The following is a 72,089-nucleotide window of genomic DNA, read 5'->3' on the forward strand; positions in this document are numbered from 1 at the left end:
CCCGAATCTGGGTAAACGATCCGTGTGCTCCCTGTCAGACCCGCTCTTTGCACAACTCCGCGCCCGCCAACCGTAGAAGGGATTCCAGTGATCCCACAGGTGTCGATTTCCCCCGACAGACTGCCCGGAGATTGTGAATCTCTGGAACACTCGCCACAACTCTCGTTCGGTTGTGGCCCCTTTACTTGTAGAGATTGGAGAGCATGCTTTGTCTTTTGATTTCTTTGTTATTCAACATGTATACAGGTCAGCTAATATCCCGGCCCACCTTTATGCTTAGCGTGCCAGCTCATTGATGATGACCGGGAGTTGGCTCGACTTTGAACCCTCGTTTCTGATCAGTAGCCTGATGGCTGATGATCCCAGGAGCTCTTTTGTTTGAATAAAGCTCCCATGATTTTCCAAAAAAAAATCACGCCGAAACGGGCGCAACCCAAACTCCCCGCCTTTGCGACCCGCCGCCCCCGAAACGACCGGCCCGCTCCTCCCTCCTCTCCGGCGCGTCCAACCTAGTGGTCCGGCTAGCTTTCCGGCGGCGGCGCGATGGGTGAGCGGAAGGTGCTGAACAAGTACTACCCGCCGGACTTCGACCCGGCGAAGATCCCGCGGCGGAAGCAGCCTAAGAACCAGCAGATCAAGGTGCGCATGATGCTTCCCATGAGCATCCGGTGTGGCACCTGCGGCACCTACATCTACAAGGGCACCAAATTCAACTCGCGCAAGGAGGACTGCATCGGCGAGGTACGCACGCGCCGCCGCGCCCCCACCCGTCCGTTTGTCGTGATACCTAGGCTTAATTATTTTACCCTAGCGTCGTGGTGGGCTCGAATTGCACAAATTGAGTCGATTGACGCTCCAATTTGTGAACGGTACTATCAATTTTAACGTACTGTTTGCCCGTTGATGCTTGTTCCAGTCTGCGCAGAACCAAACAGCTATAATTCAGTGATCCGAGTTGTATAGAGCTGTTGCTAGTGAAACAAACTACTCAAATCAAATTGTCTGCTTTCATTTTTAATACTCCCTCCATTCCCTTATACAAGGCCACTATGAAAAATACATTTTGCATCTATACAAGGCCAGTAACAGTAATCCAGGCAAAAATTAATGATGTTTTCTCGTACTACCAACTTGTTTAATACTTGCATGCATTTAGTCATAATGGCACTGTACTACTTCCTTCTCATTCCTTTCTTGCATGCATGCGGGCGTATTAATAATCCCAGTTAATTAGAAGAAAAGTAGGCTTGCAAAGCAGTCATTAAATTTTACCTTGGTACCTGTTATTTGAGTTTGTGGCCTTGTATAAGGGAATGGAGGGAGTACTGTAATCTTCATCGGCATGCAGCACAAAGTTCATGGGCGCATACAAAGTTAATAACTTACATTTCATCTTGAAGTGCCCTGCACTATATTATTGCTATAATGCAGTTTAACTGTTATTCCGAGAGTGTCGAATCGAATTTACAACCATTACTGGAATCCGGGGTTCATCACTATACGGGGAAGCATAATCTTCTATCATGTTATCCAAGGCATGGAATTATTGAATTGTATCTCCATATCGGCGATGCTTATTTTCTTTATTGATATTGATACAATTGAAATCCATGCTAATGTGATTATTTTTCTCTATGTGCAGACTTACTTGGGCATACAAATATTTAGATTTTACTTCAAGTGTACTAGGTGCTCAGCTGAGATTACCTTCAAAACAGACCCTCAGAATTCAGACTACACGGTAGAATCTGGGGCTAGTCGTAATTTTGAACCTTGGCGTGAAGAGGATGAGGTGAGTGATATAGGGCAAATTCTGAGCGCAGCTTTTATCTTTTGACCAGCTTGAGCTTCCATTTAATCATAGTGATTTATTTTCAATTGTTCAGGTTGTGGATAAAGAGAAGAGGAAGCGAGAAGCGGAGGAGATGGGTGATGCAATGAGAGCACTGGAGAACAGAGCAATGGATTCAAAGCAAGACATGGACATACTTGCTGCTTTAGAAGAGATGCGGTCGATGAAGGTATGATCTGGGCATCTTGCCAATCTCTTAAGTTCAGTTAACCTGTACTTGTACATGCACATGAAATTTTGACTTTACTGACTACTGACATCGTTTTATTGTGCTGCTTACAGTCTAGACATGCTGGAGTCTCCGTTGACCAGATGCTTGAAATTTTGAAGCATTCCGCTCATCAAAAGGCAAGATCTCACAAACTTTGTTTTCTGTATAATTGATAAAAGTTTCACGTGTAGCGTTTCACATTTGGGTAATATGTAGGTTATTTTGCTTATGGCATGGTGGTCCTGTGGCATCATTTTCTTAAAATCTTTTCTTTAATATTGGCCATTTTGTGTGTGGTTACAGGAGGGAAAAACAGTAGCAGAATTAGATGAAGAAGACGAAGAACTCATCAAATCAATCACTTTCAGAGTAATCCTCTATGTCAACTTTCATATGTACCTGCATGTGCAAACTTGTATTTGAATTTTTTTCTTACCCTGTCATACTGTTGGTTATTGCAGAACTCGAAAGATTATGTTAAACGGATCGAAGACGATGATGACGACGATGATGACAATTTTGGTATACCAGGACAGTCAAGTGTCACGTCAAAGGTACTTGTCTCACTTTTTTTTTTCTTCCTTTTCTTTTCTGTTTCTATTTCATATTGTATGTTCTGTGGCCTTAAGTATCGATTGTTGAAAGATCACTGTAGACCATTAGCTTGAATTTAATTTGTTATTTCGAAACTAGCTGACCTGATAAAGCAGCCATCAGGTACAACATCAAAACATGCCATTTATCATTTGTGCGCACTTATTCTATTTGAAACAGTTTGAGATTCCTCTTCTTGATAAGTAAGCTGTAAATATGCTGCTTTTATATAGATTTGTTCAAAGTGTAAGCTAGCTAATGACTGAATTTGAAATTACCAAAATTATCGTCTTCTGTGAAGTGTTTGTTGTAGTTTCTCTAGGATGCTTTCAGTTTGCATTAGATATAGCAACAGTTGAGATTAACGGAGGAAGACATTTCGAGCTCAAATCCTTTTACAAGAGTAAATGCTGGTCATTGAGCAACGTGTAGTATAGAACTTATATCAAACATTGTCATAAATCTAATGGTGTTATGGTCTTCTGGAGTAGCCCTCATCGAGTCATTGTAGCAATTTCTATGGAAGATATTATGCAGTTTTTCTATGTGGAGGATATTACTTCTCTCCTTGCCATGAGTATGTTCATGTATTTGCAGTTTTCAGTTCGACGTCTCTTGAACTCGTTTGTTTAGTGAGCTGATAGTTCCTACTTTTTATGTAGATTAATGAATCTTCTGAATCAATGACGAACCCAACAGATGTCTTGACCAAAGCTAATGGACCTGAGAGTGCCAACAAAGAAGGTAGACACTCATATGCGTTCACCTTGTTTTTTCACTGTATCACTAATATTGTTAAGGGCACATGCAGAATCCGAGAATTCCATATTTTAGAACTTGCTATTTCAATGCTTATGCGCTGACCTTGATCCTGTTTCACGTATCACGCAGCCTATTTTGGCCATCGCTATATTTTATCATGGATTACCAATGTCAACCTTGTTTTATGTCGCTATTTGCCTCTATTTTTACTTGTGCTATTTTCTTTTTATGTGATCAAACAGTGTTTCATTTTGAAAACAAATGTGTTGCTTACATTTAAACATTGCTCTACAGGAAACAAGAGCTTGGCATCTAAGATGCCCAAATTCATAGTAAAACCAAAGCCCGCTGGTGCAAATCCTCAGAAGAAACAGAAGACGGAAACTGATGCCGTCCAAGATAACGGCAAAGCACCGGCTGCTGAGAACAAAAATGAAGCTTCAGTAGAGAAGACCAATGTTCTTCAGTCCCTCTGCCAGTATGATGATAGCGATGAAAGTGATGACTGAAGACAAGGCAAACCCCTGGAACACGGATGTGTTAGTTTTTTTCGAGAAAACGCAAGAGAGCTTGGGTTTCATTGCTTTGAAGGGGGTGGGTGGGGGGGGGGGGGGGGGGGGGTTATGGTTACAAGCCTCCTAGGAGGCGGTTACAACTCTGAACGCTAGTAATGGACTAACACGGATGTGTTGGTCTAAGTCTGTAAATTGTCTTCTCTCGCAAAATCTCTGCTGCCAACTGTAAGTCCGCCGTGTTGAAACCTATGGCAACTAAAGTAATAGTTTAGACTCCAGATAGAGTTGTGTTTGGGATAAATTTGTAACATTAACAAATTCAGATTTTGTTTCAAAATTGATTTTTTTATTATTTTTTTTGAAATTGAGATTATGGATGCATCACTACCATCTCTATTAATGTCTTCGTCCTATGACCGCGAGTCGATTTTTCTGTGCAATTTTTTTCTTCGACATCAGAGATTGCATCACAGGGGCAGCAGAGAGAGGCAGAGAGCACCAACAGTCACCCCAAACCGACGGAGGAGCAGCAAGGCACGAAGCCAACTGTTCTACTATACATGGCAACGCTGATCCGTCGGCAGCCTCCCACGCCACAACACGCATCCTCGCTACGACACTTGAGGAGAGGGAGGGGGCACGCCCTTTAAAGACGACGGCATTTCGGTGCTTCCATCAATGAGACATCAAAGAGGTGCAGATTGCAAACAGAAGTCTGACCCCACAATCGCGCCGGCAAACGGGCAACCAAATACAAAGTGGTCCACCAGCTTGGGGGTCAAGCCTCGATGATCGTCTTCCATAGCAGGGTTTCTTGTGTGGATGCGGGCGAGCACGAGCGGCCAACCGTAGAATTAGATCCTCGGCAGCGCACCCCGCCGAGCCGCACAAGAGCGTCCATGCTGCTAGTATAGGCTGCTGGTAGAGAGGGCATTGTGAGGAGCCGAGCCGAGCATGAGCCGACGCTCGTCATCGTGACGCACCGCAAACACCGAGCTCATCGGGTGGAGCAGGAAGGCACAATGCTTCGTCCCAGACCCGGTGAGTTGAGGCACCAGCGCCCCATCCAACTCGTGTGTTTGGACATGTCAAACCATAACATTAATCACTCATCCGTGTCCTGCAGTGAAGGGACTCTTCTCAGAGGATGGACGGGGCGCATTGGATGAGCATCTGCTTCGCTGCTTGATCGGAAGGAACATCAACCCTATATTTTTATCTATGACGCACCGATACGGCGACACTGACACATCAATATGAGTACGAGGATACGAGACATGGCAACATGTGCTTGCAACGACGACCAGAGGGCCGTTATGCTGCAACCGGCGTGAGCTGTGACCCTGCCAAACGCAAGCTGCGCGAGGCGATTGCCTCCGCTCGTGCGTGGATGGAGGGTTAGCTGCGCCTGGCAGGGAGGGTGCAAGATGAAGACAACACGAGGGGGCACGAGCATAATTGGTTTGGTGTCAAAAATGGGCATACCAATGTTTAGTATTGTGCCAAATATTGACTACTTATTGGTCGGTTACCAAGTTGTCTTGCCTATCTCACATAAAGTTGCTAATTTTTGGCAAGTCTTGGTATTGTCAATATTAGGCAATGCCAACATTTGGCGTATCAAATATTGGTAGCAAACCAATCATGCTACACGTTTCAACGGTCTTGTGGTTTGATGGTTAGAAGGACAGTGGTAGCCCATCGAGGTTCAAATCCTGGTGCTCGCATTTATCCTGGATTTATTTTAGGATTTTTTGCGATGTGCATTTAGTGGGAGGAGACGTTTCCGTCGACTACGAGGCGCCTACGGTGACTTCTTAAAATCTCAAGATGATATACCGCTTCAGTCTCTTGGAGGTACTCATAGAGATAGGATATGCGTGTGTGCGTTCATATAGGTGAGTGTATGTACGTATGTATATATATGAGCACTTACGTTTGTATTGTGTACTATGTTAAAAAAAGATTACCCTTATCCTAATGTGATGGCATGGAGGCGACCGGCCAGGCGCTCGTCCGGTCGACTCACGGTTGCGCCTAGCAGCAGCCATAGGGTAATCAATTTTTTCTTTGGACAACGCTAACGCCCACACGTGTGGTGGGAGCCAAATCCGCCCACACACTCTATAACACACGGACTACTTCATGTCATCGCATGCATGCATTTGGAAATCTTTTTGGATTTCTGGTTTTAAAATGTTTTAATTCTTAAATGAAAAATCCGACTGAAGATCCGTTTTCACCATTAAATGCCTCGCGACGAGATCTTCGAAACTAGATCTCATATTAATATATTTCGACGATTTTTTTTTGTTAAAAATTGCCGTATCTATTGCACATGAATTGCCATGATGTTTACACTGAAGTCGCCGTGATATGTTTCAGCTATTTTCTTCTACATTTAAAAGTAATTTTGACATATTATAAAATTGGGAATTAAGAAACTAGACTTGCCATGCACCATAAACTAAAATTGCCATGATACATGCACTTAAAATTGCCATGGTTCATATAAAAAAATATTTTCATGGTCAAAGTACTGGAATTGCCATCATCAAAAAACTAAATTTGCCATGATCTACAAACTAAATTTGCCATATGGCAACTTTAGTTTAAGCACTATGGCAACTACAGTGTAAACATCATGGCAATTTTTGGGCAAATTTTTTTCGTCGAAACATATCAACATAGGGTCTAGTTTTGAAGATCTCGTCGAGTCAGATTTAATGGTGAAAATGGATTTTTAATTCGTTTTTTAATTAGGAGATAACATATTTTTAAGCTGAAAACCAAAAAAAATTCTGTTGATGTCACCTGTTCATACGTGGCAAAATAAATGATGATGAAGACGTGTGGACGATGTACAAACGGCCACATGTGTGGGCGTTAGTTTTTCATGTTTTCTTTTGAGGGATATAGGGTAATCAAAAAGTGCTAGCCCGGCCAGGCTCATTGGGCTTTCGAGTGAAACCCGTCGTCGTCCTACCCCCTCTCTGGCCCAACCCACCAGCACTTCAGCTACTCCCTCTGTCTCGCCGTCGAGATGCTTCGGAGCCCAGCCGCCGCTCTGCTCCGCCGCCTGGCCCCTCGCCTCACCGGCTGCAGTGGGGGAGCCGGCTCATCCACGCGTCAGAGCCTCCCTCCTTACATATCCTCCTCCTCCTCCTTCCTCGCGCGCTTCTCGTCCACGCCGACGTCCCCGCCGCCACCGTCCTCCGTCGGTGCCCGCGACGATGAGGCGGAGGATGACAAGCTCCAGGGATCATCAAGCGATTCCGGCGCCAGGCTCAGCATTTCTGTGGACCGCGCCGGTCTATACAGCCCCCCAGGTTGCACCCCTCTTACTTTCATACACATTCACATTTTTTCACATGCTACGCGCATGCACATTGGGGGTTTAGTGTTTCTTATTATGCACATTTGGTCTATGCGGCAGAGCACTCTCACGAGCCGTCGTCGGACTCTGACCTTGTCAAGCACCTTAAGAGCATCATAAAGGTATCGATGGTCCCCCCCTCCATTATTAGTCTTTAATCTCCATTGCTTGCAATGTGGAAATGTGATTCGGTTGTCACTGGAAGGTTAGTTCCGGAGTGGGCCGATCAGCATAGCTGAGTACATGGAGGAGGTGCTTACAAACCCACAGTCTGGGTACTACATGAATCGCGATGTGTTTGGGGAGTCTGGGGATTTCATCACCTCACCAGAGGTCAGCCAGATGTTTGGAGAGGTAAGTGGTGCTCCCTAGCTGTTTGTCTTCCAGCATTCAGGTATTAGAATCTTCTTTTTTTTTGCGAGTACATGTATTAGAATCATGTAATGTGCCACACTTGGAAATTCAGTGATGGCAGAGAGATGGACCATCTGTTTCATGTATAACAATGCAACGATACACCACGTGATATTTATGAATGGTTGTGAGGCATTGTAATTTTTTATGTTTGTGCACTTCCATTGCACATCATTTTTGCTGCACCACTATAGTATTATTGGAAATATGGTATTCAGAATCGTATTAAGTGTTTTATATTCGTATGGTGAATTTAATTTGACCAGTGGTTGATTTACTCGATTGGTTGATGTTATGCTATGGCTTATGAGATAAGAGTAAATAATGTTTTGCTGCTTTGCCTCAGCTGATTGGTGTGTGGGCGATGTGTCTGTGGGAGCAAATGGGGAAACCAGAGAAGGTGAATTTGATTGAGCTTGGCCCAGGACGAGGAACTCTCTTGGCAGATTTACTTCGTGTATGGTTTTCTTGCTTGTGTCTCTCCTTTGTCGAACTTCTACTGTCCTGTTTCTTAATGCATATGTCCATTTCAATAGGGCTCAGCAAAGTTTGTTAATTTCACTAAGGCGCTCAACATTAACTTGGTAGAATGTAGCCCTACATTGCAAAAGGTGCAGTACAATACTCTGAAATGTGAAGATGAATCTGTTGGTGATGAAAAAAGGACAGTTAGCAAGCTTTGTGGAGCCCCTGTTTATTGGCACGCCTCCCTCGTACAGGTTCCTTCAGGATGTAAGGGGCTCTTTCAGCTACAAATTTCATGTTTCTAAGTACTTAACCTCTATGGTATAACTGTGGATATCATCTAGGCACTTGTATGATAAACTCTTATACTGTCATTCATCTTTTAACCATACCATGAGATTTGTGGAATTAGTATGGTCTGATTCATTTGTTGTGGTAAAGAATGTGCTAAAGTACATAATGACATGGACCAAAAATAGACGGATCTATCGTTGATTTCCTTTTGAAAGCGACACAATCGCACAATATATATTATCCTCAACTTGCTAATGATGTTGCCAATTAGTTGGATGATCTTCAAGCACCTATGCTGCCATTGCTTATTTGCTTGCTGGCTTAGATATTTGGTGTATGTCGATGCTTAAACATTTTAGCTTCTGATGCTTGTAATCTCTCTGTTGGACTGCCTTAGTGTTCTTCTGCAAGTTGTATGGTTTATTCTGAAACTGGGTTGCCTTTATGTATCTTCAAGTTTTTGTCTTTCAAACATATTTTTGGGGTTTCTCTTGTTTGCCTTATTTTTAAGTGTCTTATCTGCAGTCCCCACCATAATTGTTGCTCATGAATTCTTTGATGCTTTACCAATCCATCAATTTCAGGTTGGTGAGCAGTCTGTTTCAGATTTTATCACGCTTAAAGATTAATTACTGTGCAATCGTTCTACTGAACAACCATTTTTTCCTGCAGAAAGGGTCACGCGGCTGGTGTGAAAAGATGGTGGATCTCGCAGGAGACTCATCGTAGGTTTTACAAACCTTAGTTAAGTATTATTAACCTTAAGTAAATGTGTAATTCTTACTTCGTAGCAGGTTTCGCTTTGTTCTGTCTCCGCAGCCTACAGCCTCTTTAATTTTCCTCTCCAAACGTTGTCAATGGGCTAGTGCTGAGGAGCTCGAGAAGGTTGAGCAGATTGAAGTCTGCCCGAAAGCAATGGAGATTACCGAACAGATCGCAGACCGAATTAGCTCAGATGGTGGAGGTGCTCTGATCATTGACTATGGCAAAAATGGAATAGTGTCTGATAGTCTTCAGGTTTGCATTTTAAAATTGTTTCGCTACACCTGAGTTGAACTGAAGAACTTGTTGACCGTAGTGTGTACAAAGCTCCAGCTAATCCTGCCCCTGTGTCTCTGTCGACATAAATAAATTGCTAAAAGTAGACTCGCTAGTCTTTGGTGCTCACATGATACCCAAATTCTATTCCTTGTTTTGTACAGTATTTGGTTTTATATATAATGTGCTTGCACAAGGAATTATCTCATGGACTGTCCTTTTACGAACAATTCTGTAAGCAATAAACTAGTCTCTTGAATAAATGACATGTACATTAAGTAAACAACGATATATATGCAGGCAATCCGCAAACACAAATTCGTTCACATATTAGACGACCCTGGGTCTGCTGATCTCAGTGCCTATGTTGATTTTGCTGCAATCAAGCACTCTGCCATGGAAGCTTCAGGTTTGCACTGTATTATGAACTCTTATTGCTTGTTTGTACTTTTCATGGCATGGCAAGCATTTCTTACCAGGCTTGTGTCTGTTGTTATCTTTGCAGATGATATCTCCGTCCATGGGCCAATGACTCAATCCCAGTTGTTGGGTTCTCTTGGTATCAACTTCCGGGTGGAAGCCCTTATGCAAAACTGTGACGAGAAGCAGGCGGAGTCTCTGAGGACAGGCTACTGGCGTCTAGTCGGAGACGGAGAAGCCCCATTCTGGGAAGGGCCTGATGACCAAACGCCCATCGGCATGGGCAGCAGGTACCTGGCCATGGCCATTGTCAACAAGAAGCAAGGCTCGCCTGTTCCATTCTAGTGAAAAGCGGTGATCCCCTTCCTTTGTGTAATCTGTTAACCAGTGATGAAAAATTAATAAAAATAACGAGACTCTCTGCAATTCCTGCCTGTTGTACCTGATGATGTAGACAGTTGAGTTGAGTTCAGACCAGGCTTATTTGGGTGGGCTATTTTCTTGTATGCTACTTGGAGGAACAAGTCCTGAAAACGTGTGCTAGGATGAATACAAATGTTATCGGGTTATTCTCTTAGTCCTAGTAGAAGTATATGTAATTACAGCGTTGTCTTCAGCGGGTCGTCGTATGAATTTTCTCTGTCTCTTGCTGCATTGTTGGTGAAGTTTTGCTGGGTGCCCGGTCCATGTATTACCGCGAAGCTGTCCAGGTATGTGCATCCACTTTCAAAGTCTCTGCATTTTTGGCAGTCAAGTACGTATATGTTCGATAGAAACAAGGAATTCTTGGTGTTTGACATACTGACTAAAGCAGTCGCAGAAGATACAAGGACCTGCCGCCCTGGTTGCATTGTTCCAACTTGCCATCTTGTTAAAAAAAAGCAGTACTAACATACGTAGTCTCAGAGAACACACACTGGTAATCACAGGGAGGGAGTTGATCTGGTCACCAACAAGCGTGGAATCCATCCACGGCAGGTGAAGAAGTGGAAAGTGCGGTACGAAGAGCTGAGATGGAGGAAGGCTAGCTTCATTTACTTGATTTATTAGTTGTTTGAATTTTTGATGATGAGTAGCACAAGTTTTTTTTTTAGAAAAGGAGGATGACCCCCGGCCTCTGCATCTGGAAGATGCATACGGCCACTTTATTAATTATTCTCGAGGACCTTACAAAGTATTACAAACAATATACCTGAAACTACCATCTTGGCAACATATGCCGCTCCTCTTATCCATATGATGTAGGGATGCTAGCTGGGCCACTACCCAAACCACTCACCTAAACCTAACATCAAAAGCCGGAAGCCCCAGCCGAGCCACATACCGGGTCTGGGGCACAATCCGGTCAGACGCACTCGTGTCGTCGCCGCCATCTTCCACAAGTCCGTCTTCAGATTATATTGAATCTTCTACCTTGTGAAGGCCACTACTGCCATCGACGTCACCATGACGCCAGACAACTACCTCCTCCTGCGCGAGTCCATCTCCGCACATCGGACGCCGAGCCTCCACGGCGCCATGCCGCCGATCTCCGCCGCCATCAATGAGTGAGATGAAGTACCGCTCCACCACGGCAAGTACAAGGTGAGAAAGGGCGAGGTCGCCATCGGAGACACGGCCAGACATGGGCCGCCACCAGGAACCAGACAGACTCGCCATGCACACCCAACATCCCCATGCCCAAGTCGGCGCCTTCAAGAAGGTAACGACGCTGTGGCGCCGCCGCCGCTTAGCCACCGGGGCTAGGGTTTTCACCCGGGCGCAGGGGAAGGGGGGAGGTTTAGCCTCGGCGCCGCCACCAAGGAGGGAATGGCGTCCGGGATGCCATCGACGCCGTGACCGCCACCGGCGGCCAAGGGTTTCCCCCGGCCAAGCACCCTGCCGCCACCTCCGAACCAGTCACAACATCAGCAGGCGCGAGCACGCCGGAGATCCAGACCGGCCGGAGGTCATGCATGACGAGCGGACCAGCTCGCCTCCGATCCGACGAGGGGAGACCGGGACCTCCCCGCGCCATGACCAGCGCCCACCGGGACCTCGCTGCCCACGCAGCCGAGGGGATCCGGCCTACCTCACCGACGAGCACTCCCTGCCGCCAGAGGAGCGCCGTCCGTACCAGCGAGGCCGCTGCCTCAGATCCGACACACCGGTCGCCGCACTCCGCCGCCGCGCCCGAGGAAGCCGGACCCCACGGCGCCGTCCACAGTCCTCGCCGCCCGCAGCCCGCGTCACGACACGGCTAGATCTGGCGGAGTTGCGTTGCCGCACCATCCGCCGCCACCGGCCACCCCGCACGCTCCGCCACCACGACGCCCGTCGCGCAGCCAGAGAGGCCGTCGCCGCAGCTCCGGCTCCCCGCCACGCCGCAGCGCCCGCCGCCAGCGCCGCACCCCAGCCCGGCCGCCCCGTCCTGCATCAGGGCCCCGCGCGAGAGGACGAGATCTCCCCGCCGCCGCCGGCGCCAGCCGCGCTTCGCCCGGCTGCATCCCCTGGCGGCGGCGAGGGAGGAAGGAGAGGAGGAGGGAGCGCCCCGGCGGCGGCGGCTAGGGTTCCCTCCTGGCCGCCCGCGGGGTGGGGGGCGCAGGAGGGTCGGTCTACTGAATTTGACGTAGCCTATGTAATGTACCTGAGTAGCACAAGTAGTAATACTTGTTGATGAAGCAACAAGCATCGGAAGGAATCCATGGAGAAAGGGTGGGTGACTGACAGGGTGAGGTCGATCGGTAAAGATGGTGCTGCTTCTTTTTTAGGGGCGTTGGTGTGGTGATTTTTTTCTTTTTTTGAGGTGAAAGTTGGTGTGGTGATGTGTAATGAAAGATGGTAGAAAGCAACATGGGCAATTATTGACAGAAGACAGGCAACGAAGACGGCAAAGCGTGTGCTGAAAATGCCCCTGAAGCGTGGAAACGGAAGAGAAAGAGAGCATCGACGAAACCGCACGAATATGCACGTATCCAGTGGCGATTCCACTAGGGGGCTTCAATAGGCTTAAGCCTACCCTCCAAAATCATATCCTATGCTGAATGAAGAGAACTCCTTGAATAAACTATATCACGTAGTACGTGCGCGCGCGCCTAAACAAGACGTACATGGCCATTCCTTTCACATCCCATGGCCATTCCTGCTGCACTGGCCGCATAGACTAAGGAAGGGCGGCCTGTTGAAGTTGAAAGCTTAGCCAGTCCAGCCAAAGTCAGTCTCCTTTTATGGGCCGCAGCAAGCAGCAGATTCTTCCTGCCTTTGGAGGAGCAAGACAAGAGAAAACGGCGTCTCAACCGAAAGAAAGAAAGAGAAAGAAAGAAAGAAAGAAGGAAGCGCGTGCGGCAGGCAATCCATCCACGGGCGGGAGCCGCATTGTCGCCGCCGCGAGGCCCACCGGTGTCTGCCTGTCCCTTGCCGACACACACACGATCTCGACACGGACCTCTCTCAGTGCCTCTTCTCTGCCTCCGCACGGGCCGGGAGAGACAGGTCCCATCGCCGACGTGCGTGCGGTTCGTGCGCGCGACGGCGACAGCCCCCGCTTTCCAAAAGCGCACGCACGATGTGCCCCTTCCACCAACGACGCGGATCCTCCTCCTTCATCTTCATCTAGTCTAGGACGCACTGTCCTACAAACAGTTCGTTTCTTCCGTTACGACTTGAATCATCATTTGTTTGCACATCGTCCATGGCCCACACGTGCAAGCAAACAGATCCACACAGAGCGAGACCAATTTTCCCATTCTTGATTGATAATTAAGGAACAAACATCTGCTGCTGCTCCTACATAACACATTTGTACATGCAGTCCTTTCCTTCCTTCTACCTAAGCTACGACCAAAAGAACGCCATCATTAACCGCACCACTACTTGCTACTCAATGCTAACACTGTCATGCCACTGGCACTGACAGGCAAAAGCTACGACTGACAAGGACTAGCACACTCCCATCCTTTTTTTTTTGCACGGTCAGATGTTACTTAGTTCAGAAACGCTTCCAGGATGAATCGTATCATGACGACGCAATGCCGGGCTCCAGCTCCGGCGCGAAGCCGTGCGTGATCTGGCCCTGATCCTCCCACACCAGCCCGATCTCATAGTCCGGAACATACTCCTGCAAATTCATGCATACTAGTACATGTCAACACACTGACTGACGGTGGCCACGTAACAGTAACAATATTGATTGGGTCTGTATATAATTACCTCTAGCTTGAGAACTAGTTCCTTGGCGGTTGGAGCTGAGATGACGAGGTGCCTCGCGTCCTCCTGTATGAATCCTTCGGTCACAGCCATGTCGATGAAGGACAGGAAGAAATTGTAGAACCCATCCACGTTCAGCAGCCCGATCTGCCCAGTCAATGTCCACCAAAAGAGATCAGTCGTTAACCCCTACTGGTTACTGCTAATGTGTACTAGTACTACTGTACTGTAATACTGTATTGATTGAGAATAGTAAAAGGGGAATCTAAGCATTAAGATTCAGCATAACAGATTTCTTCCCAAAAAATACTACTAACATGGATCCGTTCCACCTAGATATCATGAATACAACATTTGGTAGGGCCCCTCAAGCACAAATAATAGTGATAGATATGATGAATTGAAGTGGAGGACATTCGTTACTATAGTTAAAGAGATTATTCAAACCGTCCACTCCTCTACAACTTGTGGTTCGTGGATCGGTCGTCTACCTTAGATGCCAACAATACATTCCTTTTTCAACGTAAATCCGACTGGCACAAGATCCTCCAAACATCATTCTAAATTCTAATAATACATATAAACAATGGAGATTGCGGATCGCATGCTCCCCAAACTTATATGTTGGTCTCTGAGATGCTAGGCTGCTTAAACTACTAGTATTGATCAATAATTTGCCATCCTCTAGATGGCGAAAGCTTCCAGCCAATCACATGGGATGGGACTGGGAGCACCACCGAGCCACAATCAAGGCCTAAACGACTTTGGCCTAAACTAATTGCCTGGATAGCCCAGATCAGACAAGCAAGGGATTCGGAAACATGCAGGCAGCACGTATGATGGTTAAACTATCGCGCAATCATGAGCATATAATTAAGCTTTTGAGGCGATCGAATTGTTGATGCTGCTACAAGGAATCAGAATTGGTCGTTACCGGCTTCTTGTGGATCCCAAGTTGGGCCCAGGTGAGGACCTCGAGCAGCTCATCCAGAGTCCCGTAGCCACCTGTGGTGCAAGAGATGCAGATTTTCAGATCTTTCATTGAAGAATCCAGTGATTCAAATCACACTTGACAGGAGATCCATCCATGTTGGGAGCAACTAAGATAAGATTCTCTCATACCGGGTAAGGCAATGAAGGCATCAGCAGAGCGAACCATCTCGGCCTTCCTCTCGTGCATGCCGGAGACGGCTCTTACTTCCCCAACAGGCTCTCCAGTGACCTGAAGATTGAAGCAGTGACAGGAATATTAAGCAGGCAGTACTATCAATGGTTGCGCATTTCAGCTTCGAAATAGATCATCTGTTCAAAACCCTCTACTGAAACTAGCAAATGCAACGAAAGAAAAAGGTCCTGAGAAGAAAGGAAGTTTTTAATTTGCATGCAAAGCACGGAACACACATTTCTGTACGGTACGTACTGCACCTGCATGAGCTCATCATATAGTACTAGTAGTACAGTAATAAATAAACAAGAAAAGGACCAGTTCTACTTCTCCATAGTGAATAGTACTAGTACCTTGGTCAATAACAATAACAAGGACAGTTAGTAAAAGTGCTACTCCTCCTATGTTCAGCTAGGTAGTACTAGTAGTAGTAGTAAAAAACTCAAGTTATTACTATGTTCAGCTAGAGTAGGTTGCATATCCGGTGAAGTCCAAAGGCAAGGCAAGCGGGGCAGTAGCTTTGAATTGATAGTCGTAGTGGTACATTTAAAAGGGAGCACGCATTGGCGTTGGACCGGCGCACCATATTCATGTGAGCAACGTAAATGCAGAGAGAATTGAAGTGGATATGGCACGCGCGCACGCACGCCTAGCAAAACGGAGTAAAAGTAGAAACATGAAGCAAATGGGGGAGTAGAGTAGAGGAGATGGATCGCTCACCTCTCTGGGCATCAAGGACTTGGGGATGACCCTGCCAGACAAAAGAGAAGAGCAAACAGATAGACACGTCAGTTTTTAGCATAAAACAGTCAAACACAGTAAGGCCACAGCTTTTTTGCCATGGCAAGAAACTGGCAAAACCAATGCCCACTACTCCTCCTAGTGTAGGCACAGCACATCTAATCTAGCTGCACCGTGCTGTGCATGTATAGGGAAGAGAGAGAGATGGAGCACTGGTGGTACTGGAGTAGTAGGCAATAATTAGAGGGAGGACGAGAGATGGGGCACTCCAAGAGGAGGAGGAGTCCATTTGGAGCATGCAGGCTAGGAGCCTTTCGGAAGCGAGTCCAAAAGGTGGTTCCACTCCTGTGAATGGAACCCAGACGCATTCAAAATGCCTCCCACTGCTGCCCCCTCTGGCCCTGGGCCCTGGCCCAAGATCAAAGCAAACCAAAGCAAAGGCTGCCTGCCATCTTGATACGTACAAAGAAGGAGCAGGAAGCATGCACGCACAGGAACACCACTCATCAAACAAGATAGATAGATAGATAGAGCACCTGCATGCTGTTCAAACAAGCACGAGAGAGAGAGAGAGAGAGAGAGAGAGAGAGAGAGAGAGAGAAACTTACCCAATCACATGGCGTCCTCCATCATGGACTGCGTGGGAGACGAGGCCCATGAGCCCAATGGAGCCTCCTCCGTAGACCAGGTCGATGCCCCTCTCCACCTGCAACGCAAACAAGAAATCAAATTAAAGGTGGGATTTATTGTGTTGAAATAAGCAAAACATGAAAGATTGTTCCTTGGGGGAAGCAAGCAAGCCATCATTGTCTTCCATGACCATGACCATGACGGATGCAGCAACTTCTAGTGGTGCCATTTGTGATTTGTCCAGCGCGCGCGGTGCGTGAGGCGTGATGGAGCTACTACTATGTTACCAGCGTGGTGCGTGAGGTATGATCATGCAGGCAGGCGTGATCCATGCAGATGCAGATGCAGTGCGCTGTGCACCCCACGACGTTCTACAGCTCAGCAGCCAGCCAGCAGGCAGAAGCTGGTGACGTGCCATCCCCAAACAAACTCGAACAAGAAGGCCAACATGTGGGGGCGAGGGAAATCGAAGAAGATTTCCGTTGCCGCAAAATTTATAAACCCAAAAGAAAAGATTGTATTTCTATGGAGCCAAGCCTTACGCGCGTGAGCGTGAGCGTAAGCGTGACAGGGGGAGGGGGAGAAGAAAGACCAAGTACCAGCTCCTTGCCGAGCTCGACGGCGGCGTCCTGGTAGCTGGCCTTTCGGCCTTTGGCGCTGCCGCAGTAGACGCAGATCCGCCTGAAGCGGGAGCGCCTGTCCCCGCTCTCCGGGGCTACTCCGCCAGCCGCGCCGGCGCCGGCGCCGGTGTTCTTCTCTGCCATGGCCTCCACTGCCATCGCCTGATCCGTCGGTGTTGGGGTCGGGAAGGCTGGTGGTTCTCGCCGGCCAGGTGGTGGAGGGGCGGAAGGTGCTTCTTGGCTTCGGGTAGGTGCTGATGGTAGGGGAGGCTGGGTTGTGACTTGGAGACCTGAGTTGAGCCGGATGTTGTGGGGGGAGGCGTCAATTTATAGAGGAATGGATGGATGGGTGTTGGTTGGTGGGTCCAACATTGTTGGGGCCTGCCCTGTCTTCCCCACAACTGCTGAGAGTACTGTTTACTTTTCTCTCTCTTTCTCTGGTTTCTTCTTCTTTTATTTTATGATATGAAAAAGGGTTTCCTACCTTTTTTTTTGCAGGGGAAAAGAGTTTCGTGGATTTGTGTCTCATTTGTTTGGGATCTTTCCAACCCTTTGGTATTTAGCGGCTTTGCTGAGTTTCCACATTTAGTGCTAATTTTTGTTCAGTTAGAGTAAGGGGGTGTTTGGTTCAGGGACTTTTTAGTCCTAGATGTTAGAGTAGTCATTATGGTATACGACTTCTAGTCTAAGTCAGTTTTGTACCCTACCCCAAGTCGATTTGTATCCTCTTATATACTCTTGTATGCCGCACCAAATCATCAATAAGCAACAGTTTTATTCAGCTTTCATGGTATCAGATACCGGTCCCAGGGTTTAGGGTATGGCTCCGCCAACGCCACCGCCGCCGCCGCCGCCCGGCTACTTCGAGCGCCGGGCCGCACTCATCGCCAAGGCTGCCAACGCCGCGGCCGCTTCTCTCTCGGCCCTCACCATAGCTCCACAAAACTACCCTGCACCCATCCTCGCCGCACCAATATCTCTTGCTGACACAATCTCCGACGTCAGCCCCTACATCCTCATAGTTCTTGATCTCGCCGCCCACAACTACTACCATTGGAGACATCTCTTCGATCTCCACCTCGACCGCTGCAACCTGCGCTCGCATGTCGCCGCCAACTATCTTCCCCGCCCCGACGATCCGCAATGGTTGAAAGACGATCTCGCGATCGTCCAGTGGTTCTACACCCGCATCACCACCGAGATCTTCAACATGCTCGATCACGACGGCGCCACCGCTGCCAACATCTGGCACTCCCCCCGTCAGCTCTTCCAAAGCAACACCGACGCTCGGAAAAAACGCTCTCCACACCGAGCTTCGCAATATGGTGCAAGGAGACGCCCCGGTGAACCTGTTCTGCCAGCGCGTTAAGACCATTGGTGATGAGCTCCGCGAACTCGGCGATACAGTTAGCGATTCACAGCTAATCAATATCGTCGTCGTCGGCCTCAGCGAAGACTTTGACAAGCAAGCCTCGTTCATACCGATGATACGGCCCCCTCCTACCTTCGCTGAAGTTCGTTCCTTGCTACAACTCGCGGCGGAAACACAAGCTCGCAAGGACTCTCGTCCCCAAGGTCTTTCATGCTGCGGCTTGTCCTCCTCTGTCGTCTACACCAGCGCCGCCTTCCATGCCGGCTCCTGCCGCCGGGCCGTCCGCATCGTCATCTGTTCAACCGCCCCCAGGCTGGCGTCCTAGTCCGAACTACCGCGGCAAAAACCCTATCTACAGGCCGCCGTCGACTCGTTTGGTTCCGCCTACGACATCACCAGCACCGAGTCCTGCACCACCCACCAGTGCTCCATCTGCGGTTGCATGGCGGCCTCCTCATGATCCTTGGACGGGGCTTGTTCAAGCATGGCCCATGCCCTGGTCCGCTCCGTCCACCCTCGGTGCTCCGCCGGCATACTCAGGTGCCTGGCAACCCGGCCTTCGGCCGCCTACTGGTGCTCCCGGGGTTCTCAACCCCCGACAGCCGGCCACTGCCTATCACGCCGCCCCGACGTATGCTCCTTATGGTCATTACACCACCGATGGCGGCGCCTACTACACACCTCAGCCGGCCCTGCTCCCGACGCCACCCCCACCACAGCCGGCCAATGCCTACTACACTCCCCAGCCGGCCCTACTGCCTTCACCATCGTATCCGCCGGCACTGCTTCCGACGCCACCCTCACCTGCGACGCCGAGCTGGGATCAAGCTGCCTTTCTCCAGGCCATGAATAACTTTGCTGCACAAGGAAACTCAGGTACGGATTGGATCTTTGATTCAGGGGCCTCTAGTCATATGTCTGCATCTAGTAATTGGTTATCTTCTTGCACTAAATCTCCTTTCCCTTCCATTATCCTTGGAGATGAATCATCTATTCCTATATATTGTGTTGGTCAGGCTCAACTTCCCTCTTCCACCAAACCTCTTTTACTTCGCGATGTTCTAGTTGCACCCGCCCTCATTAAAAATCTTATCTCTGTTCGCCAATTTACTTGCGACAATCTAGTTTCGGCTGAATTTGACCCTTTTGGTTTATCTGTGAAAGATTACCTGACCAAGGCCGAGATCGCTCGCTTCAATAGCTCCGGTGATCTTTATTCTCTTAATGGAGTTCCTGCCGCCACCCCTCCAACATCCATGCTGGCCTCCGTCGATCTCTGGCATCGTCGCCTGGGCCATCCCAACCCCGCCGTCTTAGCTTCTATGCTTAGTGAATTTACCATACCATGTAATAGGGACTCTCATAATTCTGTGTTTTGCGAGTCTTGTCAATTAGGCAAACATGTGCGTCTTCCCTTTAGTTCCTCTAGTTCTTGTAGCACTTATCCCTTTGAATTAATACATTGTGATTTATGGACCTCTCCCATTGCAAGTGTTTCGGGTTTTAAATACTACCTTGTTATCCTAGATGATTTCACCCACTTTGTCTGGACTTTTCCTCTACGCAACAAATCCGAGGTCCATTCTCTTTTCCTTAATTTTCAACGCTATGTGTCTGTTCACTTCTTCCTCCCAATTCGCTTTATCCAATGTGACAATGGTCGCGAGTTTGATAACATTAAAAATCGTACTTTCTTCTTACAACATGGCATCCTGCTTAGGTTCTCATGTCCCTACACCTCCCCTCAAAATGGTAAAGCAGAACGCTCTCTTCGCATCCTCAATGATATAGTTCGCACTCTCCTCATTCAATCATCTATGCCTCCCAAGTTTTGGGCTGAAGCCCTACACATGGCCACCTTCCTTCTAAATATTCGACCTTCTAAAACTAAACCCAACACTACTCCCTATTATTCCCTCTTTCTTTCCCACCCCGACTACTCCGCGGTTCATGTTTTCGGCTGTCTCTGTTTTCCCAATGCCTACGCCACTTCTGCAAATAAATTGTCACCACGCTCTATCCCATGTGCTTTTCTCGGCTTCTCTGACGAGCACAAAGGCTATCGCTGTCTCGACCTTCACACCGGACACGTTCATGTCTCTCGTCATATCACGTTTGCTGAGCACATTTTTCCTTTCTCACAACGCACTACTACACCATCCAACACCCCTAGCTCCGCAAACACCCCCTCTCCCTGTCCTTTCCAACTATATACTCCCCTACCTGCCGAACACCACTTATCACCACCACCATTAACACCCACCATAGCCAATCCCAACCATACACTCACCCCACCCGAGACGTCCCCAACACCCCTGACCCCTGCTCCCTCCCCAACACCCAGCCCTGCTCCCACTCCACCACCCAGCCCTGCTCCCACTCCACCACCCAGCCCTACTCCTTCGTCCGACTCTTCCGCTGCGCCGGACTCACCAGTACCCACCTTACCCCCTCGTGCTATTCCTACAACAGCCCCGATTAATGATCATCGCATGCGTACTAGGGCCAAATCAGGATTTCATCAACCCCAAGACCGCCTAAACCTTCATACCTCCGTATCTCTCACTTCTCTTCCAAAGAATTACAAAACTGCTCTACTTGATCCCAATTGGGCCGCTGCCATGCAAGAAGAATATAATGCTTTACTTCAAAACAACACCTGGCAACTTGTTCCTCGTCCTCCCAATACCAATATTGTTTCTGGCAAATGGATTTTTCGCCAAAAGTTCCACTCCGATGGGAGCCTCTCACGATATAAAGCCAGGTGGGTTTGTCGTGGCTTTTCTCAGCAACAAGGAATTGATTATGAAGAAACCTTCTCTCCTGTTGTTAAACCTAGCACCATTCGCACCGTTCTTAGTGTTGTTGTCTCCTCTTCATGGCCCATTCATCAACTTGATGTTAAAAATGCTTTCCTCCATGGTTCCCTTCAAGAAACTGTCTACTGCCAGCAACCTCTGGGTTTTGAAAATCCATCCTTTCCAACTCATGTATGTCTTCTTCAGAAATCTCTCTACGGTCTTAAACAGGCCCCGCGAGCTTGGTTTCAACGCTTCTCCTCCTTCATTCAAACAGTAGGCTTCACTCCATCTCTCTCCGACACCTCTCTTTTTGTGTATCATCAAACTTCTGACACTGCCTATTTACTTCTCTATGTAGATGATATCATTCTTATCGCCTCCTCTCAAAAGTTCTTAGATCATATTGTCTCTCTTCTTAGATCTGAATTTTCTATGACTGACCTAGGACTCCTTCATCATTTCTTAGGCATTGCTGTTGTTCGAGATTCCACCAGCCTTTTTCTTTCCCAACGCCAGTATATTCTTGATCTTCTTAATCGTGCTGGTATGCTTGACTGTCAATCATCTCGCACTCCTGTCGATACTAGTTTTAAACTTTCGGCTACCGGTGAACCCTTTTCCGATCCTACTCTCTATCGTAGCCTAACAGGTGCTCTCCAATATCTCACCATTACTCGTCCTGAAATCTCTTTTGCTGTTCAACAAGCATGTCTCTATATGCATGATCCCCGGGTTCCTCACTATAATCATGTTAAACGCATTCTTCGGTATTTAAAAGGAACTCTCAATCATGGTCTCCACCTCAATAATTCTTCTCCAAACTCGCTTACCGCATACTCTGATGCAGACTGGGCTGGTTATCCTGACACTCGAAGGTCCACTTCCGGTTTTTGTGTTTTTCTTGGTAACAATTTGATTTCTTGGTCTTCGAAAAGACAGGTTACAGTCTCACGTTCGTCGGCCGAGGCTGAGTATCGCGCTGTGGCACATGCCATTGCAGATACAATCTGGATTCGGCAGTTACTCTCCGAGCTACACAGGCCTATTGAGCAGGCCACTATTGTCTACTGTGACAACATATCAGCAGTCTACATGACCAGCAATCCAGTTCAACACCGACGCACAAAGCATATTGAGATTGATATTCATTTTGTTCGTGAAAAGGTTGCTCTTGGTCAGGTTCGGGTGCTTCATGTTCCCTCTACGGCTCAGTTTGCTGACATTTTCACCAAGGCACTGCCTACTAAGCCGTTTCAAGATATCTGTTTCAGTCTCAACGTCGTCGAGCCTGCCGTTGATACTGCGGGGGATGTTAGAGTAGTCATTATGGTATACGACTTCTAGTCCAAGTCAGTTTTGTACCCCTACCCCAAGTCGGTTTGTACCCTCTTATATACTCTTGTATGCCGCACCAAATCATCAATAAGCAACAGTTTTATTCAGCTTTCACCAGAGACTAGAAAAAGTCCCTAAAAAGTCCCTAGGAACCAAACAGGAGGGACTTTTTCTACATGGACTAGAAAAAGATTCTACTAGAGAGTCTTTTTTGATTAGTCCCTGGGACTAGAAAAAGTCCTAGGAGTTCCGAACCAAACACCCCCTAAATTAGGTGGTTTTGTGTGTACTAAGAGAGACCGAGACAAGAAACGTGGCATTCTCTTCCTCTATCTAGAGGGTAGTAGTAGTAGATGATCCCCAACGAACAACCAACTGCAGTACAACGCGAGTGGTAGTATGAAAATTCACCTCCGAGAAGATCGGACCTGTTGCGCTTCCAAACCAAATCCTCATGATGGTGGTCAAGATCCGAATTTATGGTGTCGTGCGTAACTGTGCTCGGCATCGGAATTTGCCGGTGCGTGGCGAGCTTACGGTTGAGATTTGCACATGTTCCAGATGTGCATTCAGTGCGTTCCTGATGAGTCCTGTCCCAGCTGGACGTACGGTCACATCATCCTACTCCTACTAGTATCCTTTGCTTTTTGTTCTTGTTGTTGAACCAAGTGTGGCATGGCATGGCCAAATCGTATCGCCACGACAAACATTAATCGGTCTCTTTTTTACTTTTTCAATATCGCAAGTACTCCAAGTGTCTGTGTCTCCATGCCATATAGGATTAACTAAAGCTGGCCGGTGCTATACGGGCGACGCCGAGAGCCGTCCCGGTCCAGCCCTGTCCCTGCTGCACTGTTTCCTTGGACGATCACGCACATGCGTCACCATTTTTCTCGACCATTGCCGCCAAACTTCCAGCCTTTATTCCCGCACAACAACGCAATTTCGTGACCCCGTACATTAAAAGACCAAAACAAGATTTTTCACCCCGGGGCGTGAAGCGGTGCTTTCATCACCGTCTTATAAACGGGTCTTATGGTAGTCGCACCCCAAGTGGTGCTAGCAAAAAGGTGAGACATATTTGCTATCTCAAATGATAAATGTCATACGTGTGACACAAAGCACTCCGGCATTTTTACAACTAAAGTTATCATAAAAGAAAACAAGAAATAAACTGAAACTTGTCACCCAAAAAGAAAAATATAGAGTTTGTCTTGTTCAAATTTTCCATGTACTCTTGTCTAGCTACTTATATCCCTTTTGTAAATCTCTTGTAAACAGACACATCGTTGGAGATTGGTTACCATCTTCGTGTACACAATGACATGGCTTCTGCCTACCTCAACATATACCACGTGTAGAATAGAAAAGGACTGCGTTGCCTGGCAGCCGGACAAGCATGGACTGTTCTCTGTCAAATCAGCATATAGCATGGCTCGGGATCATCTCATGACAACGCAGGAGATTGGCGAGTCGAGTGGCCGCCCAGATGGGTCAAGACCAACTTGGAAGTTGTTGTGGAGCCGCGGCGCCCCACCTAAAGTTTGGGTGTTCGCGTGAAAGGCTGTGAGAGGGGTCTTGGCCATCAAGGAAAATAAGTTGTGCCACCACCTTGATCATGATGTGATCTGTACCATCTATGGGCAAGAGACGAAGACGACATTTCATGCACTCGTTCGATGCCCTCATGCACGTAATCTTTGGACTGCGATGAGATCAGTTTGGGACCTTCCTGCTGATGACTCACTCAAAGGTATGGAACCGGAATGGCTCTTTCTTTGCCTCCAGCAACTAGATGAGACCCGGCGTATGCTCCTACTCATACTACTATGGCGTGTATGGCATGTTCGGAACGAACTTAACTATGACAAGCCACTGATCCCTGTCAAGGCGTCGAAGAAATTTCTCTGTAGCTATGTCGATTCCTTGCTACTCATCAAACAGGGGTCAGAGGTGGACGTCCTCAAGGGGAAGCAACCGGCTCTTTTATCCAACAATTGTGCTCAACATAAGCTGGAGTCTAGAGTACAACCCAGTTGGATGCCTCTCCCGTGCGGTGTTGCAAAGCTCAATTTTGACGGTTCATACAGGCAGATGGAACGGCTGGCGCCGATATGATCCTACGTGATCACACAGGTGTGGTTATCTACCTGGCATGCAATGCCCGGACGCACTGGAGGCCGAGCTATCAGCGTGTGAGGAGGGCCTGAAGTTGGCATTGCACCGGACTCCCTTGCCTATCTAGGTGGAGACATACTGTGCAGAAATATTGAAGCTCCTGGAATTAGGTTCAAATGGAATATCAAGGAATATGTTTCAGGTGGCGGCCGTCTCGAAGATGTTGCAAGAAAGATCAATGCAAATCACAAAAATAGGTAGATCCTAGAATAAGAGGCCCTCTTCCAAGAAGGGTGGGAAAACCCAGGCTTTACTTCATTCACGTAGCACTTCACACAGCCCGGCTTCAATGGCACATTGTCCAACAAGAGGCCCTCTTCCAAGAAGGGTGGGCAAACCCAGGCTGTTGCACATTTTAACGTATCTTCATAATGTGTAAGCACGACCCTCAGTATGTCTTTCATTCCAAATAGATTAGATATAGCATCATCATGAGCAGCTGCAGCCGGGCAGCTGATGCACAACTACTCTTGTGCCATGTTGTCGCGTAATAACCAGCATCCTCCATTACCGCCTCCCTCAATTTGCTGGCTATCTATCAGTGTTAGAGTCTTTTGCATCATCATTGACTCCTCAATTTCCTTTCGAACTGTCGGATACATGTCCTTCCTCAACCTTTCATACAATTCATTCTGCTTTATTTCACTCCTCCCTTTTTTCATGCTGAGCATCTCTTCTTTGATGAGTGTGAAAGCCCTCTTGTGCGGGACATTGACACCTATACCCCTTGCACGGCCAGGGGGCTCTCTTATTTCCAGAGCATCGGATAGATTGTCACATGACCTTGAGTTCCTGTAGAACCTTCTTGGGATCTTGGAAGCCTTTAACATCACGCGATACAGTTCTTCATCACGTGAGTTTTCAAAGTAATAAGTTCCTTCATCACGCCTCCTTGCACGTGCCCGCAAGTAGTCTCTAGCACGTTCGCCCCTGATTTCACTAAAGGCCGGTTTCCAACCCGCAACTAATGCTTCTTTGTCCTCCTGGTCCCATATCGGTTTCATGCCGTAGTATCCTGCCACACCCATACGGTGTGTGTGTGTGTGTTCCTCTTCTGAAGTTCCGATTGCTTGGCACTCTTCTCAGTAAACTCTGTAGTTGCCCTGACCCTTTTGAATTCTGCCCAGTCTGCCTTTGTAATTTGGGGGCATGCGGGGATTGGGTCCTTGCCTTCACTCAAGTACTTCTTGTACACCACGTGGTTCCAGTTTCTCCAAGCATCCCTAGCCTTCTTCAGTGCAGCGTGTTCCACCTGCATTCTCCACTGCTTTGGAACATTGAAGTGATCCATGATCTCCTGGACTATCCTTTGCCGTGTTTCTGTGTCAGCCTTCCGAAACCCCGGCAGATTAATGTTGAGCCTTCCCCTGCCAACAAATCCACACATACTCCTGAACCTCGTGCGTGCTTTATCTGGTTTAGTTGGATCCCAAGACTTTAAATCGATGTCGGTTACTTCATATACACCTTTAGGCTGGTGTGTGGGCTTGTTTGGAGCGTTCCTCTGTGTACTGATCGGAAGGGTAATTGCTGCATCTCTATCCCGTTTCAGATTACTTGATCCCTCACCACTTGCTGGACACCTAGGGTTGTCGGACTCTTATGAAGATACATCGTCTGAAGCATGAGTGTTGTCGCTGCTACTCGACATCTACAGAGAACACATGGGAAACTCAGGAAAGGACGATAAGCATAAAGCTATCAACTTGGTATCTGATACGTCTCCAGCGTATCTATAATTTTTGATTGTTCCATGCTATATTATATTCTGTTTTGGACATTAATGGGCTTTATTATACACTTTTATATTATTTTTGGGACTAACCTATTAACCGGAGGCCCAGCCCCGAATTGCTGTTTCTTGCCTATTTCAGAGTTTCGCAGAAAAAGAATATCAAATGGAGTCCAAACGGAATGTAACCTTCGGGAACGTGATTTTCGGAACGAACATGATCCAGAGGACTTGGACCCTACGTCAAGACATCAACCAGGAAGGCACGAGGTAGGGGGGCGCGCCTACCCCCACAGGCACGCCCTCCACCCTCGTGGGCCCCATGTTGCTCCACCGACGTACTTCTTCCTCCTATATATACCTACGTACCCCCAAACTACCAGATACGGAGCCAAAAACCTAATTCCACCGCCGCAACCTTCTGTACCCGTGAGATCCCATCTTGGGGCCTTTTCCGGAGCTCCGCGGAGGGGGCATCGATCACGAAGGGCTTCTACATTAACACCATAGCCTCTCCGATGATGTGTGAGTAGTTTACCTCAGACCTTCGGGTCCATATTTATTAACTAGATGGCTTCTTCTCTCTCTTTGGATCTCAATACAAAGTTCTCCACGATTCTCGTGGAGATCTATTCGATGTAATCTTCTTTTGTGGTGTGTTTGTTGAGACCGATGAATTGTGGGTTTATGATCAAGTTTATCTATGAACAATATTTGAATCTTCTCTGAATTCTTTTATGTATGATTGGTTATCTTTGCAAGTCTCTTCGAATTATCAGTTTGGTTTGGCCTACTAGATTGATCTTTCTTGCAATGGGAGAAGTGCTTAGCTTTGGGTTCAATCTTGCGGTGTCCTTTCCCAGTGATAGTAGGGGCAGCAAGGCACGTATTGTATTGTTGCCATCGAGGATAACAAGATGGGGTTTATATCATATTGCATGAGTTTATCCTTCTACATCATGTCATCTTACTTAAAGCGTTACTCTGTTCTTATGAACTTAATACGCTAGATGCATGCTGGATAGCGGTCGATGTGTGGAGTAATAGTAGTAGATGCAGGCAGGAGTCGGTCTACTTGTCGCGGACGTGATGCCTATATACATGATCATACCTAGATATTCTCATAACTATGCTCAATTCTGTCAATTGCTCAACAGTAATTTGTTCACCCACCGTAATACTTATGCTCTCGCTAGAAGCCACTAGTGAAACCTATGGCCCCCGGGTCTATCTTTCATCATATTAATCTTCCAACACTTAGCTATTTTTATTGCCTTTTATTTTACTTTGCATCTTTATCATAAAAATACCAAAAATATTATCTTATCATATCTATCAGATCTCACTCTCGTAAGTGACTGTGAAGGGATTGACAACCCTTTTATTGCGTTGGTTGCGAGGATTTATTTGTTTGTGTAGGTGCGAGGGATTTGTTTGTGTAGGTGCGAGGACTCGTGCGTGGCCTCCTACTGGATTGATACCTTGGTTCTCAAAAACTGAGGGAAATACTTACGCTGCTTTACTGCATCACCCTTTCCTCTTCAAGGGAAAAACCAAAGCAGTGCTCAAGAGGTAGCAAGAAGGATTTCTGGCGCCGTTGCCGGGGAGTCTACGCAAAAGTCAACATACCAAGTACCCATCACAAACCCTTATCTCCCGCATTACATTATTTGCCATTTGCCTCTCGTTTTCCTCTCCCCCACTTCACCCTTGTCGTTTTATTCGCCCTCTCTTTTTTGTTTGCCTCTTTTTCGCTTGCTTGTCGTTATGGCTAGTCCCCTATCTGCTCTTTTGTCCCCTGAGTTTGAAGTTCTTCACTTTAAACAAAGACAAGGAGAAAATTTAAAAGATGCTTGGTATAGGATGATGTAATCTTATCGTAATTGCACCTTAGAGGTGAGTTTTAGAATTTTGCTTCGCAGTTTTTACATTGGACTAAATATGTCCCATAGACAACTCTTGGATTGTGTTGCCAAAGGAAATTTTATTGAAATTGATCCCAGTGTTGCGCATGAAATCATAGAGGGGGTAGTGGGAACACTACCTCAACAAAAGGGGCCACAACATACCCAGGAAGAGACACAAGTTTTTGAAAAGATTTGCAAAGTAACTAAGATCTTACAAAAGTCTCTTGAACCTCTTAAGTGCGTTAGCGGAAATATTCACCGCATGAATATGTTGATTACCCTTTGCAATAGGCGGTTGGATTCTTTAGATCTAAAAATTTCCGAATATGAAGGGAAACATAAAGAACCTCCCGGTTTCGAGCATGATTCCGCTAAAAAATTGAAAGCCAAAGATGGCAATACCTAGATCTATCCTTGCTTTTATGCCTAGCTAGGGGCGTTAAACGATAGCGCTTGTTGGGAGGCAACCTAATTTTATTTTTATTTTTATTTTTTTGCTTTTTGCTTCTGTTTAGGAATAAATATTTGATCTAGCCTCTGGTTATATGTGTTTTTATGTTTTAATTAGTGTTTGTGCCAAGTTTAACCTATAGGATCTTCTTGGATGATAGTTATTTGATCTTGCTGAAAATTTCAGAAACTTCCTGTTCACGAAAATAATTGTTAAAAATCACCAGAACGTGATAAAATATTGATTCCAATTGCTTCTAATCAATAAACAAATTATCTAGGTCGTCCTAGTTTGGCTGATGTTTTGGAGTTCCAGAAGTTTGCGTTAGTTACAGATTACTACAGACTGTTCTGTTTTTTGACAGATTCTGTTTTGTGTGTGTTGTTTGCTTATTTTGATGAATCTATGGCTAGTAAAATAGTTTATAAACCATAGAGAAGTTGGAATACAGTAGGTTTAACACCAATATAAATAAAGGTCGAGTTCATTACAGTACCTTGAAGTGGTGTTTTGTTTTCTTTCGCTAACGGAGCTCACGAGATTTTCTGCTAAGTTTTGTGTTGTGAAGTTTTCAAGTTTTGGGTAAAAGATTTGATGGATTAAGGAACAAGGAGTGGCAAGAGCCTAAGCTTGGGGATGCCCATGGCACCCCAAGATAATCTAAGGACACCAAAAAGCCAAAGCTTGGGGATGCCCCGGAAGGCATCCCCTCTTTCGTCTACTTCCATCGGTAACTTTACTTGAAGCTATATTTTTATTCACCACATGACATGTGTTTTGCTTGGAGCGTCTTGCATGATTTTAGTATTTGCTTTTTAGTTTACCACAATCATCTTTGCTGTACACACCTTTTGAGAGAGACACACATGATTCGGAATTTATTAGAATACTCTATGCGCTTCACTTATATCTTTTGAGCTATATAGTTTTTGCTCTAGTGCTTCACTTATATCTTTTAGAGCACAGTGGTGGTTTTGTTTTATAGAAACTATTATTCTCTCATGCTTCACTTATATTATTTTGAGAGTCTTAAACAGCATGGTAATTTTCTTAAATTGGGAAATTAATCCTAATATGTTAGGTATTCAAGACTAGTAAAAAACTTTCTTATGAGTGTGCTGAATGCTAAGAGAAGTTTGATGCTTGATGATTGTTTTGAGATATGGAGGTAGTGATATTAAAGTTGTGCTAGTTGAGTAGTTGTGAATTTGAGAAATACTTGTGTTGAAGTTTGCAAGTCCCGTAGCATGCACATATGGTAAACGTTATGTAGCAAATTTGAAACATGAGGTGTTCTTTGATTGTCCTCCTTATGAGTGGCGGTCGGGGACGAGCGATGGTCTTTTCCTACCAATCTATCCCCCTAGGAGCATGCGCGTAGTGCTTGGTTTTTGATGACTTGTAGATTTTTGCAATAAGTATGTGAGTTCTTTATGACTAATGTTGAGTCCATGGATTATACGCACTCTTACCCTTCCATCATTGCTAGCCTCTTCGGTACCGTGCATTGCCCTTTCTCACATTGAGAGTTGGTGCAAACTTCGCCGGTACATCCAAACCCTGTGATATGATACGCTCTTTCACACATAAACCTCCTTATATCCTCCTCAAAACAGCCACCATACCTACCTATTATGGCATTTCCATAGCCATTCGATGCAACTTTCCACCATTCCGTTTATCATGACACGTTCATCATTGTCATATTGCTTTGCATGATCATGTAGTTGACATCGTATTTGTGGCAAAGCCACCGTTCATAATTTTTTCATACATGTCACTCTTGATTCATTACCGCCGAAGGCATTCATATAGAGTCATACTTTGTTCTAGTATCGAGTTGTAATCATTGAGTTGTAAATAAATAGAAGTGTGATGATCATCATTCATAGAGCATTGTCCAAAAAAAAGAGAGAAAGGCCAAATAAAAAAAGGAAGGCCCAATAAAAAAAAGGGGGACAATGCTACTATCCTTTTTCCACACTTGTGCTTCAAAGTAGCACCATGATCTTCATGATAGAGAGTCTCTTGTTTTGTCACTTTCATATACTAGTGGGAATTTTTCATTATAGAACTTGGCTTGTATATTCCAACAATGGGCTTCCTCAAATGCCCTAGGTCTTCGTGAGCAAGCAAGTTGGATGCACACCCGCTTAGTTTCTTTTGTTGAGATTTCATGCATTTATAGCTCTAGTGCATCCGTTGTATGGCAATCCCTACTCCTTGCATTAACATCAATCGATGGGCATCTCCATAGCTCATTGATTAGCTGCGTTGATGTGAGACTTTCTCCTTTTTTGTCTTCTCCACATAACCCCCATCATTATATTCTATTCCATCCATAGTGATATATCCATGGCTCACGCTCATGTATTGCGTGAAGGTTGAAAAAGTTTGAGATTGCGAAAGTATGAAACAATTGCTTGGCTTGTCGTCGGGGTTGTGCATGATGAGAGCATTCTTGTGTGACGAAAATGGAGCATGACTAAACTATATGATTTTGTAGGGATGAACTTTCTTTGGCCATGTTATTTTGAGAGGACATAATTGCTTAGTTAGTATGCTTGAAGTATTATTACTTTTATGTCAATATTAAACCTTTATCTTGAATCTTTCAGATCTGAATATTCATACCACAATTAAGAGAATTACATTGAAATTATGCCAAGTAGCATTCCACATCAAAAATTCTGCTTTTATCATTTACCTACTCGACGACGAGCAGGAATTAAGCTTGGGGATGCTTGATACGTCTCCAACGTATCTATAATTTTTTATTGTTCCATGCTATATTATATTCTGTTTTGGACATTAATGGGCTTTATTATACACTTTTATATTATTTTTGGGACTAACCTATTAACCAGAGGCCCAGCCCAGAATTGTTGTTTTTTTTTCCTATTTCAGAGTTTCGCAGAAAAATAATATCAAACGGAGTCGAAATGGAATGTAACCTTTGGGAACGTGATTTTCGGAATGAACGTGATCCAGAGGACTTGGACCCTATGTCAAGACATCAACCAGAAAGGCGCGAGGTAGGGGGGCGCGCCTACCCCCCAGGCACGCCCTCCACCCTCGTGGGCCCCATGTTGCTCCACCGACGTACTTCTTCCTCCTATATATACCTACGTACCCCCAAACTACCAGATACGGAGCCAAAAACCTAATTCCACCGCCGCAACCTTCTGTACCCGTGAGATCCCATCTTGGGGCCTTTTCCGGAGCTCCGCCGAAGGGGGCATCGATCACGAGGGCTTCTACATCAACACCATAGCCTCTCCGATGATGTGTGAGTAGTTTACCTCAGACCTTCGGGTCCATAGTTATTAACTAGATGGCTTCTTCTCTCTCTTTGGATCTCAATACAAAGTTCTCCACGATTCTCGTGGAGATCTATTCGATGTAATCTTCTTTTGCGGTGTGTTTGCTGAGACCGATGAATTGTGGGTTTATGATCAAGTTTATCTATGAACAATATTTGAATCTTCTCTGAATTCTTTTATGTATGATTGGTTATCTTTGCAAGTCCCTTCGAATTATCAGTTTGGTTTGGCCTACTAGATTGATCTTTCTTGCAATGGGAGAAGTGCTTAGCTTTGGGTTCAATCTTGCGGTGTCCTTTCCCAGTGATAGTAGGGGCAGCAAGGCACGTATTGTATTGTTGCCATCGAGGATAACAAGATGGTGTTTATATCATATTGCATGAGTTTATCCCTCTATGTCATGTCATCTTACTTAAAGCGTTACTCTGTTCTTATGAACTTAATACTCTAGATGCATGGGTTTATATTGCATGAGTTTATATCATATTGCATGGGTTTATATCATATTGCATGGGTTTATCCCTCTATGTGATGGCTATATACATGATCATAGCTAGATATTCTCATAACTATGCTCAATTCTGTCAATTGCTCAACAGTAATTTGTTCACCCACCGTAATACTTATGCTCTCGCTAGAAGCCACTAGTGAAACCTATGGCCCCCGGGTCTATCTTTCATCATATTAATCTTCCAACACTTAGCTATTTTTATTGCCTTTTATTTTACTTTGCATCTTTATCATAAAAATACCAAAAATATTATCTTATCATATCTATCAGATCTCACTCTCGTAAGTGACTGTGAAGGGATTGACAACCCCTTTATTATGTTGGTGCAAGGATTTATTTGTTTGTGTAGGTGCGAGGGACTCGTGCGTGGCCTCCTACTGGATTGATACCTTGGTTCTCAAAAACCAAGGAAAATACTTACGCTGCTTTACTGCATCACCCTTTCCTCTTCAAGGGAAAACCAACGTAGTGCTCAAGAGGTAGCAGTATCAAGCTGTCTAAACATCGCATGCAATAATTTAGAAAATATACGGCTAATTTGTTAAGTTTGTGTGACTCGGGCGCCCACGATCTATAAATCGACAATAACTAATTGGAACAAATACAACTTATATGTACTAGTTAGGAAGGTAGATAATGAACATATATATGCTCTCCGTTATTTTATAACCAATTTGGGAACATACCAAATGAAATAGGAAGAGGGATTAATATGCCTTACCGCGACGGAGAGCACTAACTAACAGGTTTCTTGTGCAAACCCGGCAGGACCACAGGAGAGGCGAGGGTTACAGGATCGATATGCTCGAGGGTGGAAGGCGAGCAAACGAAGACGGCGAGGCATGGGCAGCCGCGTGTTGGGAACGATAGTGGAGGTAGGGTTGACGCCGAAGAGCGGGCACATGGCCGGGTTGAGCACGCCGGCGTCGGAGAGGGTTCTGCTGTGGATCTGGGGGAGGGGGAAGCTGACGATGGAGATTGGGTGGACTATTGAGTGAAACGGGGGCGGGCGGTGGGGGGTGTTGGCGGCCTAGGTGAAAAGGGTGAAAAAAGATCTCCGATCGCCACGCGGAAAGGCCTGTGCAAATGGTTGCCTCTAAGCGCCCGTCTGCACAAACAGCATAATTTCGTTTGAAATGAAGACGTGCTAATTGTGAGTTCATCGTTTCGCCTGGAATTTTTTTCCACAGTAAGACATCACCATTATACCACATGTTTGATTTTCTGGCGCATTTCAGGTCTCGTGTGCTATATTTAAACCATTTTTGGCGTTTACCGTGCATTTTGGCATATAAATCAAATCCTAGCCAGAACTACATGTGCTGATAAAAGGGATGAGGATTGCTATTCGATCTGGGAACATCCAATGGTGCAGAAGTACGATCCGTGGGGTTTGGGTTATGGCCAATCAGAACGCACGACTCACATCGCGCGTAGCGGGCGGGGGGGCATCGGCCACGGTTTGGTAGGAACATGTCTTTCATGGATGAACCGTGTGCTGTTTGAAAACATTTACATCAACTAACAACATATTTTCGTTTGAATGAAAACATGAGTTCATCGTTTCGCCTCGAATTTTTTTCCACGGTAAGCAATCACCATTGTATCGTAAGGTTCGATTTTCTGGTGCATTTGAGATCTCACTCGCTATAGTTGAGCATATATATAGCACCAGACCTGATCTCGCTAACACCCATGTGTAGTTGCCACACAATAAACAATCATTGATATACCCTAGGTTTGATTTTCTGGCCCATTTCAGGTCTCATCTGCTATATTTAAGCCATTTTTTGCATTTACCTTGCATTTAGTGCATATAAAATCAAAGCCCTACTACAACTACATGTGGGTGTTAGTAAAGAAGGTGTACAAATCATTTGTGTGTCGCTTTGCGAGTTTTCATGTCCGAGAAGCGGGGAGAAGTTTCAAACATTTTCGCCTGCGAGGTGCGGCCACTGGCGTAGGCCTAGTTGGTATTTTAATTACAGGAAATTCAGATGGAGTCCAGACATCATGAAAATCGGTGTGCGACCGTGGCGTGCTCTCACAACCCCGTGGAATTTTGTTGGGTAAAGTTTGGCACAACTTTTGATGATCGCTCCTTGGAAACTGGAGCATCTCACAAGAAGGATCATGGTTTCCAAAAAGAGACATGTCAATTCAAACTCCAATGGCCGGTGACTTCATTGTTTGGCCTCATAAAAAATTTCACGGTACGCAATCACCATTATACCACGAGTTTGATTTTCTGGCGCATTTCAAGTATCATTTGCTATATTTAAGACATTGTTTGAATTTAACATGCATTTTGTGCATAAAAATCAAATCCCAACTGCAACTGCATGTGCTGGTGAAAGGGATGAGGGTTGTCGCTCGATCTGGGAGCATCCAACGATACAGACGTATGATCCGTGGGGCTTGGGTTCTGGCCAATCAGAACGCATGACTCACATTGCGCGTGCGGTTTGGTTGGCACACGACTTTCATGAATGAACCATGCACTATTTGCAAACCAGATTGCATATCTTCTGTTCATACATACTGGAGTGAGATCAATTGAGTGTGCTACCTCTAGGGTATAATAATAATAAACAACAGTTCAAATTCATTGCCTGAGCTGATAGCATGTCAAGGTCAACATATTAACGATTCTTACATCAATAGAAGACCGGGCATAACTCACAAATTCAGTACACGCGACAGTTCTAAATTGAATGAATTAAGTAGCAGGTTAGGCATAAAAACTAGTCTTACGGCTTAACAAGAAGAAGAAGGATTAAATTAAGTAGACTGTATATATCTCTGTTTCCGTTTGCTCATATTAATTCGCTATCTCTGTTTCCCCTGTCAATCCCATCGCAGACAGTTAGCAATACATATTTGACGGAGATCTTTTACATTATCACCCACGGGTTGGTTTCTTGAATTATGTGCCCTGTCGAACATACAATTCACAAAAAAAATCATATGCGTTGTCTATAATGATCACACACAATTCTGATTGCCAACCTGTTTGCCGGGTATCACACATATCTTGTTACGTCGAATCGTTTGTGTTCAACTTGGTCATCGCAAATGGATCATCAAAGCGAACTGTATGTCGTATATCGCACACACCTTGATCTGGCTACCCATTTCTATTGTTCTGGATCATCGCAAACAGTCGTATGGATCAACCGTATGCGATGCATCGCACACGCAACTATAATCTAGATCGTGTTTGATGCCTCTGCCATCGCAAACGTTTCATATCATTTTTGACGGTTTTATTACATCACCGTTTACGATTAATGCATCGCACATTGTTTCGTCGAAGGGTCTCTGCTTGTAGTGTTGCGTTAGAAGCATCCTGTAGTAGTGATGAGAAGTTTTATGATGATATATTGCTTCTATGATAATGATCATGATGCTTTCATGTCCGTATTTTGTTTTTATCGACACCTCTCTCTCTCTCTAAACATGTGGTCATGATTATCGATTTTGGCTTTCGCTTGAGGAAAAAAGCAAGGTATAAGCGTGTGTGAGTTGATACGTCCATTTTGCATCATGTTTTCCTACTGTTATTTATTATATTTTGGATTGTTATTACACTTTAGGATGCAATTCTTATGCCTTTTCTCTCTTATTTTATAAGTTTCACATGAAGAGGAAGATTGCCGGCAGCTGGAATTCTGGACCGGAAAAGGCTACAATAGGGATATCTATTTTGCACAACTCCAAATGACCTAAAAATTACGGAGAATTGCTTTGGAATATAAAAATATTGGCGGAAGAAATAACAGGAGGGGCCCACCAAGGAGCGATACCTCACGGGGGCGCCCTACCCCCCTGGGCGCGCCCTGTGAGATCGTGGGCCCCCTGGCAGGCCTCCGGTGCCCATCTTCTGCTATATGAAGCCATTTGACCTAGAAAAAATCAGGAGAATACTTTCGGGATGAAGCGATGCCGTCTCGAGGCAGAACCTGGGCACAAGAACTTTTGCACTCCGGCGGAGCGATTCCGCCGGGGAAACTTCCATCCAGGAGGGGGAAATTGAAGCCATCGACATCACCAACGATCCTCTCATCATGGGAGGACCAATATTCATCAACATCTTCACTAGTACCATCTCATCTCAAACCCTAGTTCATCTCTTGTATTCAATCTTTGTCCAAAAACCTCAGATTGGTACGTGTGGGTTGCTAGTAGTGTTGATTAGATCTTGTAGTTGATGCTAGTTGGTTTATTTGGCGGAAGATTAAATGTTCAGATCCTCAAGCATATTCAATACCCCTCTGATCTGGAACATGAATATGATTTGTGAGTAGTTAATTTTGTTCTTGATGTCATGGGAGAAGTGTTGTTATATGTAATCATGTGATGTGGGTATTCGTTCGATATTTTGATGATATGTATGCTATTGCTTCCTTTAGTGGTGTCATGTGAATGTCGACTACAAGACACTTCACCATACATGGGCCTAAGGGAAGGCATTGTGGAGTAATAAGTAGATGATGGGTTGTTAGAGTGACAGAAGCTTAAACCCTAGTTTATTTGTTATTCCGTAAGGGGATGATTCGGATCCATATGTTTCATAGTTGTGGATGCTTGCGAGAGGGGGTAATCATAAATGGGTTTCTTGGTCAAGTAAGAACAACACCCAAGCACCGGTCCACCAACATATCAAATTATCAAAGTAACAAGCGCGAATCAACTAAACATGATGAAAGTGACTAGATGACAATTCCCACATGTCCTCGAGAACGCTTTGCTTATTATAAGAGAATGTTCTGACTTGTCCTTTGTTATAAAAAGGATTGGGCCACCTGGCTGCCCCTTGTTACCATTGTTACTTGTTACTTTCTACAAATTATCCTACTACAAAACTATCTGATACCGTTACTTTCAGTGCTTGCAGAAAATACCTTGCTGAAAACCGTTGATCATTGCCTTCTGCTCCTCGTTAGGTTCGACACTCTTACTTATCGAAAGGACTATATTCATCCCCTATACTTGTGGGTTATCAATAAGTAATGTCATTACCAACCTTCGCATCATAGCAATATTAATTCAATCAAGTCCACAAGGGGCTACTGTTGAGTGAGCGCTCTTCACAACACCATGAGGAAATTAATGCAATGCAAATAAAGGGATTAATTGTATCGCTTATTAAACCATTAAGTTCTAATCATGCAAAGGTTTATCCAAATCCTCAAGAACAACTACTCAAACATCATAGAGGTGGAGCGCAAGTTACGAGCCGACACAGAGCTGGTGCAGGAGAGGAGCATGGTGGCGATGATGATGGAGGCGGCGCCAGCGGTGGAGACGGTGGCAGCACCGGTGATGGAGATGGCACCGGCCCGGTGCGCATGGTGGTGGTGCCTGCTCTTTCTCCTCTTGTCTTGGCCCTTTTTATCTCTATGGATGTGGTCTTGGAGCAGCAATGGAGATGGGATGGATGTACTAGAGATGACATAGATGGATGTGGTGACCGCTAGGGTTGGAGGTGAATATATAGGAGGCCTCCTCGGGACTCCTTCGTTCATGTGATGCGTCTAAGAACTCAAGATGAGCCTACTCTCCCAAATCCTTACTTATCAGCCAAGGATTGTGTGGGAACAAACAAGGATGAGATCTGTGAAGAATCCCGTCCATAGAGGCAACTTTTGGACCTGTCGGGCGGTATGAGCAGCCACGCTCGTACCACACACCGTCTTCAGCTCTGGACTCTTTCGATAAAATGGGTGCAACTTTCAAATACAAACTTCATTTTTGACGTTCTTGGGCTCATTGGAATTGTGAGAGCCATGTCAGTGCGCCAGTCGTATTAGATGTTGATTTAGTGCACTCCAGGAAAAAAAATATCATATTTTGACCTCCCAAATGTCTAAGTTGGGTGCCGGCAGTCCCCCATATCGAACACATCCTTGGCCTTTTCATCACAATTGGTTCTAGGTTGCTCCAAAACAACTATAGACACACAAAAAACTAATAAAAACACTTACTATATAATGTTCATAGTTAAAAAAGTAAAACCAAAATTCATGCATAATGGACATATATTTGGTTCAATGGTACATGATATATGAAGGGAACATGCAACAACTGAGCTCTAAAATGCTTAAAATAAAGAGCCATCACCCTCCCCATGCTTAAACCTTGCTCTTCCTCGAGTAAGAAGGTTGGCTACCAAAAGCTCATTATTGCCAACTCTAAAGCTTACACTGAAGCAAACCCCAAAAGTGATATCCATGTTCATTGTATGAGAACGCAAAAGTTAACCAACAATGGAGTGATACATATGCTATCCCCTGAGTTTCATTGCCATGGAGGTCGAGAAAGAGGAAATATTTTTGTGGACTTCAGATTCTGATTGCCAAAGGTTTAGAGAGAATGTCAAAATTATGTTAGGAACAAAGCAATGTATGTCATAGAGACAAAGAATATTATGCATTAGCGATCGCTTCAAAATAAAGAACAAACCCGAGGCACACCATCTACAATAGTAAAATCATCTGTCTACGTTAGTTAACCTCTCAACTACCAGTGCAGCACCGAGTGCAAGCCTATGCCTCGCACATAAGGGGAAAATAAAAAATATATTGGGGTTTTAGGAAGTCAAAAATAAAGAAAGTCTTGCATCAACGCAGCTGACATTAGGCAATGAAGAAGACCTTATGATCGAGGTTAACGAAAATAGTAGGGATCACCATGCAACTATGGTGCACAAAGAGCTATGAATGTGTGAAATCTCTCCTATGGACTAAGTGGTGGGGGGGGGGGGCGCATCCAAATTGCTTGCTCATGAATACCTCGAGCATTTGAGGAAGCTCATCATTGGAATACACAAGCTAAGTTCTGTAATGTAGGTTCTCCACAAGTGTACACTAAAAATGATATGGGTGTTTCTCCTTCTCTCATCCTCACCTTTTTATTTTCCTTTCTCCTTTGTTTTATTTTTCTTTTCTTTTCTTTTTTTGTGGCACCTCTATGGTTTGACGGAGAAGACAAAGATAGTCGGATAAGGTATTTTCCAATCCTTGTGGCTTGATGATCTTGCTCCAGTTAATGCCATCTCCATGGTTACCAAGCTTCTGGAGGCCCCTGAGCTCATCATGCAGTGGAAGGAGTCGTCTGGGTGAGTTAGAGCTGGCACGACACTTGATCTCGTCCAGGATCACTTCCCATCCACCAACCGTGTCATGCAAATCAAGAAGGGACCCCCTCTGGGTGAGGGGGTGAAGAAGTTGATGTTGGGGAGTACCTCCCAAAGTTCCAGTTTGCATCCAACAAGGTAGCCACTTCTATAGACCTGGACAACTTCATGGATGATACCCTCATTGATGATGGAGCATAAGAAGAGGAAGATGAGTCAGACTAGCTCTGACTAAAAAACAATGATTACATTTTCCTTAGTATCCCGGGTCAGGTGTAAAACTTTGAGTCTGATTGGCAATGATATTTAAGTTTATTTTGCTAAGTACTTTGCTAAAGTCAACTGAATCTGCTATGATTTTTTTCTGACACGTTCCTCTTTGGTTCTTTTGCAATCATATCATTGGTTGGTCGGTTTTCCTTTGGCCTACTCTTGCCAACCAAGAAGACGATCCGCGGCTAAGTTGGAGAAGAAGAGTGGGCTTCAGGGGCCGAGCCAACTTACATGGACATTTTTTGTTAAGAAAGAAAGAAAAGTGAGTCGGGGACATTGTCGACTGACAATGCACCCACTAGGTGAAACTTAAGAAGAAAAACCACCAACAAAAAATAAATGCAATTATTGCTGAGCTGCAGCTCTCGTAGGTAATGTAGCCCCTAAGTGTGACACAACCCTCGAGTGTGGCACAACCCCCGAGTGTACTGCGGTCCCGAAAGATAAATTAGCCTTTCTCGAGCATGACTTGGAAACTAAAGACACGGTTCAATAAAACCTTAAACAAGGGGACATAGAAAAAAACTAAATCGTATAAAGGGGGAAGGAGATTCATGTTCCATGTTCGCTTCATTTCCTTATTCTTCTTGAAGTTATAAAGTTGGTGCGTGTTGTCACTCAGTACATGAGATACGATATGTGGTCCTTCCAATGGGCAAGTTAACTTGTTTTTGTTTCTAGGTTCTTGGTACAGGCGGACAACAAGATCGCCAATGCTGAAGGAACACTCACACACCCGTCGGCCGTGATAGCGACACATGTTTTCCTGGTTGAAAGCAGAACGAGAAAGGCTGAGCTCTCGACCCTCTTCAAGGAGGTCGAGCTAATCTCGACATCTCTCTTCAGCTTCCGCCTTTGTGTATGCTATCACTCGGTGCGAATTTTAAAGAAAGTCAGACGACATGATCGCCTTTGATCCATACACCATGAAGAACGGTGTGAACTAAGTGGAGCAATTTACAATTATTCGCGGGCTCCATAAGGATGATGGTAGTTCTTCAACCCAGGCTCTAGCTGATCACTCCAGTGGGGGCACCAAGCATGGCTTCAGTCCTTGGACGATTAGGCCATTTACTCATTCAACCTGAACAATTGATTGTGAGTGTTCTATGGAAGCAAAGTGTATCCAAGTGCCCTGAGACCAACATCTTATTTATACCAACTCAGCTGGGGTCGATGCATACATGCATAGTCTTGCTTTTCTTTCAAACGGCGATTGGATTGACGACCCATCTGAGTGGAGATCGCTTTGATGAATCCGGTTGCGAAGAATTACGTGATCTCCTCCCTTATTTCCTCTCGCTAGGGGTTAGAGAAATGATGAATTGTTTGCTTGATGGGGTTCTCTGGCTTGATTGTGTTTAGCTTGTGCTCACCCATGTTCCTTCGAATTGCAGGCATATCAGATGGCTACCTCATGAAGATGTACCGATTCCCACCGAGGAAGTCGAAGAGCATGCTTTCCTATTTTTCATCCGGATTAATATCGATATGGGTCATCTTTGTTGGGTATTCAATGAATCTGGATTGGCTTTGTCATCCGTGCCAACTGAGAAGAGGGCTTGGTCGGATTTGAATTCTAGTTATTGGGTATCTCTGTCGGATCAATCGACAACTTGTACTTCGCAAGTCTCGTCTCACCCAGATTTGCATCGACAATATTCGCATTCTTGTTCACAATGTCCTCAGCATGTTTTCGATCTCCAACCACAATGAGGACACCCTTAGGACCGGAGCATACTATGAACTTGGCATAAGTCGGTCATCCAAAGATGTTGTGATATTCACTCTCGAAGTCGACTATCTCAAAAGAGAGGGTGTTTTGGAAATTGTGATCACCATCAAAGATGACCAGCCCAATGGCTTGTCTTTAATCCATGAACTACACCATGAATGTTCCTCCTAGTGGCGTTGAGCCTCGACTTGGGAATTCCCATTTTATCCAGCGTGCTTGCGTACAAGATGTTGACTCCACTGCCTCCATCCATCAAGACATTTCATAGTCGATATCCATTGACGAGTGGATCAATGACAAGTGCTTGTCTACCTAGAAACAAAAAATGAGTCGGGTGATCGGTACGATCAAAAGTGATTGGGGTCACTGAAGCCATGGCATTGAGCTCCCGACTATGCAGCTTTCACACTCGGTTAGTTTCCGGGGTCGTGAATCAGAACCACGTCCTTCACCCTGGGAATTTATGTTCCTAATCCTCCGCATTATCATCAGCCGAGTGCTTTTATTTCCATGACTAGATTATCTTTAGGACCCTTCATGTCTGCTGGTGTGCTTGGCCAGGTTATTCACTTTGTTGCTATAGACGCAGCAGGGCTTGTCCAAGATGTCACTGCTGGCTTGCTTCTTGTGAGGCACCCAGTCTTGTTCTGCCTGCAAATCTTCTTACCCTCGCTGACTACTGCCACCAAAACAGCGTCGCCGACTCCATCTTCACCATCTGACAAACAACATTTTTTCTTGCCATTTTTGCGGTTTTGATTATTTTGGTTTTTGTGCCCGAATGGCCTGTTTCGTGGCTCGGCCTTCATGATCATGTTCTCCTTTTTCTATTAGCATGCCCATTGGCTATCTCCATAAGTTGGCGCATGAAAGTTACATATGTGCAATTGATCCTAAGGCAAAGGTGCTCCTATCTCCCACGTTGTTGGAAAGTGTGGATTGCTTGATTCTCAATGACATTTTCCACGGAGTTGTGAAGTTGTATTCACCTCTGGATATAAGCCTGAATGGATTCTTTGGGGACTAGACACACATCATCAAATCTTAGTAGCCACATGGTCGTTTGTATGTGCCTTCAAAATTCGTAAAGAACACGTCCTCCATCTCTCTGCAGCTGTAAATATTGGTTTCTTGCAAATTGTTAAGACATGCATGAGCTGACCCCTCCTGGTAGATGATACGTCTCCAACGTATCTATAATTTTTGATTGTTTCATGCTGTTTTATTATCAATCTTGAATGTTTTATAATCATTTCATAGTCATTTTATATCATTTTTTGGTACTAACCTATTGACATAGTGCCAAGTGCCAGTTGCTGTTTTTTCCATGTTTTTTACATCCCAAGAAATCAATATCAAACGAAGTCCAAATGCCACAAAACCCCACGATAATTTTTTATGGGCCAGAAGGAAGGCAATGGGCCCTGGGTGCCCCCCGGACCGCCTCTTTGCTCTATAAATACCCCAAAAATACCAGAACCCTAGAAGCGTCGACGAAATATTCATCCAGCCGCCGCAGAGTCCAGAACCACCAGATCCAATCTAGACACCATCATAGAGGGGTTCACCACTTCCATTGGTGCCTCTCCAGTGATGCTTGAGTAGCTCTTTGTAGACCTTCGGGTCCGTAGTTAGTAGCTAGATGGCTTTCTCTCTCTCGCTGAATTCTCAATACAATGGTCTCTTGGAGATCCATATGATGTAACTCTTTTGCGGTGTGCTTGTTGGGATCTGATGAACTTCGAGTTTATGATCAGTTATATCTTTTTTTATCCATGAAATGTTATTTGAGTTTCTTTGATCTCTTATATGCATGATCTCTTATAGCCTCGTATTTCTTCTCCGATATTTGTGTTTTGTTTGGCCAACTTGATCTACTTATCTTGCAATGGAAGAGGTGCCCGGTAGTGGGTTTGATCTTACGGTGCTTGATCCCAGTGACAGAAAGGGAACCGACACGTATGTATCATTGCTACTAAGGATAAAAAGACAAGATCTATATCTACCGGCATATAGATAAACGGATCTTGTCTACATCATGTCATCGTTCTTGTTGCATTACTTCGTTTTCCATGAACTTAATACACTAGATGCATGCTGGATAGCGGTCGATGTGTGGAGTAATAGTAGTAGATGCATGCAGGAGTCGGTCTACTAATCTTGGACGTGATGCCTATGTAATGATCATTGCCTGGATATCGTCATAATTATTTGAAGTTCTATCAATTGCCCAACAGTAATTCGTTTACCCACCGTTTGCTATTTTTCTCGAGAGAAGGCACTAGTGAAACCTGCGGCCCTGGGTCTTCTTTCTCATATATTTGCCTTGTGATCTACTTTTCCTTTGTGTTTTTATTCATATCTATTAAACCAAAAAAATACAAAAATACCTTGCTGCGTTTTATCTTTATTTATTTTATTTGGCGTTCAATCTATCAATCTACTACAATTTACCTCACGCCCGTTTGCCTATCTTGAGGCGTCGTACCCCGGAAGGGATTGACAACCCCTTTAACATGTCGGGTTGTGAGGTGTTGTTGTTTGTGTGCAGGTGCTGCTTATGTTGTGTTGCTTGGTTCTCCTACTGGTTCGATACCTTGGTTTCATAACTGAGGGAAATACCTACCGTCGCTGTGCTACATCATCCCTCCCTCTCCAGGGAAATACCGACGTAGTTCCAGCTACCATCAAGGAGAATTTCTGGCGCCGTTGCCGGGGAGGATCTTCAACATAACCAGGTTCCTAATCACAAATCTCATCTCCTTGGAATTTACATTATTCTCCATTTGCCTCTCGTTTTCCTCTCCCCCACTTCACAAAAAATTTCTGTTTTATTCGCCTCTCTTTTTCCGTTCGCCGTTTTCTTGCCGGATCTGTTTTTGAGTGCAATCTTGTTGTGTGGTCATCATGACTCAAGATAACACCAAATTATGTGATTTCTCAAATACCAACAACAATGATTTTATTGGCACTCCGCTTGCTCCTCCCGCCACGAGTGCAGAGACTTGTGATATTAATACTGCTTTGCTGAATCTTGTTATGAAGACCAATTTTCTGGTACTCCTAATGAGGATGCCACTTTCCATCTTAATACCTTCGTGGAATTATGCGATATGCAAAATAAAAAAAAATATGTGGACAATGATGTGGTCAAGATGAAATTATTTCCGTTCTCTTTGTGTGATTCTGCAAAAATTTGGTTCTCTTCTTTGCCTCGCAATAGTATCGATTCTTGGAATAAGTGCAAAGATGCTTTTATCACTAAGTATTTTCCACCCGCAAAAATTATTTCCCTTAAAACCCAAATCATGAATTTCAAGCAACTTGAACATGAGCATGTTGCACAATCTTGGGAAAGGATGAAAATGATGCTAAGGAATTGCCCAGCTCATGGGTAAAATCTTTGGATGATCATACAAAATTTTTATGCAGGGTTGAACTTTGTTTCTTGTAATCTTTTAGATTCCGCCGTGGGTGGAACTTTTATGGAAATTATTTTGGGTGAAACCACCAAATTGCTTGATAATATCATGGCAAATTATTCAAAATGGCATACCGAAAGGGCTCCTACTAGGTAAAAAGTTAATTCAGTTGAATAAATTTCTTCTTTGAGTGACAAAGTTGATGCTCTTATGAAATTGGTTGCTAGTAAAAGTGCTCCTATTGATTTCAATGATATGCCTTTGTCTACTTTGATTGAGCAAAATAGTGATGCCATTGATGTGAATTTTATCTCTAGAAATAATTTCAACAACAATGCTTATAGAGGAAATTTTAATCCTAGGCCTTTTCCTAGTAATTCCTCTAATAATTATGGTAATTCCTATGGAAATCAATCTTATAATAATAATAGGAATACCTCTGATTTTGAGAATAATATTAAAGAATTTATCAACACACAAAAAGTTTTCAACACTTCCATAGAAGAGAAGTTGAATAAGATTGATGATTTGTCTAGAAGTGTTGATAGAATTGCTCATGATGTGGAAAATCTCAAGATGAAATTTTTTGTGCCTAAAGTAGATGAATCAATTAAAGCTCTTTATGTTTCTATGGATTAAAGTAAGAAAAGAACTGCTATGCTTAGAGCTAAAAGAGAATTTTTAGAGAAAGCTTTTTCTAGTGATTATTCTTGCAAAAATGATGAAGATCTTAAAATGATTGGTGTATCTTCTATTGATTCCTTGTTTAGTAAAGTTAAGAATGATGAAAAAGGGACTGGAGAAGAGTCAACTTTAGGTAGAAGGCATCCCAATATTTCGGAGGGTGAAAATCTTATTGAGAAAATTGATAAAAGGGGGTTTGGAGAGGTCAAAACTTTAGCTAGTGATGCACCCACTATTTTGGATTACAAAGACTTTAATTATGATAGTTGCTCTTTGATTGATTGTATTTCTTTGTTGCAATCCATGATAAATTCACCTCATGCTTATGAACAAAACAAAGCTTTTACTAAACATATTGTTGATGCTATGATGAAATCTTTGAAAGAAAAATTGGAATTAGAAGTATCAATTCCTAGAAAATTGCATGATGAGTGGGAACCTACTATCAAAGTAAAGATTAAAAATTATGAGTGTTTTGCTTTGTGTGACTTGGGTGCTAGTGTTTCTACAATTCCGAAATCTTTATGTGATGTGCTTCGTCTTACCAATCTTGAAGAATGTTCCTTGAATTTGCACTTGGCGGATTCTACTATTAAAAGGCCTATGGGAAGAATTAATGATGTTCTTATTCTTGCAAATAGGAATTATGTGCCAATATATTTTATTGTTCTTGATATTGATTGCAATCCATCTTGTCCAATTATTCTTGGTAGACTGTTTTTACGCACTATTGGTGCCGTGATTGATATGAAAGAAGGCAATATCAAGTTCCAATTTCCTTTGAGGAATGGTATGGAACACTTTCCTAGAACAAAAATTAGGCCACCTTATGAATCAATCATGAGGGCATCTTATGGATCTCGAACCAAAGATGACAAAACTTAGATCCTTGCCTTACGCCTAGCTAAGGGCGTAAAACTAGCGCTTGTTGGGAGGCAACCCAATGAATAAAATTTATTTTTGCTTTTTGATTTTTGTTCTTGAGTGTTTACACAATTATTGTGCTATTATGATTTTGTTTTTTGTTTTAATTAGTGTTTGTGCCAAGTAAAGCCTTTAGGATCTTCTTGGGTGATAGTTGTTTGATCTTGCTGAAAAAGACAGAAACTTTACGCTCACGAAAATAATTTTCATAAATCACAGAAAAGAGCTTTTGCCCTGATTCGTTTTGCAGAAGATTAATATATAAATTACCCTGGTTGTCCTAATTTGGTAGAATTGTTGGAGTTCAATAAGTATTGGCAAAAGTCAGATTACTACAGACTGTTCTATTTTGACAGATTCTGTTTTCTTTGTGTTGTGTGCTTATTTTGATGGCTCTATGGTTTTTCTTTGATGAGTTTTTGCCGAAAAGTTTGAATACAGTAGATATAATACAAAAACAAAAAATATGAATTGGTTTGATACATCACTTATAGTAGTGATTTATTTTTCTTACACTAACGGATCTCACGAAGGTTTTGTTGAGTTTTGTGTGATTGAAGTTTTCAAGTTGTGAGTTATCTTACGATGGATGAAGGAAGGATGTAAGAGCCTAAGCTTGGGGATGCCCCGGCATCCCAAGCTATTATCCAAGTATGAGCAACCAACTAAGCTTGGGGACGCCCCCGAGTGGCATCCCCGCTTTCTTCCAACAACTATCGGTATTTTACTCGAGGCTATATTTTTATTTGTCACATGATATGTGTTTTGCTTGGAACGTCTTGTATGATATGTGTCTTTGCTGTTTTTAGTTTGTGTTTTAAGTCATCAATCCTTGCTGGACACATCTATTTGAGAGAGCCAAAATTATGTCATGACTTGTTAGAATTGCTCTCTATGCTTCACTTAAATCTTTTATGAGCTAGGACTTGCTCTAGTGCTTCACTTATATCTTTTTGAGCACCGTGTGCTTTGTTATTTTTGAAGAAATGCTCTCTTGCTTCACTTAGATTTATTTGAGAGTTAGTAAATTTTTTAAGAAATTCTCTCTTTCTTCACTTAAATTATTTTGAGAGAAACAAAATTTGTTATGCTCATGATCCTCACTTATATTTGTTTGAGCTTATGAAACAAAAACATGAAAATTAGTCCCAAAATGATAGATATCCAAGAAGGATAAAGAAAAAATGTCATGAAGATCATTGGACAAAATAAACTTGATTCTTAGTAATAGTTTTGAGATATGATGATGTGATATGTGAGTCATGTTGATGAGTAATTGTGCTCTAGTAAGAATATTGGTGTTAAGGTTTGTGATTCCCTATGCATGCACGAAAGTCAATAATCATGCAATGAAAATTATATCCTACTTGTGGTGCATTATTCGGTGTTAATTATGCTTAATGCTTGCTTATGAGATTATTCGTTTCTTGGTTGGTCGCTTCTCAATCTTTTTGCTAGCCTTCATTTTGCACCATGTATGATCTCTACTTGTGCATCCAAAATCCTTTAAACCAGTTTTGCCACATGAGTCCACAATATCTACCTAAATGCGGTATTCTTTTGCCGTTCTAAGCAAATTTGCATGTGGCATCTCTAATTTTCAAAATAAACCTCCCTTTTGTGGGTTTGTTTCACTCACGGAACGGTAACGGGTGGCTAATATTTTCCATGATAGATGTGTTATTCTCAAGATGAGTGTTTATTCACTTGTCATTGCACGAGAGTAAGGCAAAGGTTTTAGGGATGCCCAATCCTGAAATGCAAAAATATATTTACTTTATGTTGTGAAATAATAAACTCCTTGGAAAGTGTTGGTATGGAGGGCACCCGTGGATACGGCTAGCCATGGAAAGTGAAAGAATGGTGGAAAAAGGAATAAACTTTATTTTCTGTTTGGGAACCGCCTATGGCATATCTAGCATAGAAAGTGTTCGTAGCTCTGAGTCGTTTTCGTTGGTGGGATGGATACACCTCCCAAAATGTTTTTATCTCAAATTTTTCGCTTTGAGCTCTGGCACCTCTAAAAATCCCTACTTCCCTCTGCGAAGGGCCTTTCTTTTACTTTATGCAATTTTTAGTTTTGAAATTTGAGTCTCCATCTTCTATTACAAAAGCACCAACTAGGAGGCAATATGACCGTGCTCAAGTATTGGGTGTAGTTAATATTCGAGTGTGTTTCATGAATGGATCAATGTTTGAGCATGATGGGCTAGGGATAACTTGTTTTAGCATTGATATTTTGAAAGACATGGTTGCTTGTTGATATGCTTGAGTATCTAAATTATTATGTCAAAACTAGACTATTGCTTTGAATCACATAAAAGTCCAAATGTCCATGCTATAAAGAAAATAATATGATAGACTTGATGAATAACACTCCACATCAAAAATTCTGTTTTTATCACATACCTACTCGAGGCCGAGTAGGAGTTAAGCTTGGCGATGCTGATACGTCTCCAACGTATCTATAATTTTTGTTTGTTCCATGCTGTTTTATTATCAATCTTGGATGTTTTATAATCATTTTATAGTCATTTTATATCATTTTTTGGTACTAACCTATTGACATAGTGCCAAGTGCCAGTTGCTGTTTTTTTCCTTGTTTTTTACATCGCAGGAAATCAATATCAAACGAAGTCCAAATGCCACGAAACTCCATGATGATTTTTTATGGGCCAGAAGGAAGGCAATGGGCCCTGGGTGCCCCCCGGACCGCCTCTTTGCTCTATAAATACCCCAAAAATACCAGAACCCTAGAAGCGTTGACAAAATATTCATCCAGCCGCCGCAGAGTCCAGAACCACCAGATCCAATCTAGACACCATCACGGAGGGGTTCACCACTTCCATTGGTGCCTCTCCAGTGATGCTTGAGTAGTTATTTGTAGACCTTCGGTTTCGTAGTTAGTAGCTAGATGGCTTTCTCTCTCTCGCTGAATTCTCAATACAATGGTCTCTTGGAGATCCATATGATGTAACTCTTTTGCGGTGTGTTTGTTGGGATCTGATGAACTTTGAGTTTATGATCAGTTATATCTTTTTATATCCATGAAAGTTATTTGAGTTTCTTTGATCTCTTATATGCATGATCTCTTATAGCCTCGTATTTCTTCTCCGATATTTGTGTTTTGTTTGGCCAACTTGATCTACTTATCTTGCAATGGGAAGAGGTGCCCGGTAGTGGGTTTGATCTTACGGTGCTTGATCCCAGTGACAGAAAGGGAACCGACACGTATGTATCATTGCTACTAAGGATAAAAAGACAAGATCTATATCTACCGCCATATAGATAAACGGATCTTGTCTACATCATGTCATCGTTCTTGTTGCATTACTTCGTTTTTCCATGAACTTAATACACTAGATGCATGCTGGATAGCGGTCGATGTGTGGAGTAATAGTAGTAGATGCAGGTAGGAGTCGGTCTACTAATCTTGGACGTGATGCCTATGTAATGATCATTGCCTGGATATCGTCATAATTATTTGAAGTTCTATCAATTGCCCAACAGTAATTCGTTTACCCACCGTTTGCTATTTTTCTCGAGAGAAGCCACTAGTGAAACCTACGGCCCCCGGGTCTTGTTTCTCATATATTTGCCTTGCGATCTACTTTTCCTTTGCGTTTTTATTCAGATATATTAAACCAAAAAATACAAAAATACCTTTCTGCATTTTATCATTATTTATTTTATTTGACGTTCGATCTGTCAATCTACTACAATTTACCTCACGTCCGTTTGCCTATCTTGAGGCGTCGTACCCCGGAAGGGATTGACAACCCCTTTAACACGTCGGGTTGCAAGGTGTTGTTGTTTGTGTGCAGGTGCTGCTTACGTTGTGTTGCTTGGTTCTCCTACTGGTTCGATACCTTGTTTTCATAACTGAGGAAAATACCTACCATCGCCATGCTACATCATCCCTCCCTCTCCAGGGAAATACTGACGTAGTTCCAGCTACCATCAGTAGAGAGAAAGATTTCACATAGCCACATAATCATCCCCGCCGCTAATTTTCATGACAAGGAGGTAATCGGCCAGCCAGGTCTCCGGTTTACTATTGCCACCATACTTATTGTTTCTCGAGCACATTCGGAATCGTGCAGGGAAGGGAGTCATATGGATTTCCTAACTGAGGCACATCAAGTTCGAAAAGCCCAAGCCACTTCATTTGCATTGATCCCCATCAGTGGCTACATGTGCAAGTGTGTGGTGTTGCGAATATCCATAGGGTTGAAGATCCGTCGCATTGGCAATGGGAGAACAACCGAAGATTTCAAGAGCGTGTCACAAGTTATCCAACAAATTCATTAGCGACAACATCCGCTCACTGAGAAGATTAGGCCACCCCTTATCACATCACGATAGGTTGCTTGTGCGCGGTCCAGCTGGCTTTGTGCCAAGATGCCCCACGGATCATAATGAAGATTATCTTGATACCAGGAAGAAATGTCGAGACGAGTCATCTCACTGTCAAAGAGAAGCGCCCCGACACCAATGGGAGTCATCGCGTCTTTTGGGCGATGCACCTCGGTCGAGGAGATCTATCCCGACTGTGAGGTGAGTCATCGCGCCATCAAGGATTACCATCTTGATGACATGGCGAATGATCACAAAGTCGAGGAGTAACGCCCCAAACATTGTGACGGAGATCATTATGTCATCGAGGAGAACCCTCTCAGTGTTGTGTCGAAAGACCAACACGCGCCCCTACACCAATGGGAGTCATCACGTCTTCAGTAACGCCCCAAGCCATAGCTCGTCGCCGGCGTTTACAACACCACCACGGCCACTACACGTGAAGCTCACGCCCGAACCTTGCATCGAGCTCCTGGGCTCTGCAGGAGGCCAACGACCCCCTCCGCTCCACTTGCGGTGCCACGTAGCGTTTTTCCAACGAGTCTCGAGCTGGCCGCCTCCGTTTTGGCTCGCTATCGGCGCGCCACCGCGATTTGAACTCTGGTGTGCCACAGACAGGTGGACCCCATGTGGATTAGCCACTACCCCCCACTTCACCCACCGACGCGTGGGCCCCGCGTTAACTAATTTGATTACTTTAGACTAATTAGGTTAATTAGTGTAGTCACTGACATGTGGGGCCCTGGCAATATTTAAAAGGATAGAGCCAACCCAGTTAGCTGCTGAGTCAGCAGCTAGGCCCACCAGTCAGCCTCTGCTGACTGGGCAGTTGACCCAGTCAACTGGGCCCATTTCAGCCTCTGCTGCAATTGACCGGGTACACTTTCTATGTACCCATAGCATTTATATTTAATATATTTTTGTATTAAATTAAATCGAGAAAATTTAGGAAATCATTTAAACTTCAAAAAATCATATAAATTAACCGTAACTCGGATTAAAATAATTTATACATGAAAGTTGCTCAGAAAAATATAACAATCAGTTTATGCTATCCACATACCTGCCACACCCCTCTAACATAGTGAACATTGAAATTTTGCCCCTGGATCAATAAACCAAAAAACACCTTGAGCTGGAAAATTATTACCAGATAATTTCCCTCTTCTTTTAAAATGCCTAGTGATGCATTAGTGCATATCATCATCACATACTGTCATAACATGCCTTGTGTTGCATTTGTTTGCTCCATTATTTATCTATTTCCCCCTCTTCCCGATTCTTTAGGTAGACCCCGAGACTATCGGTGACACCCAGTACGACTACGTCGACGACGACCCGTCCTTCTTGATAGAGCTTCCAGGCAAGCAAAAACCCCTTGAGCATTCCGATATCGCCTATTATTTCCCTCCACTTCTTGCATTAGAGTAGTGTAATCGTTACTGCTTTATCAGCTGATCATATACTACTGCATAGCCTACCCTTGCTACTACTATTGATACCTTACATGTTATCCTATATGCTTAGTATAGGTAGGCTAGAGTCTTACCAGTGGCCATTCAACCTTATCCACTTGCCATGCTATACTACCGGGCTGTGATCCCCTCGGGGTGGTGATCACGAATATATTATGTACTACTACACTAAACATGTTCATACTAAAGTCGGGTCGGCTGGAAGAGCACCCACGAGTGATTCACGGACTGGGGGGCTGAAAGGACATTTTCCCACCCCCTAGTGAATGTTTATGGTGGAATGGCATGGCAGGTCGAGACCACCTAGTAGACAGGTGGGCCTGGTCCCTGGTCGGTGTTGATACGTCTCCAACATATCTATAATTTTTGATTGTTCCATGCTATTATATTATCTATTTTGGATGTTTTATATGCATTAATATGCTATTTAATATTATTTTTGGGACTAACCTATTAACCTAGAGCCCAGTGCCAGTTCCTGTTTTTCCTTGTTTTCGAGTTTCGCAGAAAAGGAATACCAAACGAAGTCCAAACAGAATGAAACCTTCGCAATGATGTTTCTTGGACCAGAAGACAACCATGAGACTTGGAGATGATGTCGGAGGAGCCACGAGGCGTCCACAAGGATGGAGGACGCGCCCAGGGGGGTAGGGCGCGCCCCCACCCTTGTGCCCCCCCGTGACTCTCCAGACCTAATTCTTTCGCCTATATATTCCCAAATATCCCCAAACCACAGAGGCATCCACGAAAACACTTTTCCACCGCCGCAACCTTCTGTACCCGTGAGATCCCATCTAGGTGAAGGAAATATGCCCTAGAGGAAATAATAAAGTTGTTATTTATATTTCCTTATATCATGATAAATGTTCATTATTCATGCTTGAATTGTATTAACCGGAAACTTAGTGCATGTGTGAATACATAGACAAACTGAGTGTCGCTAGTATGCCTCTACTTGACTAGCTCGTTAATCAAAGATGGTTAAGGTTCCTAGCCATAGACATGTGTTGTCATTTGATGAATGGGATCACATCATTAGAGAATGATGTGATGGACAAGACCCATCCGTTAGCTTAGCATAATGATCGTTTAGTTTTATTGCTATTGCTTTCTTCATGACTTATACATGTTCCTCAGACTATGAGATTATGCAACTCCCGAATACCGGAGGAACACCTTGTGTGCTATCAAACGTCACAACGTAACTGGGTGATTATAAAGATGCTCTACAGGTGTCTCCGATGGTGTTTGTTGAGTTGGCATAGATCGAGATTAGGATTTGTCACTCCGTGTATCGGAGAGGTATCTCTGGGCCCTCTCGATAATGCACATCACTATGAGCCTTGCAAGCAATGTGACTAATGAGTTAGTCATGGGATGATGCATTACGGAACGAGTAAAGAGACTTGCCGGTAACGAGATTGAGCTAGGTATGATGATACCGACGATCAAATCTCGGGTAAGTAACATACCGATGACAAAGGGAACAACGTATGTTGTTATGCGGTTTGACCGATAAAGATCTTCGTAGTATATGTAGGAGCCAATATGAGCATCCAGGTTCCACTAGTGGTTATTGATCGGAGATGTGTCTCGGTCATGTCTACATAGTTCTCGAACCCGTAGGGTCCGCACGTTTACCGTTCGATGATGATTTGTATTATGAGTTATGTGATTTGATGAACCAAAGTTTGTTCGGAGTCCCGGATGAGATCACGAACATGACGAGGAGTCTCGCAATGGTCTAGAGGTAAAGATTCATATATTGGAAGGTTGCATTTGGACATCGGAATGGTTCCGAGTGGTTCGGGCATTTTTCCGGAGTACTGGGAGGTTACCGGAACCCCCCGGGAGAAGTTATGGGCCTTATGGGCCATAAGAGGGAAGCACACCAGCCCACAAGGGGCTGGTGCGCCCCCTTGGGCAGGAGGCCGAATTGGACTTGGGAAGGGGGCGCTACCCCCCTTTCCTTCTCCTACTCCCTCTCCTTCCCCTTTTCCCCCTCCGGTAGAAGGAAAAAAGGGTGGGGCCGAATCCTACTAGGACTGGAGTCCTAGTAGGACTCCCCTCTCCCTGGCGCGCCCCTTGTTGGCCGGCCTCCTCCTCCCCTCCTTTATATACAGGGAAGGGGGCACCCCAAAGGCACAACAGACAATCTCTTAGCCGCGTGCGGTGCCCCCCTCCACAGTTACACACCTCGGTCATATCGTCGTAGTGCTTAGGCGAAGCCCTGCGCCGGTAACTTCATCATCACCTTCACCACGCCATCGTGCTGACGGAACTCTCCCTCGGCCTCAACTGGATCAAGAGTTCGAGGGACGTCACCGAGCTGAACGTGTGCAGATCGCGGAGGTGCCGTGCGTTCGGTACTTGATCGATTGGATCGCAAAGATGTTCGACTACATCAACCCTGTTACTAAACGCTTCCACTTTCGGTCTACGAGGGTACGTGGACACACTCTCCCCGCTCATTGCTATGCTTCTCCTAGATAGATCTTGCGTGATCGTAGGAAATTTTTGAAATACTACGTTCCCCAACACTAGGGACCTTTTCCGGCACCCTGCCAGAGGGGGATTCAATCACGGAGGGCTTCTACATCAACTCTATTGCCCTTCCGATGAAGCGTGAGTAGTTAGCCACAGACCTATGGGTGTATAGCTAGTAGCTAGATGTCTTCTTCTCTCTCTTTGATTCTCAATGCCATGTTCTCCTCGATGTTCTTGGAGATCTATTTGATGTAATAATTTTTTGTGGTGTGTTTGCCGAGATCCGATGAATTTTGGATTTATAATCAGCTTATCTATGAATATTATTTGAATCTTCTCTGAATTCTTTTATGCATGATTTGATATCCTTGTAATTCTCTTCAAACTATCGGTTTGGTTTGGCCAACTAGATTGGTTTTTCTTGCAATGGTAGAAGTGCTTAGCTTTGGGTTCAATCTTGCGGTGTCCTTTCCCAGTGACAGTAGGGGCAGCAAGGCACATATTGTATGGTTGCCATCGAGGATAAAAAGATGGGGTTTTCATCATATTGCTTGAGTTAATTCCTCTGCATCATGTCATCTTACTTAATGCGTTACTCCGTTCTTTATGAACTTAATACTCTAGATACATGCTGGATAGCGGTCGATGTGTGGAGTAATAGGAGTAGATGCAGAATTGTTTTGGTCTACTTGACACAGACGTGATGCCTATATTCATGATCATTGCCTTAGATATCGTCATAACTTTGCGCTTTTCTATCAATTGCTCGGCAGTAATTTGTTCACCCACCGTATTATTTGCTATCTTGAGAGAAGCCTCTAGTGAAACCTATGGCCCCCGGGTCTATTTTCCATCATATAAGTTTTTGATCTACTATTTTGCAATCTTTTACTTTCCGATCTATAAAGCATAAATACTAAAAATATTTACTTTATCATTTGTTACTTTCATCCATCTCTATCATATATCACTTTGCAAGTAGCCGTGAAGCGATTGACAACCCCTTTATCGCGTTGGGTGCAAGTTGTTTGATTGTTTGTCCAGGTATTCGGTGATTTGTGCATTTTCTACTACTATGTTGATACCTTGGTTCTCAAACTGAGGGAAATACTTATCTCTACTTTGTTGCATCACCCTTTCCTCTTCAAGGAAAAAACCAACGCAAGGTCAAGAAGTAGCAGGAAGAATTTCTGGCGCCATTGCCAGGGAGATCTACGCCAAGTCAAGACATACCAAGTACCCATCATAAACTCACATCTCTTGATTTACATTATTCGCCATTCACCTCTTGTTTTCCTCTCCCCCACTTCTAAAACTATGTTCGAAAATATTTGCCTTTTCTTCTCCCTCCTTCCGCTCGTCTTCTTCGTTTGCTTTTTGTTTGCTCATGTGTTGGATTGCTTGCTTTGTCACAATGGCTCAAGAGAATACCAAATTGTGTGACTTTTCCAACCCCAATAATAATGATTTTATTAGTACTCTGATTGCTCCCGCCACTAGTGCAGAATCTTATGAAATTAATGCCGCTTTGCTGAATCTTGTTATGAAAGATCAATTTTCCGGCCTTCCTAGTGAGGATGCCGCATCCCATCTTAATAGTTTATTTGAGTTATGTGATATGCAAAAGAAAAAAGATGTGGATAATGATATTGTTAAATTGAAGCTATTTCCGTTCTTACTTCGAGATCGTGCTAAAACTTGGTTTTCATCTTTGCCTAAAAATAGTATTGATTCATGGAATAAGTGTAAAGATGCTTTTATTTCCAAGTATTTTCCTCCCGCTAAGATCATCTCCCTTAGGAATGATATTATGAATTTTAAGCAACTTGATCATGAACATGTTGCACAATCTTTGGAGAGGATGAAATTGATGATACGAAATTGCCCTACTCATGGTTTGAATTTGTGGATGATTATACAAAAAAATTATGCCAAATTGAATTTTGTTTCTAGAAATCTTTTAGATTCAGCCGCGGGAGGTACTTTTATGGAAATTTAGGAGAGGCTACTAAAATCCTAGATAATGTTATGGTTAATTATTCTCAATGGCATACCGAAAGATCTTCCACTAGTAAAAAAGTGCATGCAATTGAAGAGATTAATGTTTTGAGTGGAAAGATGGATGAACTTATGAAATTATTTGCTAGCAAGATTGCTTCTATTGATCCTAATGATATGCCTTTGTCTACTCTGATTGAGAATGATAATTAATCTATGGATGTGAATTTTGTTGGTAGGAACAATTTTGGTAAGAACGCGTATAGAGGTAATTTTAATCCTAGGCCTTTTCCTAGTAATTCCTCTAATAATTATGGTAATTCCTACAACAATTCTTATGGAAATTATAATAAGATGCCCTGATTTTGAGAATAGTGTTAAAGAATTTATGAGTTTGCAAAAGAATTTTAATGCTTTGATTGAAGAAAAATTGCTCAAGATTGATGATTTGGCTAGGAATGTGGATAGAATTTCTCTTGATGTTGATTCTTTGAAACTTAGATATATTCCACCCAAGCATGATATTAGTGAGTATCTCAAAGCTATGATAATTTCCATTGATGAGTGCAAAGAAAGAACCGCTAAGATGCGTGCTAAACGAGATTGGTTTGTAAAAACGTGTTCTTCTAGGTTCCGTGAAAATAATGATGAACATCTTAAAGTGATTGATGTGAACCTATTGAATCTTTGTTTTCCAATATAAATCTTGATAAACAAGGGATTGGAAATGAGTCAACTTTAGTTAAAAGGCGCCCCATTGATTCGGAGTTTTTAGACCTTGATGCAAAAATTGATAAAAGTGGTATTGGAGAGGTCAAAACTTTAAGTAGCAATGAACCCACTCTTTTGGATTTCAAGGAATTAAATTATGATGATTTTTCTTTAATAGATTGTATTTCCTTGTTGCAATCCATGTTGAATTCTCCTCATGCTTATAATCAAAACAACGCTTTTACTAAACATATCATTGATCCTATGATGCAATCTTTTGAAGAAAAGCTTGAATTGGAAGTTCCTATCCCTAGAACACTTTATGATGACTGGGAACCTACTGTTAAGATTAAAATTAAAGATTATGAGTGCCATGCTTTGTGTGATTTGGGTGCTAGCATTTCCACGATTCCAAAAACTTTATGTGATGTGTTAGGTTTCCGTGAATTTGATGATCCACTATTAAGAAACCCATGGGAAGGATTAATGATGTTCTTATTGTTGCAAATAGGAATTATGTGCACGTTGATTTCATTGTTCTTGATATAGATTGCAATCCTACATGTCCTATTATTCTTGGTAGACCTTTCCTTTGAACGATTGGTGCAATTATTGATATGAAAGAAGGTAACATTAGATTTCAATTTCCGTTAAGGAAGGGCATGGAACACTTTCCAAGAAAAAATATTAAATTGCCATATGAATCTATTATGAGAGCTACTTATGGATTGCATACCAAAGATGACAATACCTAGATCTATTCATGTTTTTATGCCTAGCTAAGGGCGTTAAACAATAGCGCTTGTTGGGTGGCAACCGATTTTTTTGTTCTTTGCTTGTTAGGTTTTGTTTTGCAATAAATAATTCATCTATCCTCTGGTTAGATGTGGTTTTGTATTTTAATTAGTGTTTGTGCCAAGTAAGACCTTTGGGATGGCTTACGGTGATAGTTGTTTTGATCTTGCTGAAAAACAGAAACTTTTGCGCCCAGGAAAATAATTTTCACTTTTTTTACAGAAGCCTGCTTTTAATCTGATTCTTTTTTAACAAGATTGGTACACGAATTTCCCAGGTTGTCCTAATTTTTCAAAAGAATTGGAGTTACAGAAGTATTCGAGAGTTAGAGATTACTACAGACTGTTCTATTTTTGATAGATTTTGTTTTCTATGTGTTGTTTGCTTATTTTGATGATTCTATGGGTAGTATCGGGGGGGGGGGTATGAACCATGGAAAAGTTGGAATACAGTAGATATTTCACCAATATAAATAAAGAATGAGTTCACAACAGTACCAAAAGTGGTGATTTATTTTCTTAGACTAACGGAGCTTATGAGGTTTTCTGTTGAGTTTTGTGTTATGAAGTTTTCAAGTTTTGGGTAAGGATTTGATGGACTATGGAATAAGGAGTGGCAAGAGCCTAAGCTTGGGGATTCCCAAGGCACCCCAAGTTAATATTCAAGGACAACCAAGAGCCTAATCTTGGGGATGCCCCGGAAGGCATCCCCTCTTTCGTCTTTGTCTATCGGTAACTTCACTTGAGGCTATATTTTTATTCACCACATGATATCACTACAAAAAAAACACTTCCGTGATGATACATGTTTGTCACAGTAGGTCACGTTTTCTGTCATGCATGTACATCCATGACGATTTTATGACGAAATCAAGATAGTCATACCTGTGCTGTCGTAGAAGTGTTCCATGACATTACCAAAATTATCATCACGGAAGTGTCCACTTCCATGACGATAAATCACGCGTCACAGAAGTCCTTTCGTCAAGGGTGGCCGACACGTGGCATCCACCGTAACGGGTCGCCGTTAAGCTATCGGGTCCGGTTAGGATCCGATAACCCGTTAACAGCCCGAACCAATGGGAATTTCCACGTGTAAAATTCTGACTGGCCGGAGGAAACACGTGTCAGCTCATCAGTGGGCCAGATAGGCGCCTATGATATGTCGACACGTGTGACGGCCCACCACTGGCCTATTTAGCTTACAAAGGCCGGCCCGTTTGACTTGGTCAAAAGATTGCGGGCTGGCCCATGAAAAGCCTGTTAACGGTCTCTTTGCAAATAGCCCATTTTACGGCCCGATAACTCACGGCCCGTTAGGGCCTACCCGAAATCGGCCCAACAACATCATGTGGGCAGTCGAATATAACACCAGCCCGTTTCACTTTCGGCCCATGTATGGCCCACGACGTCTTTCGGCCCATATGAGGCCTTTTGTATCTTTAGGCCCTTTAGAGGCCCACGGTGACTCTAGCCCATAATGAATAGTAAATTTCTTTGTACCCATTAACGGCCCATGATTCACATAGGCCGTTTCCAACCCGTGTTAGCTTTCGGCCTACAGACGACCCATACATTCTTGGGCTCCTTTCCGGCCCTCGATTACTTCTGGCCCATTACTGGCCTGTTATCCTAATGGGCCAAATTCGGCCCGTGGCCAGAGTCGGCACGGGTGTGGCATGTTAACCCGTTGCGCCGTTTCCAGCCCGTCCTATATTCTGGCCCATTAACGACCCATTATGCCTGTGACAGAATTAAGCTTTTGTTGTCCTTCGGCCTGTTAACGGCCCGTTACCGTGCTGGGCTGATACCAATTACATCCGTTTACGGCCCATGTAGGCCCATTTATCCGACGGCCCGAGGCCCGCCGATTCTACAGCCCTGTTGGAGGCCCATTTATCGACGACCCTGTTGGAGGCCCATTTATCGACGACCTGTAGGAGGCCCTTGGATCCTGCTGCCTGTAGCGGGGTCAAGGTTACCATAGTCCGTATATGGCCCATGGTTGTTGCGGCCACTAGCAAACCAGGGAAAAAAGACTAGGAAATAAATAAGCCCGAAACTAACGCTAGGCTATTAAGGCGATTGCACAGTTTACATCCACTAGGCATCAAAGATCGCCACCAGTGCAAATATAGGGAACACCCTACACTATACAAAAATGGCTTGCTGTTTTCTTCAGCCGATGGCTGCCCGTTAAGAACAAATTTTGTATCGCAACAAAACAAATTACAACTATAAAACAAAAGGTTGGCATAAAAGTTAACAGTCTGGCAGATAAATGCACCACTAGAAGTTCAGAAGCTTAGTTAATTTGACCCGACTGTTGCGTTTTCATGCTGTATTGTCCGATGGAGCACCATAACCTTCGCCTTCATTTCTCCTAGGCTCCTGAATAGCATAGAAAATGTCTGATAGTCTGGTTTCAAAACCATGCATATCTTGACGACATCGAGCAATGTCTGTCCTTGTTTCACAAAGGGTCTCCGTTAGGGAATGGACTTGTGTGTGGAGCACAGATATAACATTGTTTTGAGCTAGCATATCTTGATCATGAGGCAGTTTGGACGAGATTGCCTTAACAACCAACCCAGTATTACGCAGGAACGTGCTTTTGGCACTATTAGTGGACAGGTACTGACCCACTGCAGCAGGAGCTGACATTGCGGTTATGGTTGCCTCGCCACCTTCAGAAGGTGGCGGTTCCACCATTTGTTCCATAGCTTGCTGAAAAGTTGAGTTTTTACATTAGTAGTACCAGAACAAAAGATATTAAGGAGGCAGCAAAACCAAACATAATAGCTTTGGTCTATATACAGAACTTATTCTGGTGAACCCATGTAAAATATTAGTTGTATTTTACTGCAAAGTACATAATAAAACCAGGTTCCAAACATATGACCATGTATCATGGCTAATATATTGTCTATTTCTTCACATTGTATTGACAGCTAAGGATAAAGAGACAAAGTTTATAATACGGTAAGCATAGTATGATATCATTCATATCACAAAACAACTAAGAGCAGACAAACATGCAATTGTAACATCGTGTGGGCAAGTCCAGCACGGAACTAGATTACAGATCAAGATCAAAGGAACATCACTCCTCTCTTTTAAACCTTGTAAGGTGCAATGATACGCTAAGACAATTGTGTATAAAATTGAAAAGAGTAATAGATATTGGCTGCAAACCATGCAGTTCAAGGCACAAGTCATAGTAAGTAGTAGTTAAAAGGCATGAGGATTAAGGACTTACAACAGCAGCTTTGACTGGTATAGTCATGCCCTTCGTCTTGCTGGTGTGACAGTCCTTGAAGATTTCCACAACATTTGGTTCAGGTACTTTTTGGTCCTTCCGGGCTTTCCTCTGCATTTGGAACAAGTCAATATAGATCTGTTAATATGGTACATCAATAAGAGTGAAACAACAGCTAATTACAAGAGCCTCGCAGTGTGCAATATAGCTACAAGATCCTGTCGTCTGTTGGAATTTAACTTTCGTACAGTTGGCCTTGTTCTTTGAACAGTTCACCTACAAGAAGATAGATTTGTGAGGCACATGTGTAAATAGGAATTCAACATGTGATCTGATCACATATATATAATGTACTTGATACTTTGGATCAGACCAATGTTTAATGAGGCCTCTCTAGTCTTCGTGCGATATATTTTCCACTGGAGATGTTTGGGCAAGTTCACTGTTAGCCTTGCCTTCAAAGTGAGTTTTCGTCAAGTTATACCAATACTGTCACAGAGCAGACTTGAAAACATGGGTGCAAGCTTGTCTGGTTGCATCATCCTGGCTATCCAACTTGAACCTCATCTTTTGAAAATTATGGGAGTCTCGTTATCAGCAACCTAAAAAAGTATGGGATAGAGCAAGACGATATTACTAGTTTCCATACATAACCATACTTACAGATAAATGGTCGAGGAAGGTGTTGAACTGGGTTTCGTCTTTGTCATTCCTATACTGAATCCATGTTGGGAGGATACATACATGACACCTAACGGCAACCGCTGCCTCTGAGATACTAACTTTGTTGACTCTGTAGCATCATGTGGCCTTTTTAAACCTGCCTCAAAACGGATCTCCATTCTTCCTCCTCTAAATTTAGTTAACCTATCGAGCATTATCCCTGATGCTTGTTTCCTCTTGTGCCTAGGTGCTAGTCCAACAACGAACATAGGAAGTGTTAGTGTACATCAAACTGTGAGACTACATATAAAGAAGCATGCAACTGTAACTTGACTCCAGCAACTACCTTCTTGCTGTTGAAGTTCACAAAGTTCATCTGATCTTGCCAACTCGTCTTGTGTCAAGAGTGCTTCGGAAGTAGTGTCAGGTGGCAAGGGAGCTTGGGAACGTGCTGCTAGCTGAGTTGACCAACGAGTAACTCATGCAGTTGGTGGTACTGTGGAAGGTGTTGCAACAACTAGGGTTGTCTCTGCTTGTTTGGTGGCAGCTATTGGTTTCTGTTTGGCTTGTTCTGCAACTCGCGTAGCACGGGATACCCTGTTTGTACAATTTTTCGCTGGACTTTGACCTTCTATTGCACCATCAGTACCAGCAGAATCTGCAAGATTCTTCCACTTCCTTTTCCCTGTCATTCTGTGTTCCTTCCTCTTTCTCTGTGGCATGTTAAGTCAAGCCGACAAGAAAAACGATAACAATTTAGTTTTTCAGAAAAAATTGATGCGTGATACAGATGAACTGAACTTTGATGTTAGACAACCACATGACAGGAGGATGTAATATGTACGAAAAACAGGACGGCATGAGATAACCAGAACTATGATGTGTAAACTAAGCAGAAGACATTTCACTAAATTAGAAGCAATGCAATGGAAGGTAGACACCATATGAAAGATGCTACCAATATCGCTCTGCCAAGTTAACAGTGTCTTGTCATAAATGGCGTTTAAACAAATGTGAAGCAGTACAAGAAATAAATCATATGCAAGATGCAAACAACATCACACTACCAAGTTAAAGGTCTCTCGTCATTAGTGCCATTGCATATTCACAACATTGCATATTCACAGCTTATGATGTGTAAACTAAGGAGAAGGCATTTCAACAAATTAGAAGCAATGAAAGCTAGACACCATATGAAAGATGCAACGAATATCACTCTACCAAGTTAAAACTGTCTCGTCATAAGTGCCATTTCAACAAATTAGAAGTAGTACAAGCTAGAAAAGAATGCGAGATGTAACCTATATCACACTCCCAAGTCAAACGTGTCTTATGATAAGTGATTGTTGCAGGTTACACAACAGTCGTACTTTGATGTAAGAACATGGTGTGATAGACATATATTGTATGTTCTAAAAACAGGAACACGTGTCTTATTCACAAGTATAATGTGTAAAGTAAGCAGATGGAATTCAACAAAATTAGAAGCAATACAAGCTAGACATCATACATAACATGCAACCACATATAACAGTGCCAAGTTAGAGGGAGCACCTGTGATGGTGCACTAGGGGAGACGTGCTCATCATCAACACAGCTACGTTGAGTGTCAATGCATGTGTTGTCTTGCAAATCTTCTTGGGGGGTGGCGGAGTAGAATCTGTAGAGGCCTCCGTTTGGAAGGAGCACCTATATCCGCTGCTTGCTACTTTCCTTCCGCTTTATTGATTTTGAATTGTCAAGTAAAACCGACAACAAAAAGCAATAAAATTCACTCTTTAGAACTCATTCGTACATGGTACTGACAACCACTACTTTGATGTAAGGCAAACACATGATATGAGGATGGAATATGTATGAAAAACAGGATGGCATGGCATATTCACAATTGTTTGTGTAAACTAAGCAGAAGCCATTTTAACAAATAAGAAGCAATGCAAGCTAGACACCACATGAAAGATGCAACCAATATGACTCTGCCAAGTTAAAAGTGTCCCATCATAAATGGCGTTTCAACAAATTAGAAGCAGCGCATGCTATAAATCATATGAAAGATGCAACTAATATTACACTGCATATACTAAAGGTGTCTCGTCATATTGATTCATGCGGGATACAAAAAAACAATAGTTTTATGTAAGGACATGCTTAATAGACAGATGTACTATGTACTAAAAACAGGAAGGCATGTCACATTAACAGGTATAATGTATAAACTAAGCAGAATAGCACATGCAATTTAACCAGATTGGAAGAATTACAGTCTAGACACCATATGCAACATGCAACCACATATCACGCTGCCAAGTTAGAGAAAGCACCTGCGATGCTGGTGTAGGGGAAATGCGGTCATCATCTACAGAGCTCCGTTCACTATCTTCATCTACCCTTGCTGTTTCTTGAGAATCCTGTGGGGAGGCTGACACTGCATTCTTCAAAAGAGGATCTTTTCTGAAAGTAACCGACTGGGGTGACTGTCTCATCATAAGTGATTGATGAGGGATACACAAGAACATTAGTTTGATGTAAGAACCTGGTTAATAGACAAATGTATTAGTATGTACCAAAAATAGGAAGGCATGTCATATTCAAAGGTATAATGTGTAAGCTAAGCAGATGCAATTTAACCAAATTGGAAGCAATACAAGCTAGACATCCGGCTGGAGTTGTGAGCATGATCATCGAGGACCTGAGAGCCTGGTGGGAGGCGGGCTGCTTCTCCACCATCGTGGCTTTTTAGTTGGCTTCTAGGTGATACCTGTCTGTGCTGGGCTTGTCACTGGCTCGGCCAGTGCCCTGACTAGCTATTGGTCTTTTGGTGCTCCCGGGATGGTGGTTCATGTAAAAAATATCTTTCCTTATCTTAATAAAGACCGACTTCTGCCTTTCGAATACAAGCTAGACACCATATGCAACATGCAACCACATATGACACTGCGAAGTTAAAGCAAGCACCTGGGATGGTGGTTCATCGCGAGCGAGGTCATCAACTCCTGAGCTACGTTTACCGTCTCCATCTGCTGACACTGCACCCTTTATAAGGCTGAAACATGTGTGGCCTAGCCTTGTACCACGATGGAGGGACTTCTCTCTTCTCTTTTCTGCTTCGGCAGCAGGGTCTGAAATACCCTTGCATAAAAACACAATAGTGAGAGTATGGGTGAAGTGTGTGCAGAACTAGTGCACTGTAAAAGTAGCAGATAGCAGGTGGATGAAAAATAAATGATAGGAGACATATGATAGCTCTACAACATTGCATGGCAAACAAAATTAGATTCTACTCCGTATGATTTTGTAATATATGAGCACAGGGATGGCTAGGAAATGCAGGTACTCCTCCAGCACACCACCACATGTGGTCCTATCAAAATAACGGTCGACTGAAAATAAATAGGCCAGTCAATTTTTTTATGAACCGTCCGATCTATAAGGAACGGGTAGATGGCCTTCGTCTACCTCCCGCCAGTCACTGTTAACGATCTTTCTCGAACCGCCACCGACCACCAGCATAGATCCCTGCCTCCGCCACCCCGCCCTCCCCTCGACCTCACACCACCGTCGTGCTTGGCAGCGCCCCAGGCCATCCCTTTAATCCCGGCCGACCTCCAGATCGAGCACCAGCAGCTCTAGGCCCCACATGCCCCTAAGATAAACACCGAGGAGCTACTTCCCCGACGTAATAGGCGGACTAGCACCTGGTACACCATGGAATGCTTCCGTTAATTGGGAATCAACTAACCAGAAATTGAAATCCAGGGGGGCGACGGACCTCTAGCTAAGGTGAAATAGTATATGAGCAGGAGAAACCTTGTGCATCGCGAGTTACTAGGAATATCTAGTATCAAGAAGAAGCGGTCAACTAGTGTCTTCTGTGGGATGAATACGGTGCAAGCATACAAGTAAGATTTGCACGAATAAGGGAAGAGGAGTACCATTTCCGGTTGCCAGTGTTGTGTCCTTCATATGTCGCGCCGATGTTCTTCTTTTTGCCGGGGGAACCGATGTTTTGGAGGAGGGTTCAGCCTTGGACGAACCCATGGCCAAATTGTTGACTGTCTTGCCGTGGCCGTATGTCAGCGGAGGGGAAGCCGATCCGAGGCGGCGAAGGACGGCGTAGAAGGAACAACTCCGGTGCGGTGGACGGTGGCGAAGTTGGAGCGACAGTGGTGAGGCACAGGATGGCGTGGTTGAACTGGCTCGGGTATGGACAGCTCGGCCTCAGCTTCAACTACTAGCCTTGGAGGGTGTTGCGGTTGAGGTTGCGGTGGACGACGACGTCGGGGTGTCGGCTCCGCCGTGATGGAGGAGGGCGGTGGTTGATGGGTGGGGTGGGGTGGCGGACGGAGGACGCCGGGGTTTCGCGGCTGGTGGAGACGTAGTTTTGGCGCTTACGGAGTACGAATGGGGAATCGGACGGGGGGGGGGGAGCTAAGGGAGAACCATGTTTTGGTCTGGGACGCGCTTGTTTTTTGCTTTTTTGAACAGATGGGACACGCTTGTTTGAAGTTTGGGGAAAGTACAAACTTTGCCCCCCTCTTAAATTTCGGACCTACTGCCGGTCGGGGGTAGGATGGTAATCCCAGGTGTCCCAAATAGTGGGCGGGGGTGATTTCGGCCACGCGCATGTGTGCTTAGGCGGCCATTGTGTATGAATGTTTTTCGGAGGCGGTTGCGTGGCGTCTAGAAGAAGCTAAAAACCTACCCCGGTTTAGACCTTTGGATGCCGGGACGGTAGGTTTCACGGGGCGGAGTTAGAAAAGTAATTTCCTTCTACCAAACATTGGTCTCACGCGGTTTCGAGCGAGTAGAGGCTCTTTTGGCGCTTTCTTCGAAATTTTGAAACAGAAGCATTCACGTTTAGAGTACTCTTGAACTTTGAGGATTGACCTAAATAGACAACGTTAAATTTGACCTTGCAGGTTTGAAAACCTCAATTAATTATCCACTTCTTTTTGAAATTTTGACACTTGAAAATCCCATAACTATGATTATTTTGGAATGGAGGAGCTAAATTTGAATCTATTTTGTACACGACTATATATGCTATTATGTACAAAAGCAGAGCAAAGATTGGTGCCCCCATAATTTAGGTATGATTTACAAATGCCATGATATCAAATTCAAATAATTGAATGGATTTCATGTTGAATTCGAATTTTTTAAACCACCTTAAGTTGAATTCAAATGTATGCTAGTTCATAGCTAGCTATTTATAATGTTCATTGTGTAACTTCCGTATGTATAATGTGCTTTACACACACAACATGAACTATACTCACGTTTATATTCGATTGCTAAAGTGATGCATTCTCTGGAGTTCAAAATACTGACTATGTGGATCAATTATGTCGAATAATAACATAGACATGCTCAAATTCGATAGAATCTAGATGTCTGATGGATCAATGACCATTCCTTATGCGAATTGCAAATATCATGATCCCATCCTAATATTTGGATACAATTTATATATTTAATCAATGAGTGCATCAGTCGTTTACGTGTAGTTTCACTCTCCATCGGTGGTCTCTCACACATGCTCACACACTCTCTCCCGAGGTGTCTTTCTCGCAGACATGCTCTCGATATGACCCTCCCTCCCTCTCCTTACCATTTACGATTGTTTTCACTAACCTTTATCACAAGAACTCTTCCTCTCACAAGCATACACACGCACAATCCCCATCAACCCATTTCTATATACATAGACCTGCCAACGTGTCTCCTGTGCGCACATTATCTTTAGGCCTGTCTCTCACACATTGTCTCACACCTCTCTTCCTAATCGACGAGTATGATTCTAGCAGAGCATTATGTAGGATGCCCCTTAAAGTTAGGTTGAATGAATAGTAATATCATAGATAAGGGGTTACCTTAGTCCGAGGACCTAGGGCTACAAATCCTAGTCAGCTTTGTCACTGGACACAGAGTCCTTCACGATTCTGCTATCTTTGTCTTGTACGACTAGTCATCCATGGGTCTCCTAAATGCGTCACGGGCCGACCAATGTGGCGCAGGACGGAACCGAACCAAGGGCCTCACCTCGGCCCAACGGACCTCACGCGGTGACACACCCTCTGCCCCTAGGTCTCGTTATCTTCTTACACCCACACATACCAACACATACACCACACAAAAAAATATTCTCCTCATGCCTCTATCCCCTCCCCCCTTGCATATACACACTCAAGGGAATCTCTCGCCGTGACATCATATTCGTCTCTCTCTCTCTAGACCTCCCTCATTTGTCGTGCTATCTCCCCCACGCCCCCTCCCCCCGCCGGCCCCTCTATCCATGCCTCTCTTGAATACGTAATGCACACACATACCTCTCTAGGCCCTCCCAAATACATCAACTATACATTCACACATGTTACATCACGTACCCCATTGATCTGAAAAGCCCTCTCTTCACGTTTATTTCGCATACAACATTCCTTTTGAATAAAGTGTGGCCAGAAAATTATTTTAGAATTTCTACATATATACAACATTACAAAGTTATATGGAGGAGTATGAACGTTAATTTGCATTGCATGGTGCCCACAATGATATTTATTCCGCACTGTGAATTTTTTTATTTTTATACTATATATAAAGTTAGTCATAATAAAGAGAAACGAAGAGCATGTCTCTCTCCATTGCATACACCCCCTCTACGCCCCCTTCATGTACGCACACAAACTATCTCCAGGTCCTCTAAAAGTACGCCCCCAGCACATTCACACAGGATTCATCTTTCTCTCGCGAAATATACAATGACGATCATTGTATTTGAAGTGAAAGCACGATATGTACATTGGACTTCAGAATCCACTCATTACGGTCATCATTTACGTTTTGTGGTTATTATACAGTCACGGGCTCACCGTACAGCTCTGTATTTTCTCAAGACACGACTAGTTGACCAGTTAAACGCTCCACGTGGCACCTCTTGTGTTGCATCACATTATCTCACTACCATTGGGCCCACCTGTCGGCTTGTATCTACTCTACACTCTTATAAAAAACAGAGTTGGTGATGATAGTGTGCCTGCCATCCTGCAATATAGGTCGTCCGATTTATATCTGATGGATAGGAAGGAAACTATGGCAATTTTGCAAAAAGGTACCCACACACCTCTCCACATTTGCAAATAAGGCCTTCCCTCATTCATCCTTTTCTCTCACAAGATAAACTAGTCGTACAAATGCATCTTGATGTTACGTGCAATGCACGGGCATCTTGCTAGTAAGAATGAAAACAAACGACAAAAAAATATTGGACGGTGGTTCGAAGTCATGACCGCGGGCACAGCAGACAAGGTGGCCTTGTATTGGTATGCTGAGCCGTCTGTTTTTACACACATGAGCTGGTGTGGTGATTATACACACACACACGCACACATGCACACGAACTGCATGGACGCAACACTCACACGAACACATGCAACCACGCACGCACGCAACACTCACACGTACACACGCACGCAACACTCACACGCACACACGCACGCATGCATGCACACACCACACGACCAACACACACTCTCACGCTCAAGTGCTCAACCTACACGTGCATGCGCACACATCAGACCATGATAGACACATACACAACCAGGTGGTTCCCGCGCACGGGTTGGAGTCTTGTCGCGCCTGCGTAAATTTGTGTTTATCTGACCTTTTCCCTATGCAAACTGACAGGTGGGACCCACAAGGAATGTGGTCAATTTAACTAGTCAACATGGTGCCACACAGACTATTTGGCCGATCAACAGAGTGCAATCCGATGCTAAACGATGAGCAAGTGACCGTATAATCACCGCAAAATGTATAAAGTGACCGTAATGAGCGTATTCTAAAGTCTGGTGACCGTATTACGCTTTGCTCTCTGTAGGCCCTCCAAAACTACATCTCTACACGTTCTCGCATGTTACATCTAACAACTATGCAATCCAACACTACTACTACACTCTAACACAATAAATCATATGTGTTTTTAGTCATACTAGATATCATATTGTTACTTAATTATTCAGTTTGCATACATTAAAATTGCCTTTGAAATGTATGGCCAGTATCATCTACCGCGCGGGAAAAATCCCGCCCTTTCCTGTTTAATCGGGTTTGTATCGATGGATCGTGCGAAACAGCAAAACTATAGTGCTATAGTACTATATACAGTACAAGTAACAATTCACTGGGCCGCCGTGTCGTGTCCTCCTCCATCGTAAGAGTGGAGCGCTCGCTTTCATAAATGTTCTAGTCCCTTTCGCCGACATGTGGGACATCAAGCTACCGGGTCCACATACCATACTGAAATACAGTGCAGAGCAGCAGGGGTGAAGCACCCCAGTCATGGCACCGGCGTAGTAATGAGCAATGAGGCGTCAAATCAAAAAGCCGCACCTTTCCCGCAGTTAAGATGGAGGGACGAAGTAATAATGCTAAAAAAATAAGTTGGAGGGACGAAGCAACCATCATTTCACTCGTTGCTGAATCCGCTTCTCCCTCGTATTCTTCAAGTTAACCACGTGTTGCTTCTGACGTTGTTCTGCCTCATGTGGGACGCGGATCGGCTTGGTAAAGCACTAACACGTGGGACCGCATGTTAGCAAACCGCCAGGCCAACGTCCTCTAAAAATAAGAAACCTCCCTTGCCATCCGCGCGTCAAAATCACCTCCTTTTTACTAATCTTGATTCTATAATTTTTTAGATCAATATAATTGAGATTTATATAGATAGCACACAGGAGCAAAACCAAGTGGTACGGTTAAGGGCGTCCACAATGTGTAGCCAAATGTGAAAATAGCTTTTGGCATTGATGGGAACCATTGTGGCGGTGCTGCCAAAGCCAAAAAGATGGAACCGAAGCTCCCTGATTGATTGATTGATTGATTGAAGGAATAGAAAAATGCAACATCTCTCCTGTTTCTCCCGTCCTTGGACGCATGTACAGTATAGAGCACAAAGTCTACTCCCCTGTCCCTTCTATCACAAATCACAAAGTAGTGAGGTGTCAAATCACAAAGCACGGATGAAGCAACCATCATTTCACTCTTCGCTGACTCCGCTTCTCCATCGTCTTCTTCGAGAAACCACCTCACCGCACTAAGCTGGACGGACGACGCTATTGTGTACTAGTAGTACTAGTACATTTACGGGTCCTTTGGTTCAACGGACTTCCTGGATGCAAATAAGGCGGTTGTCTCGGCTTGCAGGCGGCACTTGCGAATGACTTACCGTGCTCTCCCTCAATGGCGTTCTCCGTCGAACGCACTTCGTCAAACCACAACGT

At 44.0% G+C, this 72,089-nt stretch overlaps 3 protein-coding genes across 3 annotated transcripts; 2 read left to right on the forward strand and 1 right to left on the reverse strand.

Annotated features, from left to right (window-relative positions):
* The first annotated feature begins 355 nt into the window (after positions 1-355).
* On the forward strand, positions 356-4,302 carry LOC109760834 (splicing factor YJU2). Its single transcript, XM_020319639.4, has 8 exons — positions 356-741; positions 1,643-1,792; positions 1,887-2,021; positions 2,135-2,200; positions 2,367-2,432; positions 2,525-2,617; positions 3,320-3,401; positions 3,714-4,302. Exons 1-8 carry the CDS (start codon positions 544-546, stop codon positions 3,926-3,928), a joined length of 1,005 nt encoding a protein of 334 aa, XP_020175228.1. The 5' UTR covers positions 356-543; the 3' UTR covers positions 3,929-4,302.
* Positions 4,303-6,893: 2,591 nt separating this feature from the next.
* Positions 6,894-10,543, forward strand: LOC109760832 (uncharacterized). Its single transcript, XM_020319636.4, has 10 exons — positions 6,894-7,263; positions 7,371-7,432; positions 7,521-7,664; positions 8,071-8,181; positions 8,261-8,456; positions 9,009-9,067; positions 9,156-9,208; positions 9,278-9,500; positions 9,822-9,930; positions 10,027-10,543. Exons 1-10 carry the CDS (start codon positions 6,978-6,980, stop codon positions 10,284-10,286), a joined length of 1,503 nt encoding a protein of 500 aa, XP_020175225.1. The 5' UTR covers positions 6,894-6,977; the 3' UTR covers positions 10,287-10,543.
* A 3,107-nt stretch (positions 10,544-13,650) lies between these two features.
* LOC109760833 (cytokinin riboside 5'-monophosphate phosphoribohydrolase LOG) lies at positions 13,651-17,573 on the reverse strand. The gene is made up of 7 exons (XM_020319638.4): positions 17,262-17,573; positions 16,641-16,738; positions 16,012-16,042; positions 15,249-15,348; positions 15,061-15,131; positions 14,130-14,273; positions 13,651-14,037 (listed from the first exon to the last, which is right to left on the reverse strand). Exons 1-7 carry the CDS (start codon positions 17,439-17,441, stop codon positions 13,936-13,938), a joined length of 726 nt encoding a protein of 241 aa, XP_020175227.1. The 5' UTR covers positions 17,442-17,573; the 3' UTR covers positions 13,651-13,935.
* Positions 17,574-72,089: the final 54,516 nt, after the last annotated feature.

The sequence above is a fragment of the Aegilops tauschii genome, chromosome 3, assembly GCF_002575655.3.
Source record: "Aegilops tauschii subsp. strangulata cultivar AL8/78 chromosome 3, Aet v6.0, whole genome shotgun sequence".
NCBI lineage: Eukaryota > Viridiplantae > Streptophyta > Magnoliopsida > Poales > Poaceae > Aegilops > Aegilops tauschii.

Bases quoted from the DNA above. Each gene is read 5' to 3' on its own strand.
- LOC109760834 (XM_020319639.4), top strand. From the start codon at position 544: ATGGGTGAGCGGAAGGTGCTGAACAAGTACTACCCGCCGGACTTCGAC. The intron at 1,793-1,886 runs GTGAGTGATATA...TCAATTGTTCAG, and splicing joins CTTGGCGTGAAGAGGATGAG to GTTGTGGATAAAGAGAAGAG. The intron at 2,022-2,134 runs GTATGATCTGGG...TGCTGCTTACAG, and splicing joins AAGAGATGCGGTCGATGAAG to TCTAGACATGCTGGAGTCTC.
- LOC109760832 (XM_020319636.4), top strand. From the start codon at position 6,978: ATGCTTCGGAGCCCAGCCGCCGCTCTGCTCCGCCGCCTGGCCCCTCGC. The intron at 9,068-9,155 runs GTTGGTGAGCAG...TTTTTCCTGCAG, and splicing joins TACCAATCCATCAATTTCAG to AAAGGGTCACGCGGCTGGTG. The intron at 9,501-9,821 runs GTTTGCATTTTA...ATATATATGCAG, and splicing joins TAGTGTCTGATAGTCTTCAG to GCAATCCGCAAACACAAATT.
- LOC109760833 (XM_020319638.4), bottom strand. From the start codon at position 17,441: ATGGCAGTGGAGGCCATGGCAGAGAAGAACACCGGCGCCGGCGCCGGC. The intron at 15,349-16,011 runs GTGAGCGATCCA...TTCAATCTTCAG, and splicing joins AGTCCTTGATGCCCAGAGAG to GTCACTGGAGAGCCTGTTGG. The intron at 15,132-15,248 runs GTATGAGAGAAT...CTTGCACCACAG, and splicing joins TGCCTTCATTGCCTTACCCG to GTGGCTACGGGACTCTGGAT.